We start from the raw sequence: 72,089 nt of genomic DNA, 5'->3' as shown, positions 1-72,089 counted from the left end.
TCTCTCTATACTGTTCCAAATGACCTAAAATTACATCAATGGAAAGCTTAGACATAGGGATACACTTTTCATGAAGACCACTTGACCTAGTTTTGCTTTTAACCAAATCAAATTGTTAGCACAATTTGAGTCACTAAAACTACCAACCCAGAAAATGACCAAATAAACAGTTCGTGTTCATTTCACCATAACTCTCTCTATAGTGGTCCAAATGACCTAAAATGTCATCAATGGAAAGCTTAGACATAGGGCTACACTTTTCATGAAGGCCACTTGACCCAGTTTTGCCTTTAACCAAATCAAATTGTTAGCACAATTTGAGTCACTAAAACTGCCAACCTAGAAATTGTCTAAAATACTGTTCCTTTGGTATTTTGACCATAACTTGAGTTTTATAACCCCAAATTCAGTGATTCAAAAACTGAAATTCAAGTTTAAACATAGAAGAGCAATTGTTATGAAGGAAGTGTGACTAAATAGACATCTGAACCTAGTCAAATTCCTAGATAAAAATAACACATCAACATGAACATAAAGAAAGGTTAATGGGAAAATGCTATATAGAATAATTAAAATACTCATAAGGAAAATTAAATATTAAAAATGATATGAATTGTAAATTAGGACTAATGTCCTATTAATATGAAATTAATGGTATCAATGAACAATACTAGAAAATAATAATAGTGAGTAGTGCTAAATTAATTAAAAATGTTTAATTGCCCATAGTATACCTAGACTTATTTATTTAGTTTGGATCAATTGGTATACCAATTAGAGACTACAGATAGCAGTACTGCCTACCGAGAAAATCATGAACTGATAATATATGTCTGGTATGATTATTCTACAAGCTATATGCCTACTTACTGACCATTGTGCCTACTTACTGACCATTGTGCCTACTTTATTTCTGGCTTTACAAGCCTGACAGCGGGTCTCATGCCCTACAGCTGGCCTCGTGCCTGACAGACGTATACTAGATAGACATATGGTTGTCAAACCAGTATACACCAGTGCATTCAGCTTTTATAATTTGTTATAGGTTTCTTGGGCACTGATAAAAAAAATTAATTAAGACTTAAAATACAATAAGTAATCATAAAAGATCCCGATAATGTTAATTGCTTCCAAAGAGCAATAAAAAAAATAATAATAAAAGACCCAGAAATTATGAGTTACAGATATTATTTCAAATTGTTAAATTATTATTATTATAAATTATGCACCACTAAGCGTTATGCTTAGCGCGTTGGTTTTCCATTGCGTAGGTACTGGAGATCAGTCCCAGCAGTTGCAGCAGCAGTAGTAGTAGTGCTCACACAAAGACCGATCAGATCTGCCAGTGTTTACTAGTCACCTCTACAGTTGTATTTTGGTAGGGCCCATGTATATACTAGTATTTTGGTTCATTATGTTTAGTCATGATGTAATTACTAGTTTATGATGTATTTCATTTTGGATTTGAAATTAAACTTGAGATTGAAATGAAAACTTTTAATTTATTATCTATGAATTTCCATATGAATGCAATAGATGATACTTCATTTTGAGATCTTATAAATAGTTATGAATGATATGATAAAAGAGAATATGATATGGAAATATGTGAGATGACTATGAAAATGTTAACAAGTAATAGTGGAACCTGCCAGATTCTAATAAAACAGAGGAGGATCTATCCGGGTCTCCATAGAAATAAGATATAAAAAAAAAAATTTCTACACATAAATTTCTTGATTTAAATGACATTAAAAATTACAATAGACATGACAAGATAAGATAGGGTGCTCCAGCACCGAATGTGGCACTCATCGCTCGGCTACACTGTAGACGGGTGAGGGGCGTCACAAGGGGCATCACATTTAGTAGTATCAGAGCAGAGGTTTAGGCGGTCCTAGACCTAGATAGATAGAAAGAAATAGTTGCATCACATGCATGGGCCTTTAGATAGAGTCGAGGTGACACTAATGCATATCTGTTCTTTATCTGTTCTATAGGATCGATGGCATCTGATCCTTCAGAGCACGGACCTCCAGGACCGATAGAGGAGGAAGTAGAGAGTCACGCACCTGCTCCTAGTCAGGGGAGAAGTGGTAGTAGAGCAGAGTCATCTCGAGGTACTGTGAGTAGGGCACAGTAGGCCTTTTATGAACAGATGACACAGTTGTTTCGTCAGATCACTGGAGCCATTCCACAGCCACAACCACAGCCACCTCTACCTCCACAGCCACAACCACAGCCACCACCACCACCTGTACAGCCACCTCCACCCCCACAGCCGTAACCTGTACACAGATCTCCACTAGAGAGACTGCAAAAGTATGGGGCAGTTGATTTTAGAGGTAAGAGGGATGATGATCCAGCCGTAGCAAAGTATTGCCTGGAGAGGACAGAGAGGGTATTACAGCAGTTGCACTGCACCCTAGAGCAACAGTTGGAATGTGCTCTATCACTGCTACAAGAGGATGCATATAGATGGTGGGTGATAGTATCGAGAATGGTACAACCTGCACAAATCACTTGGGAGTTCTTTCTGGCTGAATTCAGAAAGAAATACATCAGCCATGTGTACTTGGAGGCCAGAAGGACAGAATTCCTAGCACTGAGGTAGAGGCAACTTACAGTCTCCGAATATGAGCGGGAATTCGTGAGACTTAGTGAATATGCATTAGAGCTAATGCCTATAGAGGTTGATAAATGCAGAAAGTTTGAGGATGGACTGAATGACAACATCCGACTGATAGTTACATCTCACCACTTCACAGATTTATCCCTATTAGTAGCATCAGCTTTGGATGTGGAGAGAGTCATAAATGAGGAGCAATCCAGGAGGGACAAACAGCGTAAGAGAGGTCCTGGATAGGACCAGTTTAGTGCACCAGCTACTATTAGTAAGAAGCATAAGGGTTCACACAGCCAGACACAAGGTCAGAGGGGCCAGTCTAGAGTATCTATAGCTAGTTCCTCAGGTATAGCAATAAGAGAATCAATTTTAGTGCCAGAATGTACCCACTGTGGCAGGATACACAGAGGGGAGTATCGACTGTTGACTGGTGGATGTTTCAGATGTGGGTCTACGAATCATTTCATACGAAGTTGTCCACAGGGGAGTGCTCCCACTGCACTACCATAGACAGAAAGGACTACCCCGGCAGCACAGAGGGGTAGGAGACCTGTGAGGCCTGAGATAGCTGGTACATCATAGAGGGCTTCTGAGACTACATAATGGCCTGAGGCTGGAGTAGCATCTCGTGTGTACGCTATGGCTCGAGAGGAGCCAAATCCGGTAGACATTATCAGAGGTACATTTCCTAATTATAATACCTTTAAGTATGTATTGATAGACCTTAATTATATTCACCCTTATATATATATATATATATATATATATATATATATATATGTATTGTACCTTTTGTTAAAAGAGGATACCGAGAGATGGGTTAGAAGATGTCATGCTTGTCACCAACCCTTTGAACCATAAGGTTATGGTAGATTATCAACTGAAAAGGATCATTGATGTGGCTTATCCGCAAGTATACGGGTCGTCTCAAGTAATAAAGTGATGAATTAAGTATCGTTCCCACGAGGATTTGCTGTTTAATTACTAAACTATGAATGAAGCGATTATTTGGGCTAATGATTAATGAATAAATGTTAAATGTAAATGAGCAAGGTAAATTGATTAATCTAATTGAAATGGGTAAAGAGCAAACAAATAAATTCTAATTCTAATTCGCAATTAAACTAAAATTAACAATGGGTAATTTAAACGAAAGTCTAATTATGGTAAAAATTTATTCTAGAGTTGGGGGTTTATACATAAATTAATTGGGATTCGTCTTGGGCATTCCAATTTTTAGGGAAAAATAGAGTTTGAAAGAAATTGATTCTAAATCCCTTTGATATCTTTTTCAAGCAAATCAAAGTGTATTCTAAAATAACCAAACCTACTTTCGTATGTATTTGATTACTTTAAAACCCATTAAGTTTTGTAACCAATAATTAATTCCTCTTAAAGTCCTAGTTTATTTCTAAATCTAGGTGATTTTAAGTTCCAATCCATGATTACCCATCAATGACTTTCACCTTTCGGTCCTTCAATCAAAGATTAACACAACACCCAATGGGTACCAACATTAGGCAAGTAAATCAAGCACACAAGGAAGGAATCAAAACTCATATTCATATAAAATAAGGAAATACCCAATCCAAATCCACAAATTAATCTAAGACATATTTCCCAACTCTGAAATCTAAAGAAATTACTCACTCATGATGATATTTACAAGAAATATTGATGGAAAAGTAAAGGAAAACATGATAAGAGGACTGAAATAGAAAAACCCAGGTGGAAGAACCAAAGTCTCTGGTTTCTGGAGCTCCAAAACTGGTGCAATAGCTCCTCCCCAAAAGAAAATGGCGTCTTCTCTCTCTCTTTCTATTAAATTTTCTTTCCTTTTTGTTTTTCCTCCCTTTCTCTTGTTGCAAAAATAAGGAAATGATGAATTTATATGGTTCTAAAAAGCTGCCCTAAAAGTAAATAACAGATAAGGAGTGAATAGGAAATGAGGCGTAAAATTATCCAAATCAGCAGCATTTTTCACGTTAGGCGATGCTTAGGGTTCGGCTTAACCCTAAGCAGCTTCTTAGCAAATTTCAGCTTCTGGTCACACTGTCTGCTTAAGGTTAAGCAGACCTTCAGCAAATCTTGACAGACTTAGAGTAGAATGAACTCTTCTGCTGGTGCTTGACTTGTGCTGCTCCTTAAGTACTGCCGCTTTACCCTAAGCATGACCTTAAGTAAAGTCTCAAGCAAATTTCGGCTAGTTTGCTCTTTCAAGGCTTGATTTCTTCAACTTTCCTCCATGCTTAAAGAACTTCAAATCTCTTCAAATTATTTCCTATTGCACTCATTGATCTTCGATTTTGCCACAAAATCCTATCAAAACAACAAAAATTATGAAAATCAAATATAAAGTATCTAAAGATAATAAATGAACTAAAATAAAGCTAAAAACATAAAATATACTAAAATATAAGGGCAAAATGGATGCAAAACTACCCTAAAATGCCTATATGAAGTGAGTGTAACAAATTCCCCCAAACTCAAACCTTTGCTTGTCCTCAAGCAAATTAAAAACAATTAATACAATTTGGGGTACCTTACCTTAAATTCATGAAAATTACTTATCCAAACTCTCAAGCTTACCTTTAGCCACCAACAAACCATATACCCACTTTCAAGATGCAAAGAATTTAATCCTTACCAAAGTTATCACCGCTTAGCCTTGGGTCAATTATCCATATCATCAAGCCCAAACCAATCAATCACAAGAATAATCGTGCCTAAATAGACTATAGGGTAATCCATAAGCTAAAGTATCTCATATAATGATGGAAGTAAATGAATGGATTAATGATATCACAATCCCATAGGCAATTTTCCTATTCCAATCTCCACTAATGTAGCAAAACACTATCAAAAGATCAAAAGGACTTTTAAGGGTTGTAATGTGGCTAAGGGGGTGATAATGTGGTTAACAAGAAAGGATAAAGGTAACAAAATATGAGAATAATCAAATTATTAAAAGATCAAGATACACAAAATATTTTTTTATTTTATATATATATATATATTTTTTAAATCAATTGGGAGAAGGAACTTTACAACTTTTCACTAATGCTAGCATATAATTTTGAAGCTTTTAGAGGGACTACATAAATATCATTGACTTGAATTATAATTGTCCCTTTCAATTCACCCCCAAACTCATTTCTTTGTGTACTTGGGTGGTGAATTACTTTACATACCATAATTGAATTTGCTAGCTTTTTTTTTTTATTTTAATTACTTCTCCCAACTAATTGTTATATATTATTATTATTATTATTATTATTATTATTATTATTATTATTAATTTTTTTTTTTTGGAATCTATCTCTTTAAGAATTATTCTCATGGAGGGTAGGTAAGTGTTTGGGTTTATGGCTAGGTATTAATGTGGGTTCCAAAGAAATAAGAGGGATAAATGTAGGCTCAAATTGGTTTCAAAGGAAATTTTGAAGTGAGGTTGGCTAAGGCTAGAATATGGGTTTAAAATTCAAAGAATGCCTAGATCATTTCTTTTTCAAGTGTATGCTATGATTTCGCCTTGAAAGGTTTAGAAAGATTGTTCTAGGATTGGTGAGACATCAATTAGCTACTTCTCACCCTAGAGTTTTCTCTAAGCACTCAAAGTCAATGCAATTGATTGGGTGGCCCTTGGCTAAGAAGATATAAACTAAAGCAAGAATCTAATAACTTTGCACCTATCTAGAACTTTCAATCCATCAAACCCTTCTAAAAGTAAGCTCAATTGCTCTTCAAAGCAATTCTCAATCCTCTAAGGACAAGGTAAAAATTTATTTTTTTGATATGCATGATCCTAAAATGAATGCATAAATCAAATTAAAACTAAGTGTAATCTATATGAAAACTATATGCAAATGTATGTATATGGGTATAGACATGTGTGTGGTATATGTATAAGTGTATGGATTATCTATATATGGATGAATGAAATGCAATAAATGAATGAATGAAAAATTTTAAAAATTTTGCAAAAAATTTGCCCTCACCCCCAAACTCAAATGAAACATTGTCCTCAATGTTTAAAATGAATGCAAAGATGGGCAAAATTGTGTGAACTAATCAATTAATGAAGTATATACAATTGGGGATTAAATCAATATAAGCTCAAGTATTTCAAAATTAGCTCAAAATGATATTAACAATGAAGCTTTAGAGAGAAAAAATGTGAAAAAGTATCCCAAATGTATGGATTTACACTGCTTAAGATATTGCTTAACCTGCTGCATAGGGTAAAGCGAAAGCATAAGCATTGGCAACATACTATAGGCATAAATAGTAAAAGGGTAAGCTGTTACCTCCAAATGATGTGAAATAGATGTGGCTCAAAGAAAATTGTGCAACTCATCAATGTCAACAAAATTAGGATTGAAGAAAAGATAAAGTGCAAAAATAATGTGCAAGACAATGAAAAAGTGTAAAGAAATAAAATCTAATAGTTAAATAAAAAATTAAACCAAAAAAACATTCATAGAATAACTATATCCATATCAGAAGATAAAATAAAATAAAGTAAACTAAAGGAAAGAAGTGCAAGTATAATCATAAAAACTAATTACCAAAATATTACAACTAGTACCAAAGTTCGAAAACTAAAATAAACAGATTACAAAATAAACTTAAAGCAGGAATTAAAACTACTGCTACTGATCAAGCTCTGCTATCAAGGCTTTGTTGCTGCATCAGGGTTTGCTTCAGGTTTTGCAGTAGGTTCATTGTGATCAGAAGCTTCAGAAGCAGTTTCCAAATTTTCTGTGAGGTCTTTCATTTCTTGAAACATGGCTTGGCTCCAATGATATAAGTTGTTGTAGGATTGGGCCAGTTTGTTGTAAAGCTCCAACATTTGAAGTTGATGTTGCTTCTGTTTCTTTTTAAGAGATAAAAATCTCTTTTTAAGTTTCTTTTCTAGCTTCTTCTTTTGGTTAACCTGCTGCTGACCCATGGTTTCAATTTTGATTTCTAAGCTCTTCAAGGTAGCAAGAATTTCTGTGTTGTCAGGTGAGGGAACAGATGGTTGGACAGTGAAACTTGTTATTCTAGATTCCAAGGATCTTACGAGGGATAAAATGTCTGCTAAAAACTGTGGGGTAGTGGTTGGTTGTGGTTCTGCTGATGTAAAGGTAGTGGGGTCTGTAGTACCAGTGGTATCAGGATGCTGCTGTAACAGAGTATAGGTATGGCCTATTTTCTCACAAACATCCATATGCAGCAACATTGTGCTGTCTATATATGATTCCCCAGAAACTGGCAGCAATTTATATAGACTAGCATCAAAGCTAAATGAGTTTGCTATAGCAGTTATATACCCCCCAAAAACTATACTAGCTTTAGTATGCTTTGTGACAATTTGGTGCCAATGAGTAGCTATGAAATGGGCTGTGCTTACTTGTTTTCTCTCCTTCATGCACCATAAGAGAAACAAGTCACCAGCACCCACAATACTGTTACTGTGTCCCCTTCCTAAAACAGTGTAAGAAATGAACCTATGGAGGTATTTCAATACATGGTCAACTATCCTAGAGGCTTTTGCAGTCCTCTGTCTATAATAACCCCCAAAAGGTGCAATATCCTTCCAGAATTGAACAGGGTCATAAACAGTTTGCTGCCACTCAATGTTTTTATACCCCGAATCCTGAAAACCAAAAATTGCATTCATAGCAGCCATGTCTAACTCCCTATCAATTCCAGCACATCGAAAATATATCATATCTTTATGTTCAGGCACTGTTGGTTTGAAACTCAGCCTTAAGGAACTCAAAAATTCCAGGGTTAAATCCTTGTACACTGGTTCCCTAATTTTAGCAAAATCGATCAACTTGACATTCAAATAGGCAAATACAGAGTCATAAATGCCTAATTCTTTCAAAATTTGCTCATCCATATACTTGTTTGCCAAAATGGTTTTAGAAACTAATTTCTCATAGGCCTTTTTCATAGCCATATCCCTAAAAGCCCAAGGTAATGGAGAAATTACCTCCTCGATATGATCTGAGATGATGCAGTCTTTGGAGAGTGTAAGGAGACCGAGGTATCGTGTTTGGACCACTGGTGTTGGGGTTTGCGAGGAAGACTTGGTCCTTTTGCTGACTGGTTCAGAGGACGGCTGAGGTGGAGAATTTAGGTCGAAAGGAACAGAGGGTACTCGTTTTCGTTTTCCGACAGGGGTTTCCTTGGGTCTACTTGCAGCCCTTTTAGTTTTACCTTTGGTTTTCGTTTGAGTAGGCGCAGGCTCAGGCACTGGTTCTGGGGAATGGGTGTCGAGAATTGGTGTTTCATTTTGCGGTTCGGTTTGCGGCGAGAGGGGAGTCGGCGGAATGAGAGGTGGTATCTGGCTTGGGGGTGGTGGCGGTGACTGAGGTGGTGGCGATTGAGGTAATGGCGGCGTTCTGGGTGGCGGTGACTGAGGGAGCGACGGAGTGGGGCTGGGGTTAGGGTTTGTGGGCAATGAGGATGGAGTACCCATTTTAGGTCGAAATTTGCTGAGTTTGGATTTGTGGGAAGACCACATTTTAGTTCTTACCATTTTAATGAAAGGAAAGAAACCTTTCGGCTTCCTGTAAAGATTGCCGGAAAAAATGGCGTGGGAAAGGAGTCGACGAGGTTTATCGGGAGTGTGGGGGAGGCTTTTGGAAAATTGGCGGACATCTTGGGCTATTTTAAAATGTGGGGCAGACTTGTTGTAAGATGGGCCATGCTTGGGGTTAAGCATAAGGTTCAGCAGAATTTGCTTAAGACTCTGCTTGACAAGCAATGTCATCAGCAAGTTTCAGCAGGTTTTGGGAAAAATTGTGGTTTTGCTTGCCAAAAACAGTCCACAAGCTATGGAATTCTATCATGACCCTCAGCAATTACCAAATACACACAAACACCACAAAATTGAGGAATTTAAGCTCATCATCTCTTAGAACTCATCAAACACTATATATGTTCATTTAGCTTATGCAAGCATTTTTTTAATTGAGGCACCAATTTTGACTACCTTTTTGCACACTTAATGAAATGGTCTCCTTTCTAAACTTATACCAAAAGCATATTTTCAGCAGCATTTGAGACAAGTTCCAAACATTCAAAAATTGCAGAAAAGACATAGAAATTGACTTTTTAAGCAGCATGAACAGTAGCATGAATAGTAACAAAAATCTACAGATTGTAAAAAACTAGCAGCAATTTAAACAAAAACATGTAAATTCCTATCAGACTACAAAATTACATATACACTAAAAGGTGAAACTCAACAAACATTATTTTTGCACTTCAATAAAGCTCACATCAGTCCTAAATATCAAAATTGATCCTCATTCAAGTTGCATTCCACAGAATTTACACAAAACACAAAATCAAACATGTGCTATCAAGTATATTGCAACATCAGCAATTTAGCACAAGTTTAAAGGTGTTACTATTCACAAGCACTGGATAAAGTGCAGAATGTTGCTTATACTTGCTTCCCTTCAATTCTTTGTTTTTGCCACAAGTGTAAACTTGCCCAATCTTCATGAATGTCCTACAAAAGATAAACAAATGTCACTTTTGAGATTAATGAGGGTGAAAACTGAAAATGAAATGAAATGGAAAATTAATGAATTATAAAAGGATACGCTTGGGTTGCCTCCCAAGAAGCGCTTGTTTAAGGTCTTAAGCTTGACCTTCCACTCCAAATCACCTAAGTATCCTTGATTGGAGAACCAAGCCATGAAACCTCTACAACCTTTTGTGTGGGTTCTCCAATAATATAATGCTTTAATCTCTGCCCATTAACTTTGAAAGTCCCTGAGGTTTCATTAGCTATCTCAACAGCTCCATAAGGGTATACCTTTATAATAGTGTAGGGTCCTGACCATCTTGACTTTAATTTTCCTAGAAATAACCTTAACCTAGAGTTGTATAGAAGAACAACATCACCTTCCTGAAATTCTTTCCTCCTAATATGCTTATCATGCCATCTCTTAGTTCTTTCTTTGTAAAGCTTAGCATTTTCATAAGCATCCAGTCTAAGTTCCTCAAGTTCATTTAGTTGTAGCATTCTTTTTTCTCCTGCAGTTTTTAAGTCAAAGTTCAGTGTTCTTATGGCCCAATATGCTCTATGCTCCAACTCCAAAGGTAAATGACAAGCTTTCCCATAAACCAATCTAAATGGGGTAGTTCCAATAGGAGTTTTAAAAGCTGTTCTATAGGCCCAAAGAGCATCATCTAACTTTAGTGACCAATCTTTCCTTGAACTATTCACTGTTTTTTCAAGAATTCTTTTTAGCTCTCTATTGGAGATCTCCACTTGACCACTAGTTTGTGGATGGTAGGGTGTTGCAACCTTATGCTTCACTCCATATTTTTGTAATAATCTTTCAAATTGATGGTTGCAAAAATGAGAATCTCCATCACTTATAATGGCATGTGGAGTTCCAAATCTTGTGAAAATGAACTTTTTAAGGAATTTAATCACAATTCTAACATCATTAGTTGGAGATGGTATAGCTTCAACCCATTTGCTCACATAATCTACTCCAACTGAAATGTATTTGTGTCCCAAGGATGATGGAAAAGGTCCCATGAAATCAATGCCCCACACATCAAATAATTCCACTTCCAATATATTTTGGAGGGGCATTTCATCTCTCTTTGAGATATTACCCATCCTTTGACACCTATCACATGCATTTACAAACTTCCTCACATCCTTAAACATGTGTGGCCAGAAGAACCCTGCTTGAAGAACTTTTTCTGCAGTCTTTGTCACACTCATATGACCCCCATAAAGTGAAGAATGGCAATCTTTGATTACATCCCCTATCTCCTCATCAGCTAAACATCTTCTAATCAGCCCATCTCCACATCTCTTGAACAAAAATGGCTCTTCCCAATCATAATCCTTTACATCAAAAAGAAATTTCTTCTTTTGCTGCCATGTTAGATCAGGTGGAAGGATTCCACACACTAGATAGTTCACAAAATCTGCATACCAAGGGACTTGTGCATTCATGATTACTAACAGTTGCTCATCAGGAAAATAATCATCTATTGGGGGCTCTTTTCCCAAATTGTCTCCTTGTTCTTGCCTCAATCTAGATAGATGATCCGCTACCACATTTTCTACTCCTTTCTTATCTTTAATTTCCAAGTCAAACTCTTGAAGGATTAACACCCACCTTATCAATCTAGGTTTAGCCTCTTTTTTCTGAAGGAGATACTTGATAGCTGCATGATCCGTATACACTATTACCTTTGACCCCACAAGATAGGACCTGAATTTGTCTACTGCAAATACCACTGCCAAAAACTCTTTCTCTGTAGTAGAGTAATTCATTTGAGCATCATCTAAGGTCCTATTTGCATAGTATATTGCATACACCTTCTTATCTTTCCTTTGTCCCAAAACAGCCCCAATGGCATAATCACTAGCAGCGCACATTAACTCAAAAGGTAGTGACCAATCGGGTGGCTGCATAAAAGGAGCAGATATCAAAGCTTTCTTTATCCTGCAAAAAGCATTCATACAATTAGTATCAAAATTAAATTCCACTTCTTTACTCAATAAATTGGTAAGAGGTTTAGAAATCTTAGAGAAATCCTTGATGAATCTCCTATAAAATCCAGCATGCCCCAAGAAACTCCTCACTCCCTTCACAGATGTTGGGGGTGGCATTTTCTCAATAATTTCTACCTTTGATTTATCCACCTCAATAACCCTGTTTGACACAAGATGTCCCAAAACAATTCCTTCTTGTACCATAAAATGGCACTTTTCCCAATTCAAAACTAAATTGAACTCTTCACATCTCTGCAAAACCTTAGACAAGTTAGATAAGCATTCATCAAAAGATTTACCATACACAGAAAAATCATCCATGAACACTTCCATAATACCCTCAATCATGTCAGAAAATATGGACATCATACATCGTTGAAATGTAGCAGGGGCATTACATAGTCCAAATGGCATCCTTCGGTATGCAAAGGTACCATAAGGACATATGAAGGTAGTTTTATCCTGATCATTTGGGTGAATAGGGATCTGAAAGAACCCTGAATAGCCATCCAAATAGCAAAAATAAGAATGATGAGCTAGTCTCTCAAGCATTTGATCTATAAATGGTAATGGAAAATGGTCCTTTCTAGTTGCCTTATTCAATTTCCTATAGTCTATACACATTCTCCATCCAGTTACAGTTCTTGTAGGTATTAGTTCATCATTTTCATTTTTCACTACTGTGATGCCCCCTTTCTTAGGTACAACATGGACTGGACTTACCCAATTGCTGTCAGAAACAGGGTAAATAATACCTGCATCAAGCAATTTCAAGATCTCCTTTTTCACAACCTCTTTCATATTTGGATTCAATCTCCTTTGTAATTCTCGAGAGGCTTTATGGTCATTTTCCAACAAAATTCTATGCATGCACACAGAAGGATGTATTCCTTTAATATCATCAATGGTATAACCAATTATCCTTCTATGCTTCCTAAGAACTCTCAATAATTTTTCAACCTCACAATAAGTCAATTTAGCACTAACAATCACAGGATATGTAGAATTTTGACCTAGAAAAGCATACCTGAGATTTGTTGGAAGAGGTTTCAACTCTACCTTAGGTGCTTCACTTTTCTCAAGCTTTGATGATGAAGTTGTATCTTGCTTCAAGTTCCCAATCTTTTCAATATCAGCCATAGGCAAAGGTGGATTTCCTTCCAAAATTGTAGCATATTCTGCAGCTTCTTCAATCTCATCCCCTTTTTTGATGTTATGAACCAAACAAGCTTCTAAGGGATCTTTAGGATGTTGCTTTTTAAGCACTTCTCTAACCTCTTTATCTATCACGTCAACTCTCAAGCATGAGTTTGAATCATCTTTCTTTTTCATTGCTTGAAACAAATTAAATTCAACTTTCTCTTCCCCAACTTCCAATGTAAGTCTCCCATTTTTTACATCAATCACAGCTCCAGCAGTAGCAAGGAAAGGTCTACCAAGAATAATAGGAATGTGTACATCCTCCTCCATCTCCAATACCACAAAATCCACTGGTATGAAAAATTTCCCAACTTTTAGAGGAACATTCTCAATTATTCCAATTGGAAATTTAATAGACCTATCTGCTAACTGTAGTGATATGGTAGTAGGCTTCATTTCTCCAATCTTCACTTTCTCATAGATAGACAATGGCATCAGACTAACACTGGCTCCAAGATCACATAAAGCCTTATCTATACTGATGTCCCCAATGTGACATGGTATGGAGAAACTTCCAGGATCCTTCAGTTTGGGTGGAAGCTTATTTTGCAAAATAGCACTGCTTTCTTCCGTGAGAGCTACAGTCTCAAATTCCTCCAATTTCTTCTTGTTAGATAAAATCTCCTTCAAAAATTTGGCATATGAAGGCATTTGTGCTAAGGCATCAGTGAAAGGAATAGTCACATGCAAAGACTTCAATACCTCCAAAAACTTCCCAAATTGTTTATCCAATTTTGCTTTCTGAAACCTTTGTGGGAATGGTAAAGGTGGCATGTAGGCTTTAGGTGTAACGTATTTGGGCTCTTCTTCTTTGCTCTCCCCCTCCTTACTTCCTTTTTGTTCCACTGAATTTTCTTTCTCAGCTTCAATTCTAACTTCAACTTCAGTTTGTTCATCTCCTTCTCTGCTTTTCTTTTCTTCAACTTTCTCTTCAATCTTTTTATCTCCATCCTTCAATATTTTTCCACTCCTCAATGTAATAGCCTTGCAATGCTCCCTTGAATTTTCTGGTTGGCTAGGAAGCTTCCCAAATGCTTTGTTACTTGAAGAGCTAGCTTGTTGAGCTATCTGATTCTCTAACATCTTGTTGTGTGTTGCCATTTGATCTACTTTAGATGCTAATTGAGAAATCATTTCTTGTTGACTTTGATGGCTCACAAGTAGAGTTTCAATCATAGATTCCAATCTAGCTGTCTTGTCTAATTGTGCTTGTTGTGGTAGAGGTGGAGCAGGTGCATTTTGAGGTTTAGAAATTCCAGGAGGAGGACCTCTATTCTGCTGAAAATTCTGATGTTGTTGATATCCAGAAGGTTGCTGAAAATTCTGATTTTGCCCTTGTCTACCTCCCCAAGAGAAATTAGGGTGGTTTCTCCATGCTGGATCATAAGTTGCAGAAAATGAGTTACCACCTGGTCTTTGATTGTTGTTCCACACATAATCCACTTGCTCACTTGAAAAATCTTGATTAAGTGCAGAAAAATCTGCTGCACAATTGACATTTGCAGCTCCAACTTCTACTGTATTACTAGAACCTCTAGCTGAAGAATCTACTTTCATACTTAGCTTGTCCATCTTCCTTGTTAAAGCATCAAATTTAGCATTAATCATATTCATGGCATCAAGCTCAAACATACCAGCTGGTTTCTTGATCTCATTCCTCTCACAACTCTATTGGTAGTTGTTATAAGCAATTTTATCAAGAGCGGAAAAAGCTTCATCTTCAGATTTCTCCATAAGGTCACCTCTAGAAGATGCATCAATCGTACTTCTAATAGCTGGTGAAACTCCATTGTAAAAGTGTTGAACAAGCATCCACTTAGGAATCCCATGATGTGGACATCTCCTTTGCAAATCCTTGTACCTCTCCCATGCTTCATACAAGCTCTCATCATCTCTAGGTTTGAAAGAAGTCAGCTCATTTCTTAGCTTAGCTGTCTTGCTTGGTGGAAAATATTGAGCTAAAAATGCTTGAGAAAGTTCATCCCATGTTGTGATAGAACCCGGTGGCAAAGAATGTAACCACTCTCTAGCTCGGTCCTTCAGAGAAAAAGGAAATAATCTGAGTCGAATTGCATCATCAGAAACTCCATTTATCTTCAACATATCACTGATCTCAAGAAAGTGTGCTAGATGCACATGTGGACTTTCACTTGGATTTCCTCCAAATTGTGCTTGTTGTACCATTTGACAGAGTGCAGGCTTCAGTTCAAAATTATTAGCTTCTACTCTTGGCCTTGTGATACTTGGCATGAAATCTCCAATGTTAGGATAGGCATGATCTTTCACAGAGCGGTTGTTATTGTTGTTGTTGTTGGCCATTTCTTCTTGTAATTCCTCTTGCTCTTGTGCTCTTTCTTGTTGTTGTTGAGCCTTAATTTCAGCTTTTCTCCTCTTAGATTCTGCTCTTAAAGCTTTTGCTGTCTTTTCTATTTCTGGGTCAAAGAATAAATTGATTTCTTCACTTTTTGTCCTTCTCATAAAATAAAGCACCTGAAAAACAAAAATAAACAAATTCTCAAAGTAAAATGGTAAAAAGAAATAAAATAAAATGCCCAAATTAACCAAACAAACAATTGTTCAATATCAAACAAAAATCAAATCCCCGGCAACGGCGCCAAAAACTTGATGTGGCTTATCCGCAAGTATACGGGTCGTCTCAAGTAATAAAGTGATGAATCAAGTATCGTTCCCACGAGGATTTGCTGTTTGATTACTAAACTATGAATGAAGCGATTATTTGGGCTAATGATTAATGAATAAATGTTAAATGTAAATGAGCAAGGTAAATTGATTAATCTAATTGAAATGGATAAAGAGCAAACAAATAAATTCTAATTCTAGTTCGCAATTAAACTAAAATTAACAATGGGTAATTTAAACGAAAGTCTAATTATGGTAAAAATTGATTCCAGAGTTGGGGGTTTATGCATAAATTAATTGGGATTTGTCTTGGGCATTCCAATTTTTAGGGAAAAATAGAGTTTGAAGGAAATTGATTCTAAATCCCTTTGATATCTTTTTCAAGCAAATCAAAGTGTATTCTAAAATAACCAAACCTACTTTCGTATGTATTTGATTACTTTAAAACCCATTAAGTTTTGTAACCAATAATTAATTCCTCTTAAAGTCCTAGTTTATTTCTAAATCTAGGTGATTTTAAGTTCCAATCCATGATTACCCATCAATGACTTTCACCTTTCGGTCCTTCAATCAAAGATTAACACAATACCCAATGGGTACCAACATTAGGCAAGTAAATCAAGCACACAAGGAAGGAATCAAAACTCATATTCATATAAAATAAGGAAATACCCAATCCAAATCCACAAATTAATCTAAGACATATTTCCCAACTCTGAAATCTAAAGAAATTACTCACTTATTATGGTATTTACAAGAAATATTGATGGAAAAGTAAAGGAAAACATGATAAGAGGACTGAAATAGAAAAACCCAGGTGGAAGAACCAAAGTCTCTGGTTTCTGGAGCTCCAAAACTGGTGCAGTAGCTCCTCCCCAAAAGAAAATGGCGTCTTCTCTCTCTCTTTCTATTAAATTTTCTTTCCTTTTTGTTTTTCCTCCCTTCCTCTTGTTGCAAAAATAAGGAAATGATGAATTTATATGGTTCTAAAAAGCTGCCCTAAAAGTAAATAACAGATAAGGAGTGAATAGGAAATGAGGCGTAAAATTATCCAAGTCAGCAGCATTTTTCACGTTCTGGGCAGTCTGCTTAGGGTTCGGCTTAACCCTAAGCAGCTTCTTAGCAAATTTCAGCTTCTGGTCACACTGTCTGCTTAAGGTTAAGCAGACCTTCAGCAAATCTCGGCAGACTTAGAGTAGAATGAACTCTTCTGCTGGTGCTTGACTTGTGCTGCTCCTTAAGTACTGCCGCTTTACCCTAAGCATGACCTTAAGCAAAGTCTCAAGCAAATTTCGGCTAGTTTGCTCTTTCAAGTCTTGATTTCTTCAACTTTCCTCCATGCTTAAAGAACTTCAAATCTCTTCAAATTATTTCCTATTGCACTCATTGATCTTCGATTTTGCCACAAAATCCTATCAAAACAACAAAAATTACGAAAATCAAATATAAAGTATCTAAAGATAATAAATGAACTAAAATAAAGCTAAAAACATAAAATATACTAAAATATAAGGGCAAAATGGATGCAAAACTACCCTAAAATGCCTATATGAAGTGAGTGTAACAATCATATCAAAGATAATAGATGGAAATGAGAAGGAGGCTGTATATGAGATGAAAGAAGATGAGTACAGACTGGTTAAAAAAAAAAGAGAGTTAGTATATTGGGATATAACTATGCAACAATCTTGATGTTTGTGCTGTAAGCTGCAGATTACAGTACCAACTTGGGACTATTGTGTAGAGCTACGTATTTCCAATAGTAAATCGAGATAAGGATAAGATTGTAAAACTAGGATTAATAAGACAGACTAAAGAAAAAGTAAAGTATTATAACACAAAAAGGCAAAAACACAAGGAGATAGCGGTCCCTCGATTAATTACACTATGTAAATTTTGAGGACCAAATTTTATTTAGAGGGGAAGAATTATAACGCCCTCGCCGTAGGTAGTCCGTACATTCTACTATTCCGACTACTAATATCTGTCCGGACAGTTAAAATGTCTGGAACTATACCTAAACTATAGTGAGGAGGCATAAATTGAAGAAATAAATGTTAAGAAAATATAGGAAAAATGTAGAGAAAAAAAATAAATTAAAGTTTAGAGAATTTATAAATTGGTATAAAATTTATAATAGACATGACAAGACAAGATAGGGTACTTCGGCACCGAATGTGACACTCCTCGTGCTACGTGAGAGTTCTTTGGGTATAGTTAAGATAATGGATAATATAACTTGGAGCTTGTAATTGATGATTTTATTTTAATTATAATGGAAGATAGTATGCTCATGAATTTGGCCCAATGTAGAAAATATGAACTATAACTTCTTTATAGTTTACTATCTTTAAAAAAACTTTAAAAAGATTTAAAAAAAAAAACTTTCATTATAACAAATTTAGATTTTAACATGTATTATATACGGTTAAAAATTTAAAATATTTTATTAATAAGAATTATCAGTAATATATATATATATATATATATATAAATCTCATAACATAAAGTTTTTAATAATGTTTTCACACTAGTCTAAAAATGCTATTATGCTTAATATTATATATTATTTTGATATAAATATGATATTTTGATATTATTTACTACTTTTATAATAAGATATTATTCATTACTTTAACATCATGTTAAAAAAGTATTATTAAAATTAAAATTTATTTTAATTTTTATAACTATTTTATTAAATTTACATAATATAAATAGCATTACGTAAAAAAAAATAGTTAAAAACATAGCATGATTTTGTAATTCAAATTTAATTTCTTTCTCTATTATTATTTTTTTAAGATTTACTTTTTAAAAAATATTTATTTAAGTTTTTAAGTTAAAATAAAAATAAATTACTTTATAAAATTTCGTGCATATATGGACCTGGATTTGTGCATGACGCGTGAGAAATTTTTCTTAGATGATTTCGCTGTTTTAGGTCCTTAATGGAAAAAAAAAAAAAAAATTCTTGGTTTATATTTTCGTTAGAATTTGAACTCTTTTTATAAAATGGTTAGAAATATGTAAAACCCTTTGATCAAATTCTGTAAGGAAATAGAAGAAATAAATATTAAAAAAATATATGATGAAAAAAAATAATACAAAAGATAAATATGAAAAAGAAAACTTTTGCAAAACTTTTCAAATATATTTAAAAAATAAATAGTCATAATGTTTAAAAATATAAAATCTTAAATTTATTGAATTAATAGCTCTCAATATAAATTATTATTTTATTAAATATTCTTTTTTAAAATGTTAATTAAACCAATATTAAAATTAGTATTTATAATTCCCTAAACAAATTTTTTACAATCACAATATCAATTTATAAATTAGAAAATAATATTTTTAAATTTAAAAAATCCATATAAACTCTAGTTAATAAATATATTTTAAACATACATATAAATATTACTATAATTATTTTTATATTTAAATACATATTATAATTATTATGACAACACAAGTAACTTTTATATTTTAAGTTTTAGTAATTTCTAATGAGTATGATAGGTTTCCCACAATTTTTTTTTTCTTAATGAATTACTAATCTTAATATTTATTAAATTGAAGCAAATCAATATTGATAATATCTAGGGATATGGAGAAATAGACAGATAGAAGGGAAAGAGGCGAGGAGGATGAAGAGAAGAGAGGATAAGAGAAAAAAATAATAATAATAATAAAGAGGACCAGATATAAAGAGAGAAGAGATTAACATAATATTTAGGTCATTTTCATTTTTCTCATAGAAATATCAGGTTGATATTGTAATAAAATATTTAGCAAAAATAAGTTAAAAGAACTTTGAAGTTCATAAATCAATATACAAGTTGTTTTATGTTACAAATTAAAGTTCATAGGCAATATCATTATGACGGGTTAAAATTGAAGGACAGTGAGTGAAATTTGTACAAAAAATTATAAATTCATCGAATTTTCTAATACAAGTGAAATAACATAATTTATGTATTTAATTGATTAAAAAATATAATTTACGTATTTAATAATAATGCATGCATCATATTAATATATAGTGTATGTGAAACTCATGTTTGATTCTTTTATTTTAATTATCCATTTGTCATGGGATTAATGATAATGTTTTATTTATCTTTATTATATGTCATTACAATATTAACATATATTTCAATAAAATTACAACAAAAATATGTAATTAAATTATATGACACTAAAGATATTAAGATCTATTAAAATTTGAATTAATACTCACACAATATATAATTGTCAAAGAAAATAAAATTATCATATTTTATTTTCTAATTTACAATTTTACTATAAATGTCAAAGAATTTAATAATAACAATAAAATAATAGATGTGAAACATTTCAAATATTTATATATTATATTGAACTAATTAAATTATAATATTAATTATTGTAAAAATTTTAAAATTTTAATTTAATTAATATTTAATTATTATATATAAATAAAAATAATTCTGTGCTATAAACTATTTGATGTAACTGTACGTGCTTCAAATACTTAGTATAAATAAAACTATATAGTGTTCATTTAAAGTTTTAAATATGAAAAATATTACGAAATTATTGTTGGTGTCATAGAATACTGCTAGCTGGTATCGCAATCCACAAATAGGCAATAGCAATTAATGCAACAAGAACAAACGTTGTCACACACAAGTAATAAAATCCGTTTGCAACAAATTATGCACATATTAATCCATGCCAAAACCGCAATATAAGAAAATCACGATAAAATTAATATAAATATGCAATATAAAGACTTATCTATGTGTATATGTATAGATAAATCGATCAAGAAATTTACATAGCAATTCCATTTATTTAACACCAGCACATGATTATTACTCAAAAGGGGAAATTTTAGAACCTCTAAAATATGCTAATTAAGAAGTGTTGGCTTTGGAAATCTGATCAATGGTTATTTCGTTGGAAAGTACACCCACAACTTCAGACATTGTAGGCCTGAGAGTAGCAGACTGATTGACGCACATGATTGCTAAGTTAAGCACAATGAAGGCTTGCTTCCTATCATAATTGGATAACTTGTTATCAACCAAATTCAAAATCCTGTTCTTCTTATGCAAAACCCAAGCCTGTAATTAATCAACGTGATTATTATCTATGGTATTCTATCATAGAATTGAAAAAATATATATATATATATATATAATCATACAAAATTAATAAATTTTTATTAGTTCAATTAATTCTTTAATTATTATAGATTTATAGTAAGCTTCACTTACCTTGTCAAGAAGAAAATCAACTTCCCGATTCTGCGTATGGTCTGCACTGATTTTCCCACTCACAATTTCAAGTAGAACAACTCCAAAACTGTAAACATCTGCTTTAACGGTTATGACTTCTCCCCTTGCATACTCAGGTGCCATATATACTCTGTAATAGTAAATCACTTGTTAATGGAGCACTCTAATGCTTAATTACGTGCCATATATACTACGTTAATGGAGCACTCTAATGCTGTTACTGACCTTGCTGCTCTTGCTTTGACGATAGAAAGGAATAGATCTTCCTCGCCACAAAGCCTTGCTATGCCCAAGTCCGATAACTTAGCCGTATAAGATTGGTCCAGCATAATATTTGTGGCTTTTATATTTCCATGAACAATATCGAATCTTTTTTCCTCGTGCAGATACCTCAAACCTTTAGCAATCCCCAAGCATATATCATATCTCACTTTCCAATCAAGAATGGTTCTGAAATTTGGATCTACAAGTTCAACACAATTATCTTAAGGAAAAAGATATTTACATGGTGGAATATAAATTAATAAAAAGAAAATATAGTTGCTAATTATATCCATAATCTTAGTTTTAATAATTCATTTTTCAGCTCAAAATTTTAGTTAATCTGATGAACTTCAAGTCTAATCTAAAGAATTATTAAAAAAAAAGTAATAAAAAAAATTTATCTATTAATTATATTCACGATATTACCAAACAAGACTTGATGAAGGGAACCGTTTTGCATGTACTCGTATATTAGCACATAAAGGCCTTTCCTATTGCAATAGCCATCGAACAACTGAACCAGATTTTCATGCCGTAATGATTTCAGGCTGAAAATTTCACTTTTCAATTCATCTTTTACTTGCTTATTTATGTCAGGAGAAATCTTCTTGACTGCTAATTTAATCCCATCAGGAAGTTCAGCCTGCATCCACACGAAATATATTAAACATTTCTATTTCAGTAATTAGAAGCTTCAAAAAGAAAAATCCAGCTTAAAAACTCAGTTATTGACGGCCTCATTACCTTGTATACTATCCCATAACGCCCTCTGCCAATCTCCATTTTGGGGCTAAAATTTCGAGTACCATCTATTATTTGTTTGAGAGTGAAAGATTTGTCTTGGATGTCTATGTGAATTTCTATTTGAAAAAAAATAATAATAAATAATAAAGGAAATGGTTACTGCCTTCAAGGATATTCCACATGCAGTGCATAGAGTCTTACCTTGCAACTCCTTGCTTCCCAACCAGCCCATCTTCCACATGAAAGCCAAAACAAGCAATGGGGCCAATACAACATCTAATGTAATGAGTGAAATCCCTGCTATCTGTGGAGGAGAGAATCTCTCTCCGTCGACTGTGAAATCTGAAAACAGCAATTGAAGGAAATGAGTTAGCTATTTCACCTGCTAGAACAGAAGAGAAAGGAAATGTAGTTAAGCTTGAGCAAAATTAAGACATTTGCAGCTTTAATATATACATGTACACATACTTGGGATTATAGAGATGGCTGATATAAGGGGTCCATTGAGACCTGGCGTGTTGTGTAGAGATCCTTTGCCGGCCCAAAATAAATGGATCTCTAATAGATTGTCATCTATAAAAGTAGGCATCACCGCAGTGTATGGTTTATTTGGACCATTTGCCTTTTCTTTTATGTTGAAATCCTTTAGTCTTCTTTCCCCCTATAATGAAGAGTAATTCCATCAATACATGCTAGGCATAGAGTATGAAATGTGTTAGAGCTATAAGAATTTCTCTAAAAGGGTTAATTATAAAATAATAGTAACAAATTGCGAGTTTTACCTTAAAATACATTTTATTTATTTATTTATCTTGGATTAATCACATAGTATCTCACACTCGCATATATGAATATAACTAATCCAAGCTTAAACTAAGAGTGATATTTTAATAAAGTTAGCTCAATAAAGATGACCCTAGAATTTGAATCCTTAACTTTGCAGATAAAATCTATTTAGGATGAGCTCCACGAACTACTTATTGGTAATATACTTTAATTATTATTGTTTCAAAATTAACATTTTTATTCTTTTACTATCGTATGCGGAAAATATTAAATTTTGAAAAATTAAAGTATTTTATAATATAATAATTTAATGTAATTCAAACAGAGGTGGCAAAATTTTACTCGAGCAGATCCGCCCCGATCCAAAGTAATTTGCAATCCGTTTCAACTAGTATAAAATCAAAATGACCGGAACCTAAACATGACCTAAAAATTGAGCATTCAATTAAGAGATTGGTAATCTGTACGATTCATGACTTGTTTGGTTAACACAGTCAACTTGAATTTTGACCCAAAAATGAAATAAAATAAAATAAAATAAAATTTTGGACTGAAATTAACATCGACTTGAAACGACTAACAACTAGTAAATTAAGCCAAATGTAGCATGCAATCTTTTTTGTATAGCGACCCAATGGATAGCATGAATCAATAACCTAAATGACCTAAACCCAAAATCAACCAACTCAACCCATTTTCCACTTCAAATTTCTAGCATCAAGAATTAAACTATAGTGAAAATTCATAATTTTGTAGTCAAGTAAGGAGTAAAGTATAAATCAGTAAAAACATGTTAATTTCATTCATTGTTGTTGAAACCCATGCAATAATGTCATCTTGAAGTTCAATTTTTATCTTAAAGCTCTGCCAACTTCGATTTAGTTAACAATAAAAGCACACGTACTTGCTACTGAATGTTTCTAGGCTCCATTGCAGGAGTGGAATATGTTCCTTATGGGCACTTGAATTCAGAGTCAGAGCAAATGTTGATCAATTAGTTTTGGAGACACAAGAAAATTTTTCCGGAGCTCTATTTGTTCCTTTTTTTGATGTTGCAAAAGGCACTTGGAGGATTTATATAATGCAAGATGGCAAGTACAAGCAAGGTGTATCAGTTGTTCTCTCATGAATGACAAATGCTTCTTTTACAGAGTGTAGGTGTCTTAATAATAAAATTTCTTATTTGCTTATAAAAAAATAACGAAGCTGTCGTGGCACCTTCATCCTACATTGGATGAATAATCTCTCTCTCTCTCTCTCTCCTCCCCTCTTCCCTTACTCTTCTTGCTCTTGCACCTCCCCCTCCCTTGCTCCACTAGCACCTCCCCCTCCCTTTACCGTTGTTGATCACGTCATTCGAGGAGACATAAAGTTTATGAACGCTTTCCAACGTTATTTCTAGTGGTACAGGCGATGATCGGACCGAATCTCTCACTTTCACTATGACTAGTGATCCCCAACCTCCATTTTCCAAGTGATGGTGATGTCAATAGTAGTCGGAGGAAAGTGGAATCGAGGATAGATACTTGATGGAGAAAAAACATTCAATATGGACAAACCAGAAAGCAGTTGGGCGTGTGGCCACTGGCATTGGAATCTTTTTAACGTCACGCTTTAGCCAGACACTTACCCCAAAAAAACAACAACCGGAATCTTCTTCTTCTGTTCTCCAGCAATGATTTCTCTAGGGTCAGCATGGGTTTGTTGATTTATGAATTCTAGATTTGTCGATAGTTTGACCTTGAATTTGTTGATTTGTTCATGGATTTTTCCTTTTTAAAGTTTTTAGTGTTGTTGAATTTTCATTTGGTGTTTGTTGATTGACATGCAATTTGAGGAGAGAGTGTGCATGAGAGAGAGATGGGTGATTAGTTGAGAGAGAATAGGGAAGAGAGAAAATATATTGTAGATTTCAATTTTTTTTCCCCTCTAATGTTTGCTACTTCACCTTGTTAACTCAGAAACCGCTAATAGTATTAATTTTTATTTTTTTATAAGCAAGTAACTGTAGTTTTATTGTTTACCGATTATAGCTAGAGAAATTTTAAGATACAAATTAAAATTTAAATCAATTTTAAAATGATACTATTACATGGATCAATATTCATGGATGATAAATAAAATTAACCCTAATAAAAACAACAACTGAGTCTTGAATCATTGCCCTAATAACCAATTCCTGAAAATAGAAGAAATTAAAAAATGGCCGCTTGCTCTATTTCTCTCCCTCCTCTTCTTCTCTCTCCCAACTCCCTTCCTATCTGCATATACTTTGCAAATTTCCCCACTGATGTTGATGCCAAATACTTTCTGAACATTCTCTCTCGGAAATGGAACGTTCATGATGTTTTCTTACCTTCCAGTGTTTTTTTTTTTTAAGTAAAAAAAATTTATTAAATGGAAAGAAAGTGTAAGCAACACTAAGACTGCAGGAGTCAAGGCCTGACAGCGAAACAAGGACCAAGAAAACAGCAAAAAGGAGATCAAAGAACACAGCAAAATAGGGGCCAAATACAAAGGGCAAGGCCAAAATAATAAAGCGAAAATCTGATGCATCTAAGGAGCCAACCAGATAACCCATCCAGGAGAAACAGAATCTGCAGAGTAGCTACAATACAGAGCTAAAAACAACAGCTCCCACAGAAATTTGAGCTACGTTGTAGGTTTGGTTTCATTAGAATCATGGATTCAAGATCTGAACAAGCTATTCTAGACTATCTCAACAATTTCTGGATGGGTTCCTACAAGTTGAGGCCTCTCCTGCTATATTTTCTAATACCTATCGTCTTCACAAGCAAGTTCTTATGGTAATCATAGAAGCTACACACGAAGTAGAACAAGCCAAGCAGGTGCTTATGGTCATAGGGTAATGGATTCAAGAGGTACAAATTCCTGGAACTTCAGACGCAAAAATCAATATCCCCAAGATAAATATGTAGAAACTTCAGTGACCATTTTCGCTACTCTGGTCCCAGAAATTATAGGAAATCCAAAAACCACAGTCGTTTTCCTCAGGAAAAGAAAGCTGCAGATGATATACATGGAAATGTTAAATGTTAAAGCTCCAAGTGGCTCTACAGGCCGGTTTGATTTATGACCCGGAATACCTAGAGCTGTTTTCATTTCGGGAGGTTCTTTTTAACCTTCCATGGACAATATGGAGTGGCTTAACAGAAGCAGTCGGTATCCTAAAACTCCCTTCTGAAACTATTTCTATTTAATCCATCTTCAAAACAGAGGGCGTCTTCTCAATCTCAACAACACCTATGGGGGAAGAAGCTATTCTCTTAACTTTTCCTAATGTAGAACATATGGGAAAATTCATTGGAGACAAACATGGATGGCTTTTTGAGTGGTTTTCTTCCATTCAACCATGGAAGATTGATTTCATTCCTTATGTTATGGTGTGCCTCTATATCTTTGGAACCCAGATTTCTTCATCTAGCTCAATGCATTTTGTGGTGAGTTTATATCATTGGACACATTCACCTCTAAGTGGTCTAAATTGGATGCTGCAAGGATATTGATTTCTACATCTAGCTTAGATTTTATTCATAAAGTTATTTCTGTTGATATTGGCAAATCTAGTTTCAATATTATTGTCCTAGAAGATGCTTGCAAAGAAGCTTTTTCAAAAATAAAGAAATGTCGTCTTCCTCCTCCGTCCCCTGTTCCATCCTCTCCATATATCATTTAGGGGTAGACGACGCTTCAAATGATGGTCCTCAGTCCTTTGCTAGGGCAGTATCTCCAATGATTGGGCAAATTAATGGGAACGTGTCAGCTGTAAGCTTTGAGGGCGGCAAATTAGAGCATGTCAATCCCATGCAAAGGCTCTTATTAAATGATCGTTCCCCGCATGATGAGGATATTCATGAAGACCTCAGGCTCGATTTATCCTTTCTAGGTGCATGAATGAGGTTGACAGGCCATTATTCTCCATCGATTTCAAGATGTTGTGCATAAAAAAAAGTGTGAAAATTACAAAGAAACAAAACAAAATATTTATGTGATTTACACTTTTCATATTCAGCTACATTTATGGTATGTCATCATTCACTATTCATAAAATAATCATCAAATTATATTATCTGTCAACCTAATAATACCCAAGAGAATTTAATATATTTACTACTTTGATTATTACATCACAAAGGGTGTCTTCAACATGGGTAAGAGTTTTCTCACTAATGGACAGAGCCAAATTTTCGGCAATTGGCAAAGTCTCTCTCTACAATGGATAACAACCTCACTCAATGGGCTGAAAGCCAATCTCCATGGGCTAAGTTAAATTGATTGGGATTCATAATTAAATTAGAATCAGGGTGACTAACACTATAAATGAGAGAATAGTAGAGAGATCACTGACTCAAAATCCTCAATTATTGCATACCTTGAATTATTGGGTGCCTTCAATTATCAAATCTCTATACTTAAACTTGAACCCTTCAAATCATTAATCTCTTTAATATTCACCTTGGGTATAATTTGCTTCTTTCTGCAAAAATCATTGCGTAATCAATTTTCTTAATTTTGCATCAAGAGCTTCATCTCAATTTTAACTATCCATCACCTTGAACTTGCATCACCATTGTTGCATATGCAACTTTTCACATATCACAGCAGCTCCACCTTCAACCAAACTCACCAAGATAATACTAGTTGGTATGAAAATTACACTCCCACAAATTAAAGAAACACAAAACTTAATGTAATTCTGTCTAAGCCTACTTCACCAAACAAATTTACTATAAGATAAAAAAAAATAACTATACACCACTAATTAATTTTCTCACATTTACAAGTCACTCGAACAAAACTCATAGAATTTGATACACCTCTCCACTTTATGAGCTATTTACAATACAAAGATCAACAAGCTACTCATATATTTAGGACACTAAAAAATTAATTTCTTTTGGAACTCTAATTATTGAACTTCATAATTTAAATTCTACTAAACTTTTTATTTTATCTTAATTTGGACTCTAACACAAGATTATGGAATGAAGAACTACCAAGACAACCAATCTCCTTGAAAATCCGAGCGCACGCCTTCTGGACTCATCTCCAACAATCTGGCAGTTGTCCCATGTGAGCCCATTGAAGAATCTCTGTATCCGGTCCATTTTGGAGTTCCTCTCAATGTTCAAAAGTGTTTTAAAGTTAACCGGTTGCTTATGTTAAAAAAAAAAAAAAAAAAAAAAAAAAAAAAAAAAAAAAAGAAGAAGAAGAAGAAGAAGAAGGAAAACACCTTCTTTCTGAAATAATAGATATCTCTCCAAAACTCTCCCGTGTAAGCGAAAAAAAAAAAAAGAAAGCATCAAAGGGGAAAGCATAAATTCTTCGAGTATGACCGATACCCTTATTGATGAGCCTGCGGAAAGTGATATTTGCCCTATGAATTTGCATCGTTGAGGCCTAAATCATGGTATTTTTGAGTCAGCTCTACCAGACAAATCATTCCCTCTTCATGCTGAATCTGAAGCTCGTAAGATTCTGGAAATTGTTAAGGAACTGAATCTTTTCTCTTCTGTGCCTGACGAAGAGGTGGTCCACATTTTCCTCAAACAAATTCTTGACTTGTCTGATCTATTTTTGTTTTGCCCAATTCTCCTATTGGTTTCTCTTTGTTCTCTGCTGGTTTGGGTATCTCAATTTGGTTCCGATCCTCCCCCAGGTTTTGCCTACAGGTTGCTTGGGTAGTCGACTTTCTCTTCGTTGTGGTGCTACTGGTGTTCCACTCTCCAAAGAGTTCATGGTGGTAGTTCTATTGTTGGGTTCGTTTGATCTTATGTGCTGTCATGGGAAGTTTGCCACATGTTTATCTTGTTGTGTTGGGTTTTGACACGTTAGAAGCTTCAAAAAGCAACATTGTAGCAGATGTCTCTTTTTGTTGAGCGTAGTGGGATAGTGTGAATTGGGCAATGAGAATTTGATGTTGTGTTGATGGACCTGCTTCTCTCTGTTTCTTAAGGATCATTACCTCTTTGTTTTATTGAGGGTTATGTCCTTTAGATATTCTGTATCAGAAGGATGGCAAGGGTCGCTTCCCTTGCGCTTTTTTGGACCCTTGGAGGTCAGATCGATACTTGGATCAAGAAATCTCCTTTTCTGCAGGTTACTTCACAGCGTCTCTTGGTCCCTTTCCACCAGCTTGTTGTTTCTTCAGTTAAATAGGCATTTCAATGTTTCTTTTGCCTTCATTGGTTTTTTTTTTTCTCTTTTGTGTAAGGGTTTTGCCATTGTTAGGGGTTTATCCAGCTAGGTGTTTGTGGTTGTAGTTGTTATTTCTAGTTTTCCTGTTCTGGTGACATTTCTCCCCTTTTCTTCAATTTTAGTAAACTTTCCAGCTTATTAAAAAAAGAAACATTAAAATGTACATAGAAAACGTAGAGCTTTTTATATAATTAACTCTTTCTAAAACAGTCAATTAAAAATGTATTACATGCTTAACAGAATATAATAGAAATTAAACTGTCACCCTTCTAACATAGCATAATGAAATAAAATAAATAAATAGATAACAAAACATATCATTGACATTCATCTCAAAGAGTGTGTATGAGTTATATAAAAATAAAGATTAATAGTAATTTATTCTTATTGTTAATTTGTGTGTATATTTTATTTATTAAAAAAAATTATTTCAATGAGGTGGCAGATTTTGATTTTACTTGATAACTTAATTCGAGCCACTAATCATAATTCATTATCCAAAAAAATTAAAAATTCAATTAATTAATCTGATTTAAAATTAATTCATTTAGATTGATAATTAATCTGAATTTTTTTTACCGAAAATTATATAAATGAATAATTAAAAAAAAAATAAAATCTTGACTCAAAATAACCTATATATAAGTGTAAATTGATTCCAAATTTTTTCTACATAGTGACCAATAGGTAATCGTGACAACCTTCAATTTGAAACTAGGTATTTTACCCTGGTTTAGGTGGATTATTTATTTTTTATTTTAAAAAATATATAATATTTATAATCTTATATTTTTAAAATCACATTATAAAATTTTTTTAGCTATAAAACTTCAAATTATATATATGTTAATGTAATTTACATTTGTATTAAAATTTAACTTTTCACTGAAATACTATTGGCTCCATTATAAATACAGTGACACAATGGTGATGAAATATTTATGTTTTTTTTTAATAAAAAATCACATAAATGAATTTTTATTATAGAAACTTTTTGATCTTTTTATAAATCATTTTGCAATAAATCAACGTTGTTTATCTATAAATCTATTAAAAAAATTTAACAATGTATCATAATAGAAAAATGCTAGAATTTAATTTTTTTTAAAATAAAATTAATTGTCTATAAGTCCATTTTGCACACGTATGGCCTAATCTTAAGAACAGCATGAAGCCTTTCATCACGACAGTCTTGATAAGTCCTAGTCAAATAATAAATACATAGATATATGTTATGAATAATAGATAGCAAATAATATATTTTCTTGTTGAACATATTAAAGATAAATAAATCTGTTATGACTTTATATTTAGCTTTCAAAAAAAAAAAAAAAAAAAAAACTAATCATCTACTTAGATTTTAACTTTATTATTTTGAAAGAGTTTTATTACAGGAAGAGATGTATTTTAGGAGAAGTTTTTGTGTAAACCCAGTTCGACTCAAGGTCACTAAGATTACCAATCAAATATACGAGTACACATAAATTCACTTATAAAAAAAAAAAAATCGAAATGATCCACAACTCAAAATAACACAAGCTCGGACCTGCTCAACTCAACTTACCACCTCTACTTCATCATCATTTATTAGCAGTAAAAGCATAACATGATCTAATGACAAAGACAATATATAGTAGGAAGAAGCTGATTGAAAAGATAGAAACTTACCTGAATATACAAATCGAAAATACGTTCACCTGAGCTACTGTGGTCATCATCATTGGCATAAATATTTTCGACAAAGTGAAGTTTCACAGTGTAATTGCCTCTCGTCAGACAGAAGCCATAGTAAGAGAGAGAGAGAGGACAGTATCGAGCATTTTTGTACAATGGTGCCTCAGTATCAAATATCCCGAACGTAGTGTTTCTTATGTAATCACTTGAATTGGCACTTTCTGACAAGAAATCTCCGGAACAAAGATAAGCCCATTTTGCATTGCGATCTATATAAAAATTTGATGTTGCATTATCTCCATCATATTGAATTTTCTCAACAACAGTTTCCATGCCACCGCAATTTATGAACAAGCTAGAGTCTGCAAGAAACATTGTTACTCTTAGAAAAATGATTATTTTTACATTACAAAATAATTTTGTAGAGGTGTCTGGAAACTTACATAAGGATTTCCCCTTACAATACTTCTCTCTCAAATCATGCATAGTATTCCTAGGAGGAGGGGGGGTGAACAGAGAAGCCCATATTCATGACACGTGAAAAAGAATTTAGGATCATATTGATCTAGTAACATAAAGTATATGTCATTGATCATACCTGTTTGGTTCACTATTTGACCAGCAACATCAACAAGAGCAAAGGAAAAGGAACTATCACATATTTAAATTGGAAATTCAAAAAAGAAAAGAAAAGAAAAGTACTGCAATTCTTTATTACATGTTTGGCTGGACTGCATATAACTCTTCTTTAATGGAATTGTCGCTTGACGGATATGTAAAATTGTTATATGAAAAATCCCTGCATCATTACAATATTATTAATACTATATATTAATATTTTATTATATAAGTGACTAAACAAACATTTATCAATAAATTACACATGCTGTTTTATAATTTTATTTTGATAAAATATTATTACACTCTCATTTAATTTTAAATTTTTTCAAAAAAAATTCAATAATATATATATAAGGATATTATTAATTGACCCCTTTTTTCATAATATGGATCTGTTATTGACAACCATCCACTAACCCTATTAGTCATTCTAATTAAACACTTTACCATATTATGTTCAAATTAAATTTTCTTCACTAAATATAATAAATTTTTTATAAGTATATAAAATATAAGTAAAATAATTTAAATATAAATATTAATTTAAATGATTATTATACACTTAGCAAATGCACCTTATATTCTGAAATGCGATAATTGAAGTTCAACTAAGAAGAAATATCTGCTGGAGAAATCTAAGAGGATGAAAAAAAAGTGAGGAATAAAAAATCATTGATTACCAATAGTCTCGGCCCTATTTATTTTATTAGGTGTATAGACCCAAAATTATAAATATTTTTAATATCCTCTCAATTTTATAATTTTTTTTTTCAGAAGCCATAAAATTGTAAAAAGCCATTCAGGAAATTAAATGAATTAATAAGAATTTAAAAGAATAGAATAATTATACTGTAAATGAAAAAATAAAAAATAAAAATGACAAAATTGATAAACTTCTCTCACCAATCCAAACCAAATAGATTATAGAAGAATAGTTTCAAAGGTCAGTTTACAGAAACGTACAGTTCATAATTGTCTACGTCGGCACGAGAAACGCCTATGGAAAAGATCGACCCGTTAAGCATATTTCTGGTGAGAAACCTGAGCCAAAAACGGCAAACCAGAAGTTATCATAGTTGTTCAATGAATTGACGAAATCAACTTAATTATGATAAGATGTATAGATTGGTTAAATTAATTCAAGAAATTCTGCTTACATACATTTTCTCTGTGTATGTCGAAACATATGGGATCCCACCAGTTAATTTGTTGAAGCTCAAATCACTGCAAGGAGAGAAATATATATATATATATATATATATATATATATATATATATATATATATATATATATATATATATATATATTTCGTGAGCTTCTAGAATTTTCATTATCGTTGTTTCTGGGAAACAATATGATAACTTACTGATTTAAGAATACAAAAATTTAAGATGTTGAATATGAGCCTACTTCACAATAAATTCATTAAAAAATTAAAAAAAATATAATCACAAATTATTATTATTTTTTTTAATTCTCAAACACTCATAAATAACCCAATAATTTTAAATAATATTTTATTAAATCAGTAAAAAAAAGTTAAGAAGTTACAATCTACATCCAATCCAATAGTTCACAGACCAAAGAAATTAAACCATCCAAAAAAGAGTAAGACAATAATTTTAAGGTGAACGGTAATGGATGATGAAAAGTAGCTAATGATGAGCAAATTCAAGTTTAGTAATGATCCACATCCTTTTGGTTTACAAGGCTCAGATAATCCAAGCATGCCACTAGTTAGTGCTTCCTTGACTGGTGGAAACTATTTAGCCTGGAGTAGATCCATGACAATTGCTCTAAGGGTCAAGAACAAATTAGGTTTTATTAATGGCAGTTTGCAAGCAGCACCTAATGATTCTCCTAATTTTGAGAAGTGGTTAAAGGTAGATAGTATGGCAATTTCCTGGATATTGAATTCTATTTTAAAGGATATGGTAGAGTCTTTTTCGTATGCTGATACTAAAAAGGATTTATGGGATGAATTTAGAGCAGAGATTTGGGGAATGTAATGGTCCATTGCTATATCAAATTAAGAGGGAAATAAGCTCTTTTAGTCAAGGGAATGCACCTGTTGTTGTATCTTTCACTATGTTAAAGAAATTATGGGATGAACTAACCTGTCTCAAGCCTATTCTTATTTGTAATTGTGGTGCTTCAAGGGTTTTTGTAAACATTGATATTGATGATAAACTAATGCAATTCCTTATTAGCCTAAATGATTCATATGATCATGTTTGAAATCAAATTTTGATTTTGGATCCATTACCAACGGTTAATAAATCCTATTATATGGTGTTGAGGGTAGAGACAAAAAAGGGAAGTGCCTGATGTATTTGGTGATTTGGTGGACCATGGTAGTGCAATGCTTGCTAAAACTCAATATTTTAAGAAGGATGCAACTAAGGAGACTGATGTTAACAAAGGCAATTTTAAGAAGAAAAAGGAAGATAGATTTTGTGATCATTGCAAGGTTTCAATGGATACAAGAGAGACATGTTTCAAGTTGCATGGTTATCCAAATTAGTTCACGGAATTAAAGTAGAAGGTTGAATTCTTGAAGGAATCAATAAAAATGTTTCTTCTGTTCTTTGGCATGCTAGATTGGGTCATAGAAAATTAAGCATTTGTCCGTGGTTTCATTTAATGAATTTGATGATGTAATCTGTGATGTTTGTCCTCAATCAAAGCAGCATAGGCTCCTTTTTACTAAGAGTCAGATTTCTTCTTCTAGAATTTTGGAATTGTTACACATTGATATTTGGGGACCCTATAAAGAACTTTGGTCCTCATTATTTCATGACCATAGTAGATGACTATAGTAGAAGCAGTTGGACTTTTGTGCTTGCAAATGAATCTTTAGTTCCTTTCACTCTATTTGACATTACTCGCCTAAAATCTAAGTTAAATAGTTAAAATGCCACACAAATATCCAACGTGGCAACTAGAAAAGTCAAATACTATTAAAAGACCAAGCGAGCCAAACAAAGCACAATTGGACTTAAACAAGACTGAACAAAAGTACTTTGGCTCGACCAATAAGGCAAGCAAAAGATATACTGAACAATAGTCACGCTAGTAATGAAGTAAGACTGGATTTTATGGAGACAATCTCGGCATGTTAGTCGAGATTATCTTCATAAACAAAGCAATAACTATTTTTCTAAAAAGTCTGTAAATACCAACCAATTAACTAAAAACAAGGCACGCATTTTCTCATTCTCTAAATCTCATTAAAATTCTTCTTTATATTTGCACATCCAGTTCTCTGACTTAAATGTTAGAGTGGCTTGCTAGAGAGCCGCCCCCTCACCCTTTTCTTTATTGTAGGTCTACGTGGCATTAGGACCGAACCCCAGGAACTCACGGTAGCATTAGTGGTGACGTCTATGGGGAACTCAGATCACCGGTTGAGAAACTACATTTGAAATCATTTCTTTTCTTTTTAACACTTCCTGTGCTACTATTGAGTTTTGATTCCTAGTCCTAATTATTTTTCATTGTTTGTTGTTTTGTCATCCTAATGGCTTTCGCTCCTAGCATAAGCATCATCTCCATCAACCCCACATTCGGAGGGGATCCACCTGTGATAATAATGACTCAAAATCTAGCTGCACCCATGATCCCATCTGGTGGTCAGATTCCATCACACAACATTGTCATGCCAGATTAGTAGAACACATTCTAGGGAATGACACCATAGCAGATGTACTAACGCATCTAAGAGATGGAGGCCCAAATCACTTTCCTCAAAGGATTGATTTCAGGGACTAGCGCCCCACTAGGGACACCTATCCTGGAAGCAAGACAGGTCGTAAGAACACTTTCCATGGAGGTAGAACTAGCTAGAGCTAAAGAAATGAAAAAGGAGATTGCTTGGTTGATAAACAATTTAGGAAAAAGATTGAGCAAATCATGATGAGCGAATAAGAAGAATAGTTTGATGAATCACCACAACCAAAGGTGAATTAGGGACTGGTTAAAGTAGTACAAAGGTACCAGAAATAGGTGGAGGAGGAAAACTTTAGGATTAGAGATGAGTCTTCACTATCCGAGCCAATCTTAGCTGAATGGTTCCCATCAAAATTCAAATTGCCTATGCTAGATAAATACAATGGAACAACAGACCTAAAGAGCCATGTGGCAAACTTTCAAACAACAATGATGCTCCAGAATGTGAATGACTACTTCCTGTGCTGGGTATTTCCATCAACACTAACCTGGCTAGCACAAAAATTGTATCAACACCTCAAGCCTAGATTGATTTAGAATTTTCACTAGCTCACCACCAAATTCAAGAACAAGTTCATCTCCTACATCCCTTGAAAAAAGCTGTCTTCGAACCTTTAGAAAATAAAATAGCAGGAGAGTGAATCTTTGAAGGATTATATCACCCATTTCAACATTGATGCAATACAAATTGAAAACCTGAATCATAAAACAACATATGAAGTTTTGAAAAAAGGCATGACGAACGTAAAGTTTTCAGATTCTATGATAAAAAAACCTACTAATGGGTTACTATTAGTTGATGGAGAGGGCCTAAAAGTGCATCAGGTTAGACAACGAGTGGTAGGCTTTGAGGGAAGAGAGGAAATTAGGATAAAATAATGAGAAGAGACAAAATAAGAAAAACTATAGCTCGGATCGAAGGGTGTATCATTTGGATAGAAACAAAGAGAAGAGTAGAGGGAGGTTCCACAACTACACACCTTTGAACGAGACCAGATCCAAAGTCCTTATGTGGATACAAAAAAATGGTGAACAGATCAAATGGCCGAAGAGGCTCAACCCCAAAACTTCAGAAAAGAGAGATAAGAGTAAATTTTGTAGGTTTCACAAAAATCATGGTCACACCATCAACGAATGCAGACAGGTTAAGGATGAGATAGAGCGGTTGATCAGAGATAGTCAGCTTAGGAAATTTACAAGGGATAGTCGGGACGAAAGAAGAGCGACCACCTCTAGAAACAAGAAGGAAATTTACATAATCGCTGGTAATTAACATAATCGCTAGTGGGCCAAATACAAGTAAGATAGGCAATAAGAGACCAACTGAGCAGAGTAATACTGGAGGTCAAATAATCCTCTCCGTTGACAGAAATGAATTAAGCAAAAAGACAATCACCATCGATCCTAGTGATAATAAGGTAAAAAAATCACATTCTGATCCTTTGGTAGTGTTGACCGACATAGGCAGCTTGATGAACTTCCTGATGAAAGAAGTCTTAGAGAAACTCTGACACAAGTCAAAAAACCTAGCCAAAGTCATGTACCCCCTAATCAGCCTAGGCGACAAGATAGTCCTAGTACTCAAAACCATCAATTTGGCTATAGTCTTGGGTGAAAAAAGATACAAGAAGGAAATTTACACACAATTTGTGGTGGTCGATATTCCCTTATCATAGCAAATTATCCTCGACCGACCAATCTTAAATGACAATGGCATAGTAATTAGGATGCAATGGCTGTGTATGAATCTGCCTACTCCTAGAGTAAATGCAATAGTTTAAGAGAGCTAAAAATCGGCACGAGAATGTTACAAGAAATCAACAAAGAGGAAGAATTAGAAGAAGGGAAGAAAGTATGGCTTGGAACTGCGCTTAGCGGACCAAACAGAGAAGCAATCATACTAACATTAAAAGATAGAATTACCACATTCGCTTGGAAGGTGAAAGATATAAAGGGAATAGATTTAGCCATAATTACTCACAAGTTGAATGTCGACCTAGAAATAAAACTAGTCCAATAAAAGAAAAGACCCTTTACACCAGAATGTCAACAGGTAATTGAAAAGGAAGTTAAAAAATTATTTAATGTAGGTCTGATATGAGAAGTTAAATACCTAACATGGGTAGTCAACATTGTCTTAGTCAAAAAAGGCAAATGGAAAATGGCGAATGTGTGTTGACTACATAAACCTCAACAAAGAGTGTCCAAAGGATCACTACCTACTATCGAACATTGACAAGTTGGTGGATGCAATAGCCAGGCATGCGGTAGTGTTGTTAGTTGATGCTATATTAAGATGCCACTAAATAAGGATGGATTTAGAAGATAAAGAGAAGGCTGCTTTCATGACAGATTCAGTAGTATTTTGCTACAGAGTAATGCTGTTTAGACTGAATATGCTTGGGTAACATACCAAAGGATCGTGGACCAAATGTTTAAGGAACAAAAAAGCCGAATAGTGGTAGTATATATTGAAAATATGATTATAAAATAAAAAAGAATGGAGGATTATGCACGAGATATAGCCGAGGCATTTGATGTATTAGACAAAGTAGGAACAAAGCTGAACCCAGAAAATATACATTTAGAGTAAGAGTTGGCAAGTTCCTTAGTTTCATGATATCCTAACAAGTGATAGAGGTAAATCCTGAAAAAATCTGAGCAATCCTCGACTTGTAGACTCTGAGCAACATTAAGGAAGTACAACGACTGAACAGATGAATTACAGCTCTTGACAGATTCATGAGTTGCTTAATTAGAAAATGTTTGCCATTTTTCCAAGCTTTAAGAGCAAGAAATAACTTCAGATGGGTAGATGAATGCCAAGTAGCCTTTGATTAATTAAAACAATTTTTATCATCCCTTCCATTACTTTATTTGCCAAAACCGAGCAAGGTACTATTTCTTTATCTTGCAGAAATTAAGGAGACAATTAGCTTGGTTCTCATGAGAGAAGAAGAAGGCGGGCAGAAGCCAATATACTACACTAATCAAGTACCGAAAGGATCTAAACTGAATTACCAAATCTTGAAAAAGCTCGCCTATGCAGTCTTATCAGTGATAACTAAATTAAAGCCTTACTTTGAAGCCCACACCATCGAAGTCTGAACAAATTATCCACTATAGAAGATCTTACACAAACTAGAGACGTCCAGATGTTTAGCAACATGGTTAGTCATCCTCAGAGAGTATGACATCAGATCGTGCCAAGGACAACATTAAAGGCATAAGTACTCACAGATTTTGTGGCTGAGCTAACTCCAGTTCCCAAAAGAAAAGAAAAACTAAAGGAACAGTGGATTGTTTAGGCAGAGAAAGCATCAAGTTCTTCCAGTGTAGGAATAGGAGTAGTACTAGAAGCACCACATAAAGCAAAATTAAAATATGCAGCAAAATTATCATTCTGAACAACAGACAATGTAGCTACATACAAAGCCATCCGTATGCATTATGAATCATTAAAGAGGTAAAAGCCCAAAAGGTTAACATTTATTATGACTCACAACTGGTCGTTAATCAATTGCAGGGAAATTTCCAAGTAAAAGACCAAAACTTAGGAAGATACAAGCTATAGATCTAAAACATGTTAGCATAAATTCGAGCAGATAATAGAGATGTAAACAGCCTCCAAGTATCGAGGAAGGAAAATCAATAAGCTAATATTCTAGCAAAAGCAACAGCAGCAGGCGAACAACATTTTTCTGAGCCCATCCCTCTGGAAGATATAACAACACCAATTGTAGACAAAGAGGAAGAAGCATTCCCAATCAAAATTGGAAAAACATGGATGACACCTATTTTTTGCTACCTCGATTAAGGTACACTTCCAGAAGATCAACTTAAAGACTAAAAGATAATACAGAGATCAGCAAGGTACAACATACTCGATGGCTAGCTGTACAGAAGATCCTATCTCCAACCATGGCTAAAATGCATCAGTAAATAAGATGGTTAATTAGTCTTGCTCGAGATCCATAAAGGACTGTGCGGCGCCCATGAAGAAGCAAGAACAATCACCAAAAAAGCATTCAGGAAAGGATTCTTTTGGCCTACCACAGTACAGGATGCTAAAGAGTTGGTATAAAAATGCTAAAAATTCTAGGAACGCAGTAATATTCCTTGCTAGCCAACAGAAAAACTTTCAACAATCGGCAGCCCTTGGCCTTTCTACCAATGAGGCATAGACATTCTCATGCCTTTTCCAATGGCTTTAGGATCCCGCAAATATGCCATTGTTCACTTCACCAAATGGTCGAAAGCCAAAGCATCATAATATATAATAACAGGCCGAGCAATCACTTTCGTCGAAGAGAATATTTTCTATAAGTTTGAAGTTCTTAAAGTTATGATAACAGACAATGATACTCAGTTCGTTAGTGAAAAAATTTAGAAAGCTGTGTATTGATTGGGGAATCGACCTTCATTTTGCCTCAACATATCACTCACGGAGGAACAAAATGATCAAAGTCACGAACTAACAATTCTTCATGAACTTAAAAGATAACTAAGCCAACCAAAAGGGGCATGGCCCGACCATCTGTCGAACGTCTTACAGGCCTGTCGAACTACACCAAGATTAGCAACAAGAGAAATACTATTCTTACTTGCATATGGTTTAAAGGCAGTAATACTGGTAGAAGTCAATGTTTCATCAATATGAACAGAACACCACGAGGAAGCTTTACAAGAGGATGATTTGTGATTTAATTTCAATATAGCGGAAGAGCTAAGAGAAACAGCCTTTGTTCAAATGGCACAGTACAGGAAAAAATGATCAACATGTATAACAGAAAAGTCAAAAGTTGAGCATTTATGGTTAGAGACTTGGTTCTTAAAAGAGTTGATGTCACAGGAGGATTAGCTAAGATAGGAAAGCTAGGATGCAACTAGGTTAGACCTTTCATCATTTCAAAAGTTATCTGCCCGGGATCTTACAAACTAGTGGAGAGAGATGGGAGGATACTGCCCTGAGCTTGGAATCTCTGTAATCTTCGCAAATACTATCAATAAAGAAGAATTTTTTTGTTTACTCTCTGAAATAAATAAATTAAGAGTGTTTAGTCTATCCACAGTGATAGTTTACTAGACTAAATAAGTTAAGGGTGCTTAGCTTATCTATGGCGATAGTTCACCAAGCTAAATAAGTTAAGGGTGCCTAGCCCATCCACAACAATATTCTGTGAGGCTACATAAATTAAAGATGCCTAGCCCATCTATGACAATAGTCTGCCAAGTTAAATAAATTAAGGGTGCCTAACCTATCCACGGTGATAGTTTGCTAGGCTAAATAAGTTAACAGTGCCTAGTCTATTCATGACGATAGTCTGCCAGGCTAAATAAGTTAAGGTTGCTTAGCTCATTTACGGCGATAGTTTGCTAGGGTAAATAAGTTAAGGGTGCTTAGCCCATCCATAATGATAGTCTGCCAGGCTAAAGTTAAGGGTGCTTAGCCCATCTATGATGATAGTTCGCTATGCTAAATAAGTTAAAGGTGCTTAGCCCATTTACGGCAATAGTTTACCAAGCTAAATAAGTTAAGGGTGCTTAGCCCAATCCATGATTATAGTCCATCAGGCTAAATTAGTTAAGAGTACTTAACTCATCCTCGGTGATAGTCTGCTAGGCTAAATAAATTAAGAGTGCTTAGCCTAATCCACTGTGATAGTCTGTCAGGCTAAATTAGTTAAGAGTGCTTAACTCATCCTCGGTGATAGTATGCTAGGCTAAATAAATTAAGAGTGCTTAGCCTAATCCACAGTGATAGTCTGTCAGGCTAAATTAGTTAAGGGTGCTTAGCTCATCCATAACCCAACCCATCAAATAGCGATGGTTTTTCCATCTAACATGATAATAGTTGGCAATAGATAACCCATCTGCATAACCGAACAAAATGCTTGAACTTAAAAGGAGGGACTAAAAGAAGCATTCCCAAAACAAATTATCATACCTCTTTTCGATTAAGGTAACTCCTTACCCAGTAAAAACTTATCTAACCAAATATGATCATTTTTACATCCATGACATATTGCCTAGGCAAATTGCCATTAAAAAGGATTGGGTTCATGAAGGTAACTATTAATTATTCCAAAGCATATCAAAGTACTAAGTTATCCTTTACTTTAATATGGTAAACTTTGCTGTAATACCGATTGCTAATTTGCCATTGTGAAATCATTACTCAGACCAAAGGTCTGAACTTTTTTTACTTGAGAAATTCTGTGAGCACTTCATCGATTATTAATCACCCTACACCATTTAATTATTAGTAACTTTGCTCGGTCTGCGAGTCTGAACATTCATTACTATATTGATACTCACAAAATCACACGCTACATCAAGGATAAGAAAAAGGAAATAGGATATTCATTCATTTAAAGTTTTGTACAAAAAAGATCAGGCAGAGGGACCTACTTCATTCTCATCCCCCTGTGCAGTTATATTCTCCCCCATCCCTTCCTCTTCGACCTCACTACCATCGAGAGTATTTACCCAGGAGAAATCATCTCCTGGATAGCAACTCTGGAGTTCAACGACAATGTCATTCTGGGCTTTGATATAAATGTTAGCCAAACGTTCATCGGTGGTGGCGAGCTCAGTATCTTGGTCTTCAATCTTCTTTTTCAAATTGGCTTGCTCTGCCCAAGTAGTCTCCAGCTCAGCCTTAAAACCTTTTACCTCTTCTTTTAACTTTTGAAGCTTGCCTTCCTGCTATAGAATCTTCTTTTTAGAGCTAAAGACTGACTCAGTAAATAGAGCAATCTCTAATTCTTGTGTATCAGCATGCCCCTTCAATGCTCGATTTCATTCACAAAGCAGTTGAGTACAAGCTATTGCTCCATTTATAGAGTTATGGCTCAAAGGGCGAGCTCATCATCATCATCATCATCAAGGTCGAGGTAAGCTCGATCAATCGAAAGAGTGTATCACTTGGCAAACAAGTAGCGAGCTTGAAATTCTCGATCACTGACTGCCCGAATAAAAGCTACTCAATGGTCTGTTGAGTAGCAGGATGAGAAGTTAAAGGCAGAGCATCATCAGCTCTTGCTTTTGTGACCAGAGGAATCACTTGCTGATCACCACCAGCTGGAGAAACCAACAGCTCAGTCACCTTGGCTGTCTTTAGTGTGAGAAAAGTGGAAGAGTCCACAGCAGGATGAGCCCCAGTCTTTTATACTTTCGTATAAGTTATTCAACGTTCTTAGCTCGGCTCATCATTTCTGCATAGAGGAAAATATCTTAGTAAGTATCAAAAATCACAAAGCAAGAGTTAAAGTTTTAACCCTTGATTGGGATATTATTATAATGCTTGGCAGCCATTGGGTCCCTAGTCACATAAATAGAAGACCGAGTGAAGCCTTGATCGATATTTTATTTGACTGAATAATAGTCTTAATCTCCCAAACTATAGCTTTTTCCTCAGCATTCAATTGCACCTTTCTCACCTTCTTATCAGCTAAACAGTTTCAGCTTATTTGTATGCCTCACCACTGTTTGTCCATTGTGTTCTCCATAAAAAAGAATATGTCTTTCCATTTCTTCAAGGAAGATGAGAGACCAGTAAAAAGACCATCCCTTTTTGAGCACGAAACTGCCAAAATTCCTCATTGTCTCTAATATTAAGCTAAAAGAACACAGAGAAGATGCCAGCCGAGGCATAAAGCCTTTTTCTCTGACATAAAGCTCAGAAATGGGATAAGAGCTTCCACGAGTTGGGATGTAATTAGAGGATGGACAAGTGATAGTACTTAAGAATCTCAACGTCCAGAGGATCTAGTGGTAATCTTAGGCCTGATTTCAATTGCTCTTCGTACAGAGCCATGTGAACCAGATTAAAAAAAGAACTATCTGCTTAACTACTTTGACCAGTGAGTGACAAGAAAAACCTATCTTTGTCGATCCCATATAATTTTGATAGGTCTAAGAGATCCTAACCATTCAAACAAGATGGCAATTCAGAAACACTAGGAGGCACTTTTGCTCCAAAAGAACTCAGGCCAACATTGGTAGGAGGTTGAGATCTGATGGCAGCCGACAAAGCAGAGGGACTAATAACCTCTGAAACCTCGACACCATCGTGATGACAGTGGTCTGATTCCAAAAATAGCTCTTGAGTATTAGTATCATGGCTATAAATGATTTTGATAGGTCTAGGAGATCCTAATCATTCAAACAAGATGGCAATTCAGAAACACCAGGAGGCACTTTCGACCTAAAAGAACTCAAGCCAACATTGGTAGGAGGTTGAGATCTGATGGCAGCTAACAGAGCAGAGGGACCAATAACCTCCGAAACGTCCACACCATTATGATGACGGTGGTCTGATTCCAAAAATAGCTTTCGAGTATTAGTAACACTACTATAGACGATTTTCGACGAAAGGGGAGTGGCATTCAAGCCCCGATTCTCACTAACGTCACTCATGATTCGAAGAAAATTATATGGGACAAATAAAAGAAGAAGAAAAAGAAGAAGAAGAAGAAATGAACTTGATTACCTTCAAAATAGAGGAGTTGCTAAAAAAGAACTCATCGGAGACTTGGAGATAATAACTGTAACGGCCCAGCCCACTAGTGATATTGTCCGCTCTGGACCGAAGCCCTCACGGTTTTAAAACGCGTCACTAGGAGTTACGAACCATCAACTTATAAACCCAGCATCTCTCCCGTGTTTTGCCGATGTGGGATTTGCCTAAGGTGTTACAATCCACCCCCCTTATGGGACTCAGCGTCCTCGCTGAGGTTTGCCCCACCATCGCTCAAGGTTGCATGCGGAGCGGCTCTGATACCACAAATGTAATGGCCCGGCCCACTAGTGATATTGTCCGCTCTGGGCTGAAGCCCTCACGGTTTTAAAACGCGTCACTAGGGGTTACGAACCACTAACTTATAAACCCAGCATCTCTCCCGTGTTTTGTCGATGTGGGATTTGCCTAGGGTGTTACAATCCACCCCCCTTATGGGACTCAGCGTCCTCGCTGAGGTTTGCCCCACCATCATTCAAGGTTGCACGCGGAGTGGCTCTAATACCACAAATGTAACGGCCCGGCCCACTAGTGATATTGTCCGCTCTGGACCGAAGCCCTCACGGTTTTAAAACGCGTCACTAAGAGTTACGAACCATCAACTTATAAACCCAGCATCTCTCCCGCGTTTTGCCGATGTGGGATTTGCCTAAGGTGTTACAATCCACCCCCCTTATGGGACTCAGCGTCCTCGCTGAGGTTTGCCCCACCATCATTCAAGGTTGCACGCGGAGCGGCTCTGATACCACAAATGTAACGGCCCGGCCCACTAGTGATATTGTCCGCTCTGAACCGAAGCCCTCACGGTTTTAAAACGCGTCAATAGGGGTTAAGAACCATCAACTTATAAACCCAGCATCTCTCCCGTGTTTTGTCGACGTGGGATTTGCCTAGGGTGTTACAATAACCAGAGAATCAAACAAAACAGAGAAAATGAAATGGTAAGCGAAAAAGGTCAATTTTATAGGAAGAAGCATAAATGCTTTTCAAAATACAAAAACCATCATCATTATGCCATCAAAAAATGGTTTACCTTCCCGAGAGAAAATTTTAAACGATAGCTATTAAATTAAATATGGCACGCTAAACTATGATAGTTATCCGCAAGATAACACGATAACCAAAAAGAACCACATACAATAGAGATATCCTAGCTGGATGAGCAGTAACACGAGCCTAATGATTCATAAAGACCAGGGGGGGGGGAACTAATGATACTACTCACTTAAAATTCAAGACAAATAGTTAAAATGCTACACAAATATCCAATGTGACAATCAGAAAGGTCAAATATTGTTAAAAGACCAAGCAAGCCAAACAAAGCACAATTGGACTTAAACAATACCGAACAAACACTTTCCCTAGTCCTGCAAGGCAAACAAAAGATATACCAAGCAATAGTCACATCAGTAATGAAGCAAAAATCGAATTTTACAGAGATAATCTCAGCATGTTAGTTGAGATTATCTCTATAAATAAAGCAATGGCTATTTTCCTAAAAAGCCTAAAACTACCAACTAAGTAACTAGAAATAAGATACGTATATTCTCACTCTCTAAATCTCATTACATTCTTTTTCATATTTTCACATCCAGTTCTTTGACTTGAGCATTAGAGTGGCTTGTTAGAGAGCCACCCCCCTCACCTTTTTCTTTATTACAGGTCTATATGGAATTAGGACCGGACCCTAAGAACTCACGGCAACCTCACTATCCAAATTCTTATCTATTATTGAGAATCAATTTCAATTATCCATTCATAAGGTAAGAATTGACAATGGAATAAAATTTTTAAACCAAATTATTTTTCAGTTACTTTAATATAAGGGAAATTTACACTAAAAGTCTTATGTTTACTCTCCCCAACAAAATGGTGTGGTGGAGAGAAAACATAAATTTTTGTTATAAGTTGCCAGGGCCTTGATGTTTACTTAAGGGATTTTGGGGAAACTGTATTCTTATAGCTACTTACTTTATCAATAGACTTTCTACTGCTATTCTAAATTGGAAAACTCCATATAAGGTCCTTCATGCCAAATCATCTGATTATGCACATATGAGAGTATTTGAATGTCTTTGTTTTATGACAGATAACAGACCCTCTAAAACAAAATTTGAACCTCGAGCCTTAAAGTGTGTGTTCCTTGGTTATGCTTTAGGTTATAAGGCTTATAGAGTGTATGATCTCAAGACTCATATTATTCATATTTCTAGAGATGTAATTTTTCATGAATCAATATTTCTTTTTAAAACCATTTACTCTTCTAATGTAATTAGTGTTCTCGTTCCTCTTATTCAATCTCCTAAAATTCATTAGCATCCTAATCCTCTTGGTTCTTTTTCTGAAAATATAACCCTTAGTAACCCTATTCGTATAGATTTTATTATTCAATCTAATAACACTGTGTCTTCTCCTCCTATTGCTACTAGGAAAAGTACTAGAAATAGAAGTAAACCTCAATGGTTGCAAGATTTTGTTGCCACAGTTCAATATGTGAATTCTTCTGCATTTTCAACTGTTAATTTCTTTAGTTCAACACCTATAGGTATGACTTTTCCCTTTCCTAAATTTCCCTCATTTTCATCAATTTAATTTAATCAAGCATATATAGACTTTGTTGGCAATGTTTCTATTGCGTATAAACCTACTTCTTATCATTGTGCTAAGAATGATCCTAATTGGGTTTCTACTATACAAGTTGAACTATCAACTCATGAATACATTAATATAGGGTTCTCACATCCTTACCACCTAGCAAGAAATCTATTGCTTCCAAATGGGTTTACAAAGTCAATGTTATTATGTGGCTTGAATTTCGGATATATCTTTATGGACTTGAATTGTGACTCGACTCGAAAGTTTTTCATTGCGACCCAATTGGGATAAAAAGTGAGCCTTGTGGTAGTAGCAGAAGGCACAGGCTGATAATGGACTAGTATAAATACTGTAATATTCTGCCCTTTATAGTAGAGTTATGAGATATTTGGGAAATACACTAGGAGTTAGAGTTTGAGAGTTTTGAGTAATTGTATTTCACTTTTTTTTATCATAATAGAATTTTTTTTTTCTCTTATCTTGCCCGTGGATGTAAATCTTATAGTCAAACCATGTAAATCTTATATTATTCTTCTTATCTTTTCTTATACTATGTGATTGTGCGATTGTATATGTGCCTTAGATTTGCATGCCTACTATAACATATTGGTATTAGAGCTTTATGGGTGCAATTTAGGGTTTATAGATGGCGTCATCTTCAATGAAGTTTGAGGTTGAGAAATTTGATAGTGGATCGAGTTTCAGTCTATAAAAAATTAAAATCAAATCTTCCTTGATCCCACAAGGTCTATGAAAGGCAATCGAGGATAACTTTTCAGAGGATAAGAAGGAGGCAGAGAAAGCTAATCTGAAGGAGAGAGCCTTGAGTGTGATTTTCATGAGAGTAATGAATAATGTTCTATGTAAGATTACTGGTGAAAGCTCAATGTTTGCATCATGGAAGAAATTTGAGGAGTTGTACTCTGTAAAATTATTGACCAATTGTCTGTATCTGAAGAAAAGGCTATACAATTTGACAATGAGCAAAGTGCATCCATTAAAGAATATTGAATGAATTTAATTCAATTATCATTGACCTGAAGAATATTGATATTGATAATAATAATGAGGATTAGGCCCTTATTGTGTTATATTCTTTGCCACTATCCTATGAGACTTTTATTGATACTTTATTGTATGGGAAAGACAGTATTTTACTAGATAATGTTAGTAATTCTCTAAAATCGAAGGAGTTAAAAAAGAATTTTCTAGATAATAAAGAAAAATTTGAGGGGGAAGGTTTGGTGAGCAAGCAAAGAACACAATCAAGATAAGGTTCTTCCAGTAGGAAGAAATCGAAAGCCAGATTTAAGTCAAGAATGAAAAAGGCTAACTGTTTTGAGTGCGAGGAGTAAGGTCACTATAAGAGAGACTATCCTATGTTAAAAAATAAAAAGAAAAGCAAATAAAAAGTTCTGTGAATGTGATTGACAAGTTTTACAATTCAGATGGCGATGACAGTGCTGAGAAAATTTTATTCGTAAGTTCAAATCATGGATAGAATTTTTGGATTGTTGATATTGGTGCTACTTATAACATGTGTCCACACAAAAAACTGGTTTGTCACTTACAAATAGATGAGTGGTAAGGTGTTTCTGGGCAATGATCGTGCATTACCTATGGAAGGAATTGGTAACATCAAATTGAGGATGTTTGATGGCATTGTCAGAACTATAGAGTGTTAGCACGTTTTAGGACTGAAGAGGAACCTGATTTCTCTTGGGACACTTAACTTTCATAGATCCAAATACCATCTAGAGAATAGAGTTCTCAAAGTGTGTAAGGGCTTTATGGTACTCATGAAGAGCAATTTGGTTGTAGGATTGTATTTTGTATAAGGCAGTATAGTTTTAGGGGAAGTTGCAGTAGCATCCGGAAGCAATAATCAGAATTAGACTCAATTATGGCATCTGTATAATGGTTATATAAGTGAAATACGGTTATTTGTGTTGAGCAAGTGGGATTTGTTAGATAGGCAGAAAACAAAATCTATGGACTTTTGTGAATACTATGTGCTTGGCAAATAGACTAGGGTAAAGTTTGACAAAAAGGAAGTGCACAAGACTAGAGGAACATTGGATTACGTCCACTCAGATCTATGGGGTCCTAATAGAATCCCTTCTAAGAGCAATTCTAGGTACTTCATAACTTTAATTGATGATTACTCTTAGATGGTTTGGGTGTATTTCTTAAAACCAAAAGATAGAGCATTTTCAACTTTTATAAAGTGGAAGATAATGATTGTGAAGTAGATAGAAAAGAAGGTCAAGCATCTTAGAACTGATAACGAATTAGAATTTTGCAATCGTGAGTTTGATGCATTCTACAGTAATAAAGGTATTGTAAGATATCACACTTTTACAAGGACACCACAATAAAATGGTATTATAGAATGCATAAATAAAACGCTTTATGACAAAGCACAAAGCATACTCTCACTTCAAGATTGGGAAAGGATTTCTAGGTTGAAGTAATTACTATAGCCTGTTTCTTAGTTAATAGATCTCCATCTATAGTTATTGAGTGTAAAACTCTTTTTGAGATGTGGTCTAATGCACTTGTTGATTACTCTCAACTGAGAGTGTTTAATTACCCTGCTCATGCTCATGTGAGAGATGCTAAGCTTGAGTTGGGGGTAAGAAAATGCATATTTTTAGGGTATGCATCTGGAGTAAAAGGCTGTAGGTTGTGGTGCAATGATCCAAAGTCCCCCAGGATTAATTATCTGTAGGGATATAACATTTATTGAGTATGCTTCATTAGATAGTCAGATGGAGAAATCAATAGCAGAATCAAATCATGATGTTAGAGAATAGGTGGAGCTTGAGATTGGTACTCTAGCATTTTAGTCCAGTGATTCAGAGGATAAGGTGCAAGATCCTGATCAATAAGAGGATGCACTTGAGCAACAATAAAAGGAACCATATAGCGTTATAAGTAGTAGAGAAAGAAGACAGATCAGACCCCGCAGAGATATTCATATGCAAATCTAATTACGTTTGCTTTATCAGTTGCTGAGACAATTAATGTGCACGAACCCAACAATTGTAGAGAAGCTATTTCTTATTTAGATGCAAATCAGTAGGTCGATGCTATGGGTGAAGAAATGAAATATTTTCACAAGAATCATACTTGGAAGCCTATAATATTGCCTAAGGGACAGAAAGTGATAGGCTACAAATGGGTGTTTAAGAAAAAGGAAGGCACTCCAGAGGTTGAAGCACCTTAATATAAGGCACAATTGATAGCAAAAAGCTTTACTCAGAGGGAGGGGATTGACTCTAATGAAGTGTTTTCTCTAGTTGTGAAGTATAGTTTTATCAAGGTCTTACTTACTATAGTTGCTCTTCATGATCTAGAGCTCAAGTCATTAGATGTGAGGACAACATTTTTTTACATGGTGAGCTGGAGGAGAAAATTTATATGAGTCAGCTTGAGGGCTTTATCATTCTAGGTATCAAAAACCATGTTTGCTTGCTTAAGAAATCTTTCTATGGTTTGAAACAATCGCCTAGGCAGTGGTATAAAAGCATGTATTAATAATGGTTGGTAATGGCTTTATTCGTAATTCATATGATAGTTGTATGTATCATAGGAAGCTTTTAGATGATTCCTTTCTCTATTTGCTATTGTATATGGATGGCATGCTTGTTGCTACTAAAAGCATGTCACATATTAACATTCTAAAAAAGTAGTTGAGTGATGAGCTTGAGATGAAGGATTTAGGTATTACAAAGAAGATACTGGAAATGGAAATTATTAGGGATAGAAGTGGGAAGCTTTTCTTATCTCAGTAGGCCTATGTTGAGAAAGTGCTTAAGCATTTTAATATGAATAATGCTAAGCTTGTGCGTATTTTGTTTGCTACCCATTTCAAGTTATCTATAGACATATCACTAAAAATAGATGAGGAGATGGAGTACATGTCCAGTGTTTCTTATTCGAGTACTATTGGTAGTATCATGTATGCTATGGTTTGCACCCAACCTAACATTTCACATATAGTTAGTGTTATAAGTAGATATATGGTATGTCCTAGGAAGAAGTAATGGCAGGCAGTGAAATGGGTTCTGAGGTATTTGAAGGGTACTACAGATATTGGTTTAACATTTGATAGGGCTAATATGAGTGATTCAATTGTTGGCTATATGGATTTAAATTTTGCAGGGGACTTAGAAAAGAGGAGATCTTTGATATGTTATTTGTTTACTCTTTCTGGAAGTGCAATCAGTTGGAAGGCAACATTGCAAGTTACAGTTGCTTTGTCCACCACAGAGGTTGAATATATGGCTTTAGCAGAGGTAGTAAAGGAATCTTTATGGTTATAGAGTTTGGTGGCTGATCTTGGGTTGATATAGAATAAGCTAACAAGATTTTATAATAGTCAGAGTGCAAGACTTCTCACAAAGAATCAGATGTACAAAGAATGAACTAAACACATTGATGTCAGATATCACTTCATTTGAGACATTGTATCTTAGGGGATTAAAGTTGTGCAAAAAGTCTCTATATATGATAATCTAGTAGATATGATGACTAAGGGAGTCCTAGTTAGCAAGTTTAGGCATTGCCTAGACTTGGTGTTTATAGTGCTTAATAGTGCCCTTGTGAGGACATATGGCAAGACAAGTGTTGAGATGATTTTGTTGATGATGTAGGAAATTCAAGCAAAGGGAAAGAATTATTATTATGCGGTTTGAATTTTGGATATGTCATCATGGACGCGAATTATTCTCTGACTCGAAAGCTCTGCGCTGCAACCCAATTGGGATAAAAAGTGAGGTCTGTGGTGGTAACAGAAAGCCCAGGCCGATAATGGACCAGTATAAATATTGTAATATTCTTCCCTTCGTAGTTGAGTTATGAGATTATTTGACAAACACACTGGGGTTAGGGTTTGAGAGTTCTGCGTGATTGTATCTTACTCTTTTCATCGTAGTGAAATTTTTTTTTCTTTTGTCTTGCCTGTGGACATAGAACTTACGGTCAAACCATATAAATCCTATATTATTCTTCTTTTCTTTTCTTATACTATATGTTTGTGCGATTGTGTGTGTCTTAAATTTGCATGCCTGTTATAATAGTCAAATATAAGGCTAATGGGTCAATAGACAGGTATAAAGCTAGGCTTGTGGCTAAGGGATATAATCAAATTGTTAGTCTTGATTATACTGATAGTTTTTCTCCTATTGCAAAGCTAGTTATTGTCAGATTAGGTTTTGCTATTGCTATAAATCACTACTAGCCTATTCATCAAGCTGATATCAATAATGCATTTTTGCATGGTTTCATTGATGATCATCTTTACATGGTGCCTCTAGAAGGGTATACTAAAGCTTCTCCTAGACAAGTTTGCAAACTTGTTAAATCTCTTTATGGACTTAAACAAGCTGGTAGACAGTGGAATAAGGAATTTACTTCTAAACTAAAAGAATTTCTGTTTGTTCAATCTACTGCTAATTATTGTATGTTTATAAAAGCATTTGGTTTTAATTTTATAGTACTTCTAGTCTATGTTGATGATGTGTTAATCATAGGACCTTTAGAATAGCATATAGCTGATTGCAAGTTGTTTCTTGGTTAGATGTTTATGATTAAAGATCTTGGTTATGCCAAGTATTTCCTTGGCATTGAAATTGCCAGATCATATTCTAGTATACATCGTAGCCAAAGGAAATATATTTTGTATTTGATTATTGATGCTAGTTTGAATGATGCTAAGTTCATAACTTCTCTGATGGTTCAAAATTTAAACCTTTATGATGACATTGGAGTTGTTTTGCCTGATCCAGAACCACACAGGAGGCTCATTGATGGATTGCTTTACTTGAGTTTAACCAAGCCTAATATTACATTTCCTATGCAGCAGCTTAGTCAATTTATGCAATGTTGAAGGCAGCCACATTGGGATACGGCAATTCACATTTTGAAATAGTTAAAAGGTTGTTCTTCTAGAGGCATTTTGTTCCCTATCACTAATTCTTTAAAGCTTCAGGCATATTGTGATGCTGACTGGGCTTCATGTCCAAATTCTAGAAAGTGAGTCATAGGATATTGCATATTTTTGGGCTTTTCTATGATTTCCTAGAAGTCTAAGAAACAAGCAATAGTAAGTAGGAGTTCTGCTGAGGCAGAGTATCATAGTATGGCATCTACACTTTGTGAACTCTAATGGATAACTTATTTACTTCAAGATTTCAGGTGCCGATTCAGCTTCCAATTAAGCTTCATTGTGATAATCAAGCTACCATACATAATGGTACAAATCTTGCCTTTCATGAGCGTACTAAGCATATTGACATTGACTGTCATGAGGTTCGAGAGCAGCTACTTAAAGTTTTCATCGACCTAATTCATGTTAACTCTCAACTTCAACGTGCAGAGTTGTTTACTAAGTCCCTTGCAGTACCTTCTTTTTTTGTTTTTGTTGTCCGAGATGGGATTGATGATTGTATTTATTTATTGAAACAGTGCGTATTGGATTAGTTTTTTTATGGTAGTTTCTTTTCTTTCTTAGTTTCTTTGTATAAATAGAACATCTGTCCTATTTTCTCATTTGGTCATAATAAGACAAAAGTTTCTTCCTTATCATTTTCTTTGTTTGACAATTACAAAATTCTTAATTTTGTTCATGCCTCAAGCTGCACCCAAGAGCTAAAAACTACAAACAATGTGGACAAGCCACAAGCAAATCCTGGTTACGATATCCAAGAAATTGCAAATCTAAAGATAGATTCCATGAAGATTTCACATGCTTTAGACCTCATGCCACATAGCAACATCCTAAACGCAGGCCACTAAAAAATATAATACCTGCTTAATTCAGGCATAACCGTGAAGTCCAGCAGAGCAAAATTAACAAAATTAGCTTCAATCGCACCAAAGAGAGAACCTGCTAAACCCGAACCAATGCCACCACTAATCTCATAAATTGATTCTTCTCTTTTTCTTTGTATAATTATTTTCTTTTCTTGCTTGAATCAAGACCTTTTCATTGCAGGAATTATCAACTAGCACTTATCTAAAATCATCATCTCTTTCTTAGTATAATAACCCAACAATTCCAATGACTTCAGTGGCTCTCACTGCACACACCTCCACTTTGTTTTTATCTTTCTCCTGGGTCTCACCACTGCATGCTACTGCACACAAACTTTTGTGCACTAATGGCCTTCCACTAACTACTCAAACATGGCCACGTTCTCCATTTTATAACAATTGGACAGAGTCCAATTTAGACTCGCAAATTCCAGTACCTTTTATGGTTGTTGATTTCATACAAAATAAAATTACTTTATTGAAAAAATAAAATGATTTTACATAAACTTATAACTCATGAATTTATAAAATGATTTTTTTCCATAAAATAGTTAATTACAAAAAATTTATTAACTTAATGAAAAAAATAAAGTTTCCTTACATAAAAAACACTTATAATATATTTTTTTAAAAAACTAATAGATAACATTTAATAAACCTGTTCCTATAATTTTTTAATAAAGATTGTCATATAATTGATCTATTAGAATTTTTAAAAATAGTATATTTTTTAACATGAAGAAACTTCAATTTTTTTTTGTTAACTTAATAATTTTTTTCATAATTAATTATTTTATGAAAAAAATATCAATTTGCAAAAATCTTATAAAATGAATTGTAAAATTTTGTTAAATTATCTTATTTTTCATAACAAAGTAAATTTACATTGTAATAAAACCAACTAACCATAGAATAAGATTTAGAGAACCATTTGGTTTTATGCCTGGTAGATCTACAATAGAGCTTATCTTTCTATTAAGAAAATTAATGAAAATTTCTAAGGAGAGGAAGAATGATCTCTACGTGGTATTGACTAATCTAGATAAGGCATTTGATAGAGTACCAAGAGAAGTTCTTTGGTGGATGCTAGAGAAGAAATGAGTCAATTTTAAATATATTAATATCATTAAGGACATATATAAAGGGGTGGTTGCAAGTGTAAGAGCAGTGGTAAGGGATACAGACAAGATACCCATATTAGTGAGTTCACACCAGGGATCTATTTTGAGCCTATGCTTGTTTACCTTAGTTAAGGATAAGCTAACCAATCATATTCAAGATAATGTTTCATAGTGCATGTTATTTGCAAATGATATTATCTTATTGGAGACAGACTCTTAAGTGTAAGGTTTTTTTTTTTTTTTTTTTTTTTTTTTATCGAGAGATAGACACACACACACGACTCAGTGATGGAATGGACACTTGTTAAAATCATAACAATTTTAACAAGGTCTTTATTTCAATATAAGTCACACACGCACACTGTCCACAACTGATGTAGGATCCTAAAGGACCATTAAGTGTAAGGGTTTAAGGTATAAGTGGAAGAAGGACGAAATATATGCATTGTGAGCTTAGTTCTCATAAAAGAAATTGAGGGGAAGTCTGATAGGATAGAGTTTAGGATCCCTGACAAAATGAAAGGTAAATTCTATAGAAATGTAGTCAGGGCAGCTATGTTATATCGGAGTAAATATTGGATATTTAAGGTATAACATACTCATAAGATGACCATAAAAATGTAGATACTAAGAAAGATATCTAGTATTACAATAATGAATAAAATTAGGAATAACTGCATCCACCAATGTGTATCTAACACATTGAGGGTAAAATGAGAAAAGGTCAATATAATTAAGATGGTTTGATCATATCTAATAAAAAGGATCAAATTCCTCAATGCAAAAATTATGATAATTTAATGGTAAGAGAGCAAAAAAAGGAAAAGACATAAAATGACATGGAGGAAAACAAAATTAAAAAACTTATAATTTTTTGATATTTGTAGAAATGATTTCATATAGAGTTAAATTGCAAAATAAATAATCTATATAATCGACCCCAACTAACTAGTTTATAATTAAAGTTTGTTATTATTGCATTCATCATCATCATGTATATTTCATATAAACTTAATTTTAACAATAATCAATATAGAATTCTCAAGTTTTTGCATGGTACCAAAGCGCCACGAGTAGTAATCAATATCATAATTTTGAATTTAATTAAAAAAAAAAAGAAATTATAAAATTTCAGACAAAATCGATAAAATCTCGTCAAACCCAATTGACACAGTTATGAGTCGCATGGGTCAATAGGGTGTTATTTTATTTTATTTTATTTTATTTTTTTGTACAAATCGATGTTGTTTTGTACTCGTGACATCCTTTGGTTAATGATACATTGCAACTCTTTACATGACAAAAATATAATATATCATAATTTATAGTTTTTGACATCCCCAACGCAATATTGTTATCCGTTTCTCTAAAAAGAAACTCTAAACTCTCGTTATGGATAATGCAAGTTTATTACTGGAATTGGAAAATCAATTTTGGAAACGACTGTCTATTAAAAATTACATAACATAAATTTAATATTTATTAAATAGTATGATATAATATAATATAATATTATTTTAGTACATTAATATTAAAATAAATTAATATATTAATATCAATATAGAAAAGATTATTGATTATATATTATAAATATAATATTTGTTGAACAATATTTAAAATAAATAATACATCAATTTCACTCTAATTTAACTCGAATAAATTTTAAATTTTAAATTTTAAATTCTTTGTCTTCTTCGTTCATTTTCAGACTACATCGGATTTGAAAACGCTGATCAACATAGAATTCTCAATCAATGAAAGGATTGTTATAAGAATAGTACATGAAGGGGGCAAATGATTGTTAGAATATATCTCTACTTTGTTATGTTCGTATATATAAATAAAAAAATTAAAAAAAAAGAAGCACATGGCAATATTACTTGTGCTCCGTAGATTGGAAAAGGGAAAGAACTTACAGGTATTTTAATGCAGTCGAATAAGCAATCTATTCGGGAATTTGACCAGTTATTGAGCAATTCCTCAATACCCTGTAGGAACCATTGAAGAAATCTTAAATTTTATAAATTTTAATTTCATTATATTGTGAAGCCAATAAAACAATGCAAAAATCATATACTCCATGAGTTTCATTTAGCTTTCAGCTATTATATATTGCTATGTTTTACTTTCAAAATAGCAGCGAGAAAAAATAAGGGAAATTGGTGAAATATGCCGAATGTATTTTTTGGCAGAATTAATTGATGCGATGAAATTCATATCAAATATTAATAGAATTTTATAAAATATTTTATTAATACTATGAGTAATTTTATAATGACTGGAAAAAGAAATTCAAAACTTTTAAAGTGTTTATGATTATAATCAAAACTTTTAAATATGTGCATTATAGCTGAATTTTAGAGTTTTATTTGATTAACAAAATAGTACATTGATTTAAACATTAAATTTAAATATTTTTACTTATTATATAAAATATATTTATAATATAAAATATATTTTATATTTATTTTTATTTGAAATTTTATAGTAAAAATTATTTTTATTGATTAAAATATATTTTAAAATACTAAGCAATTTGAAAATTATATAATAATAAAGTAATCACAAAATAATCACACTGAAAAAATTTTCAATTATTAATTATGTAAAATAATCACATTATAATAAAGTAACCATTAAAGTTATAGAACAAACATAGGTAATTAAAATTATCAATCAAAATTACAAACGATTTTGATATTAACTGTATGGACTATGGAATTGATGGAATATGCAGAATGCATATTTGGGCGAATTAATCAAAATGAACAAGTTCGACATGAGATAGGCTACTCACAATTCAGAAAGATTTGGAGTTGCTTTTTCTGGGAAAGAGACATTGGAGTTCCTTATATCACTAACCCACCTGGAAAATATATATAACAACAGCATTTAGAGCCATTCATAGCGAAATTCTCTCAAATTGAAAATCATACAAGTTGGATTTGTGCTTACAACTTAATAAGAGTGCTTGAATTAAAAATTTCGAGAGGTAGCCCTCCCTCAAATTCATTTCCAATTAGATTCCTGTGGTCAATGCAGTGCAGGGACAGCAGAAAGCATTTCCAATAAAATTAAAGCCTCATTTGAATATCTTGGAACTAATGAACTAATTTATGCAAGAAAAATAAAATCAATGCTCACAGTTCAGTGAGATTGGCCAAGTTGTAATGAACTTTGGTATCTGGCCAGTGAAATTGTTTCCAGCTAGAACACTGCATTCCACTAGTTATGTTTAATTTAATGCAACATCAAATTATCTAGACTGTAAGCTAAAAGAACATGAGGTTGCCAGTACAAGGTTCTCAAAGAGGTAAGCTTGGCATAACTTTTGGGCAGCTCTCCAGCTAACCTGTTTGAACCCAAGTCACTGCAACAATGAAAATTGGGAAGGCTCACCTAATTGATCATGTAATTTCCACACTTATCTTTTGATTTATTAATTAAACATGTAATAATATTTTAATCATAGAAATTATTAATGAATGATGTAATCTTCTCAGCACAATACTAAAGTTGGTTCTTTATTATTAGAAGGTAATTTTTTGAGTCATAAAAATAGTTAGTATAAAAATAAATAAATAAATAATATTAAAACGAGAGTCCTATTCTATATATTAAAAAAAATTCATATAATTGAAAAATATTTTTCACACTTCGAACCAAGAAAATGTTTTCTCCAAATCTAACAAAGATTTTAAGAAAATATTGTAAACCTAAACTTCACTCCATTACTGAAATTTTGCCTTGCTTATAAAAATAAATAAATAAATAAATAAAATTGAACTAAATTATATGGAAGTACTAAAATTGCGATATTTTCTACCATTTTGCCTTTATATTTTTCCATAACTCTTTTATCTTTAATAAGTTTCTTTTGATATTTTATTTAATAGCCAGAATTTTTTTTTTGTATTTTTTATATATTTCATGATATTTCAATTTATAAATATTTTAGAAATTTATTTGGAATTTAATTTCTAAATTTTTAATTTTTAATACATTTTATTTCAATTTTTTTTTAAATTATTAAAAGGCCACGTGACATGTTTGAAATAGTTTTTCATGGTTAAAAACTTATTTTACGCCTATAGGAATTTTTCTACAATTTTCAGGATTTATTTTAAGTTCAGGATAGAATAAAAAGAATAGAAAATAGTATTTGAGTTAAATTGAATTCAAATGAATTTGTATCGAACCAGCTGAATCAGACTGGTCCCTTCATTTTTCTTCCTCTCGCGCAATTGAAAGCCCCAACTTCTCCCCCTTCTCCCGCTTCTTCCTTCTACTACTGGGCATACCCAACCTTGCCAATATCACTGCAACCTCCATCACTAGCAACGAGGCTTTCGATAGCTCCTACATGGCCAGAAGATGATGGCGAGGCACTAAACAATGGTGAACAGCAGTAATGCCGCGCAAGAAAAAAAGAAAAAGAGAAGAGCATAGCATGCGAAATTCCAAGCCATTTTTTGGCTGATTTCGGTGGTCAACATTGGCAATCTAGGTGGTGTTCAACTCCCCTATGAACCTGGCTACCTTTCCTAACCAACTTGGCCTGAAATGGTGGCCGTAAGAGGAAGAACTAAGGAGAAAGAAAATGGGTCTCCACAAGGCTTTCCAGCGATATTCTAGATGATTCGATAGTCAAATTAGCAATCCAAGAACATTGATGAACTCAGCATGCCAAAACTTTTATAGGACTAATCTTGCTCTGATTGGACATCATTTGAAAAAGGCGATCATCGGATGCCTAAATCGATCGGTGAGATTTTTTAGTCTTTTTGATTCTTATAAATTAAATATAATTATATGATAATTATTAACATTGTATTGGCTTTGTTTAGGTGTGATCAAATAGGTTATAACTCATGACACCAGGGAGTAAGTTTTCTGCTCAATTTGGACACTCGACAGCCCATCCCGGAAGATGGGCATGTTTACAGTCGAATCCAACATTTTTAAACATTCCAGATGCGTTCCAGATAGAAGAATTTGCAAAGGTAAACTCAAACTCTAGTTGTATAGTTTTTACCTAGTTTTAGGCAAGCTGATTATTTGAAAAATATTTTTAGCTTAGTAAAATTAAGTAAAATGAATTTAATTAATACAAAAATGATGTAGACAGCCTCCAAGATTATTTTCATAATTTTTAGAGTATTAAAAATAATTATTTAAATTGTAAAGGTGTTAGAGACCCAAGTTAGACACTATAGATTTGAACCCAGGTTATTTTTCTTGTAAATGCCAGATGGACATGTGATGATTGTTGTTGTGGGCTTCAGGCTATTTGGGGTGCTATTGTTGTGTTTTGTTGAGTTTGCTTTCAGGGAGTTAGGTCTAGTTAGAGGAAAAACTCTGCCAAAATTTCATCATGATTCTAGGACTGTTATTTTGCTTCTCTAACTATTTAATTATTTTTAGTTAGTGGTTTGAAGACATGGCTATGTCTATGTAGGTAATTGGAACTAATCGCCTTCTTCTTCTAGTTGGACCAACTATGGTTGGGTCGTCAGCTATGTGAGTTAGATATTTATTATTTTTGTAATTTCAATATTATTTATATTTTTGGCATGCTCATATATTTTATAAATATATTTACATAGGGGCATTCTTATTACTGCACATTTAATTATTGTTAATATTTATGATTGTCGCCCTGAGGATAATTTGGAGCATATATATATATATATATAGAATTAGATGGGTAGATAAGGCTTGAACTTGTCTCATTGGGATCCGGTCCTTATGGATATCAAGGGTGAAGCATGACTATGAGTTGATGTCGTTAGCCCTCACACTTAGATTTAAGTAAAAGTCCAGCTTAAGTTGAGCTCATTGGTGGGATTTGAATTAATAAAGTTGTTATAGGAGATTAGCTCTCATATTTATGTATGAATATGCTATTCTAGGTGCATGCGTATATTAAAATTATATTTTCATTTGAATATTGGGTGAATTATTTGTTATATGTACTAAATGTGCATTTCATTTTAGGGTTGCACAAGTTTTAGTTGCACAAGTTTTAGGTAGTTATAGAAATTGTATCTATAATCAATATCTAAATTTTTTGAGTCAAACACTCAGTCTTGTTAAATATTTTTTCCTAAATTGCAGGAGGAGCACTTTTCTTTTAGAGTCTAACCTGTAATTTTCCTTGCAGACTATTAAATTATATAATTAGTAAATCTTTATTTAATTAATTTATTTACTTATTTATTTATACTATTATTAGAATTCCGTTGTGACACTAGCATATAAACATATTATATTAATTAATGAAAAATTATGTGTTAAATAATTTATGTATGATGAGTATCAGGTTGAGTTGGGCTCCTCTAGATATGGACTTCTTATGATTATTAAGTTGAGTTGGCTCAAATTAATTTATAATATTTTATTTTATTTTATTTTATTTTATATGCCAAATTTTGAAATTTGGCCTGATTATGGATTTAAGAACGGTGATACTTACTACAGACTTTGAGAATATTATGCTAACCCAAATTATAATGCCAATATGACCTATCTCATGGAGTTGAGTAGTAAGATAATGCCAGAATGAACCCTAATTTTAATGTTGGATTACTGGTAATTATACAATTAAAATGAAATCAGATTTAAATTTGCATTTCAAGTTAAAAGCAAATTTTAACATATAGTCAAATTCAACTGCCCTTTTATTCCAAACCTTTTGTCTAATCGAAACTTACAGGTGTTGGAGCTTGCTCAAGCTTCCAAGTTCTGATGGAAGATGACCTCTGAGATTATTCTCTTGCAATTCCCTAATCAAAACATCTTAATAATAATAATAATAATATAAAGTTGCGGTATGCAGATAAAATGAAAAACCTTGAAAATGATTCTTTTTCGTATGACTTTTTATTTATTTTATACCTTTTCTCTTCTTCAAAATCAGTTTATTTAACTTTCTCAATTAATTTTTCTTCTAAAAAGATGAAATTAATTATTATAAAAATTATATGAATAACCTCATAAATTTGTATTATTGAAATTATTTTCCATTTTTTAATTTATAGTTAGAGAGTCTTAAATGTCAATATTTTATTACTATAGATGCTTCATATTTTAAATTCTTTTTTTTTATTACATTTGCTATATCTTTTACAATTTAAATCATAAAGCTTTTTTTTTTTTTTGGAATTTCACATAAAAAAAATAAAAGGACAATAGTGGTTGGGTTATAATATTAAATTGACTAGTCATTTCGATGTGTAAAATAATCTAATTACTTATATAAGCTCGAATTAAAATGAATTAAATTGCTATTTGACCAATACTCTCTCTAAATTTAACATTTTAAAATCAATCATATTGAACAATTTAAGTAAACAAATCAGACAAAGCAAAACTGAACTATTATAATTTAGTCAGCTTTTAAACCTGATTGAATGAGAAATTTAAAAATATAATTATTTAATTGCATTAAACAATACCATTCAAAACTCTCATTATTTGTTGACTTTAGCACTCATAATTTGTAGGATCTTAAGATGATATCTGTGGTATTTATCTCTTAGCCTAGAATGTCTGTTATTTCTTTTTTTTTTTTTTTTTTTGGATTTGTTTTCCCTTATTAAAAAAATGATGGAGGTTATGGTAATTTTTGTTTAATAAAAATTAATAATGTTGTAGCATCAATGGTGATAATAATTCATAATAACTTGTTCAATAAAAAATATTGCATATTTTTAAAAATATCTTTTAAATAAATAGAAATTATTAAACATATGAATAGAAAAGTACAAAATTAAATAAAGTAAAAAAAGGCAGCGCTCATAAAATGAACACAAAAAGAAATTAATTTTTAGAATATTAATTTTTCGTTGTAGTAAAATTTTTGTATTTTTTTTCTATATTTATCTAACTTAAATTTACTGCAAAAAAGTATTTACTAAAAAAATGATAAATATTATTACATTTTATTAAAATTATTAAATTCTATGATAACTTAAAATATTTCACATTAAAAGCTAAAAAAATTAAAATAATATTATTAATTTTTTTATTTATTTAAAAAAAAACCTTTTTTTTAAGAACAATTCATTAAGTTGTAGATACCTATTTCCTTCATATTTAATTTTCTGAAGGAAACAGGGATTAGAAAATTGAAATTAGTGGAAATCTAATGATGCTAGCAGCATGAGAGTAACGAATATATACATTATCTCAAGATTAGAGAGATTGCCCAATTCATGAGGAATTTGACCAGATAATAGATTGTAACACAGAGACCTGATAAAAAAAAAATAATAATGATTAAAGAGCTATAAAATTTTCCGCGTTAATGAGAACTTACACATACTATGATTCTAATGACACTTACAAATTTTTCAGGGATCGCAAATTTCCCAAAGATGTAGGGATGGAGCCCTTCAGAAAGTTTCTGCTTAGATTGCTGAGGTAAGAAAATAGAATTACATTCAGAAATGAAGAATTTTTTATGAAAAGGTCATAAACAAACCAACTATGCAAGACTTACAGTTCTTTTAAAGCTGACAATTTCCCCAGGCTATATGGTATAGACCCAGATAGCGAGCAACCTTCAAGAGATCTGATCATTATAGTCATTATGTGCAATTATCACTCTCTATTTTTTGAAATTTAGAAAATAAGAAAAAAAAAGTAGAGAGAAAATAGAAAGTTAAAACTTTTATTCTACGTCAATCCAAATTGAAGAGTGTAACATCTCAAGCCTTGTGACAAGTCCCACATTGATGGGAAATAAAAGAGTAAATGAGTTAATATAACTCCTAGCTTAACTACCATAATAACTTGGGTTAATCATGTTGGATCCAATGACAAAGGATCAAAAAGTTATTTGAATCAGTTAGAGCAGTTGTCTTATAGAATGAAAACATCAATTTGTTTTTATAGTTTTCCTAGAGTTGATAAGCAGGTATTTTATTTCAAGTTCACTTTATTATTAATTAGAGAATTGCTCGTACTAATGCTTCTGGCTGCTAATAATTTTAATTTGCATATTTTTCTTTTAATTTTAATTTATAAAAATAAAATAATGTCTTACATTTTTATTATTCATTTTATATTTTATTTTTATTACTTTTTATTTTCAAATATTATCTTTATTTACTAGTATAAATATCATTCTTAAAAATAATATTAGTGATCTGAAAAGCATAAATATATTACAGAAGGGAAAGAAAAAGAAAATAAAATTATATATATGTATTGTATAAAATTATAGGTATATATAATAAATATATGTTAATATGTTGTAACCTACTTCATAATAATTGCTACTTATTATTAGTATTAAAAGGGTAACTATTAAATAATTTGTAAGTTATATATATATATCACTTGGCATAATTTCATAATTCTATGTGGCAGCATTGAGAAATACCACATTAATAATAAAAACCTTGAGTTTTAACAATTAGGTATTGAAGAAAATAATAATAATAATTAAAAGAAAAATGAAGAGAATTAATTTTTTTTTTATATAAATATAATAATTACTAAGCAAGATATGGAGAATACCATGTGGTAATATCACGGAGGATGCTATAATACCATAAAAAACAATGTCACGCAGTAATTCCTTGTAAATAACTGTTTGCTATATATATATAGATAAATTTTCTTTAAAACCTATGCACTAAGATACACATTAAATAGTTATGAAGTAAAAAAATTAAAAAAGCAGCAAAGGTAAAAAAACCCTTCTTCCTTTGGCCTTCCTCCTATTCTTCTATTAGATTTATGACTCAAAATTTTAATGAGATTTGGAGAAAGAACTTTTCCTTTTAGAGTATAACTTTTTTTTAGTGTTATTGCTAAATTGAGTGGGACTCCTAATTAGAATGGGATTGAGAGAATTAACACTATAAATAGAAAAATTGTAGAAAGGTTATTTAGCTTTATCCACTGAAGAGAGTGGCTTCACCTATTGAAGATAGTGGCTTTTAGCTCATGGAGTGGAGCTATTGTCCATTGTAGAGAGGGGCTTCGTCAATTACTGAGGATTTGGCACTGTCTATTAATAAGATGCTCTTGCACATTGTAGTCCCATTGAGGAAGAGAAGTTTCAATTTAAGGTGGAGAAATGACATAGGATTTAAGAGAAAATAATTATTGTCCATTGATGAGAGGGCTATTGCCCATGTAGATGAAGACATCTTTGTGGTGTAGTAGTTAAAGTAATAAATATATTGGATTTTGTCTAAAGAAAAAAGAGATAACTAACTAATATATTTACTATGAATAGTTATTTAGTATGAATTATCTTGGTGTAATTGGATTGATGACAGTATAGTTTAAGCTTGTAATTGATAATTATATTTATTGATAGTGGAAGATAGCATGCCTATGAATCTAATCCTATGTTGAGAGAGTGAACCATATAAATATTAGTGTTTTATATATTTATTTTATTTCTTTGCAGTTCATATACTTTCGCAATTTACAACATCTTCCCTTGCCAATATTTTCTAGCAAAAAACCTACCACCGTCTATTTCAAAAATTTCTCACATGAATGAAACTCACAAGCCTTTTGGAATCTGCTCTCAAAATCTTGGCCTATTCTTGATGTGTTCACACCTAATAAGAAACTCACTAGATGTTAGAAACGGTTTGACTTTATCATTCACTAGCCATAGATGCTTTCAAGCTTTGTTGGATTACCTAAATAATTTCTGGATTGAGATGTACAAAATGTGTGTGCTTCTAGGTACGCCCCAAGACAGAGAATGCCACAGCAAACAAGATACTCTCACACCTAAACGTTTACCAATCAATCTACTTTTCAAATAGAAATGGCCTACCATCCACCCTAATGGTGGCTCTACAATACTGTTAATGTTTCAATCTATAGAGGATATGGAGAATTTCACGATCATAAAGAATAAACAGCTCCTTTAGTGGTTCTCCTTGGTTCTGCCTCGAAAGAAATGGTACGGTTAACTTGTGGTGCCCAAATTGTTTTTTCTCTGGATGATCTCATTTTGTGGCACCTTCTTAACCTTTGATGACTGCATTAGCAAGAAAGTGAAACTTGACTCTGCTAGAATTCTTATTTTGACATACAATCTAGAATTCATCCATAAAGTGCTTGCAATAGACATTGGCAACACAAAATACCTCATCTCTATGGTTGAAGATGCATTCATTAATTAAGGCCTTCCTGGTGGCGAGAGCTTGCAACCCACCATAACCCATGACAATGTGCTTCTCACCCTCTTCATTCAAAGCCTCGCCACGTGTCTCTAATGTGCACTTGTAAGCTACAACTGTGTCCAAGCTTACAAATGGGAGCCCAAACAACTCTCTTCATACACAGTCCTCAATCTAGAACATCTCCTAATTGCGATCCCACTTTTCTAGAACACATGGAATCCATGCAAATGCCCACCTCTAATTGTAACTCCTAAATTATTGGTTGCACAATTGATGACCCTTTGGCAAAAGTGGTTTGCAAGAGATTTCTAAGAGACGTTGGTTCCCCTATCCCTTTAAACATTAAAGTGTTTGAATTAAGGATTGGGCAAAAAACCACATGCCCTAATCCTGAGTTCCATGGCCCACAAATTAGCCCAATCTCACCACTCAATAGCCCACCCTATCCTTCGGCTCTACTACATCCAAAGCAATTATAACTTATGAGGCCATAAGCCCTGTCCATTTACTGTCAACTTTTAACCATAATAGAAATATTAAAATCTAGCGGCTGCTTAAGCATAGGAGAAAAAACAACCTGATCTCTGATATGCTTGAAACCTCACCTAAGTTTACTCAAGAGGGAAACCAAAAAAAAAAAGAGAAACCAAACAAGAAAGGGAATCAAGTGTCACAACTTTGAGTAGAAAGTGAGAAAAGTGACTCTCATTCAATCAATCTACATTAGCAATGTTAGTCTTACGTACATTTGAGAAAAGCAAAAGACATAGAGGCAAGAAAACAATAACTGAGCAGCCAGCTAGAGCCAACCAAAGTTGACTTAGACAACCACCTCAGCACTTAAAAATAGTTAGCTAAAACTGAAATCAACTATTACAAAAGTAGCTTACTAAATAACTTCATCGGTGCTAAACAGTAACTCCCCAATCCTTGCAGAACTTGATGCTCCCCCTCAAGTTAAATATATATATATATATATATTACTAATTTTCAACTCTCTCAAGAGATAATGAAATTGTGTAGGATGAAGAGCTTTTGTAAAGATATCAACCACTTACTCCTTTTTATTCACATACTCTGGCTTAATCAAACCAAGTTGAATATTTATTCTAATGAAATGGCAATCTATCTCAAAGTACTTGGTCCTTTCATGCAGTACTGGATTCTTAGAATCGTGAATTGCATAAGAACTAATAGAAAACAAATGTCCTGGCTTTGGAACTTCTATATTAAAGTCTTTTAACAAAGATAAGAGCCAGAGTATTTTAGCTGTAATAGATCCCATAGCCCTATACTCTGTTTTAGAAGAGCTCCTTGATACTATAGATTGTTTCTTTGACTTCCAGCCGATCAAGGATTGTCTAAGAAAAACACAAAATCTAGTCAAAGACCTCCTGGTTTCACAACATCTGGCCTAATCACTGTTAGAAAATGCTTCTAATTCAAGTTCAGAATGGGACGACAGAAATAATCCTCAACTGGTGCATTCTTGAGATATTTCAAAACTTTATGCTATAAGTAAATACACTTTAGATGGCTTATACATGAACTAAGTTAACACATGCACTCCAAACCTATATCAGGCCAAGTTAAGGTAATATAGATTAATTTCCCAACCAATTGCATGTGCACAATAGCATCTTCAAGTAACCTTTCCTCTGTATGAGCAAATTTGACATTAACCTCAATTGGAATATAACTTGGTTTAGAACCAAGCTGTTACATACAAAAGAACTAGGTTTAGAAAGAATAAGTCTAGTGTAGTTAATTGAGCTGGCATGAGTTGTTAGGGATGCAGCTGGCATGAGTTGTTTAGGATGAGTTTTGGCGGGAACAGTTGCCTGTAGCAGTTATTGCTGTATAAAAGCAGTCATAACAGCCTAGTGTAATCAGAGAAGAATCATTACATAATAATAAATTCCTTCTTCTTTTCTTCTTATCTTTTTCTATCTGTTATACTCTCTTTTTTTATAATTTCCTCCCTTTCTTCTTATGTTCTATTCAATTTTAGGAAGAAACATTTGTTAGGGTTCAATAACGCTAACAGTTGGTATCAGAGCTCCTCTATTGATCAGTGGCATCACTTGGAAATTATTGTTGGGACTCTCAACATGACTAGATCTCAGGTGGTAAGTGCTGAAGCTGTGAGGATGGCAGAGTTGGAGAAGCAATTCAGAATTTTGAGAGAGACCTCTCAAAGAGATTTTGAGGAGGTGAGAGCTAAGGTGAAGGGAATAAAGATAGATATGAGGATGAATATCAAAGAAAAGATGGAAGCAAGATCTGTGAACATCAAGAATGCAATTCTTGATGAACTGAAACCCTTGTTGTTGAATTTGATGAATAATAAGGGTAGAGGAACCAATATTGGAGATGGGGTGGTGGCAGGAAATGAGGATAGGGGGATTTTACCCATGCCAAGGAATCAACAGAGGGATCAGGACAACAGCTCTCATTCTGCAATTACTCTAGATTATGAAGGTAACTCTAACATTCTCCCTAAAATTGAATTAGTTACTTTTGATGGCAAGGATCATAGGGCATGGATTAGAAAGTGTATGAAATATTTTGAAGTTTATAAGGTTCCTAAAGAACAAATGATGAGTAATGCTAGTCTCTTTTTGGTAGAAAGGGCAAATGCATGGTTCCATAATTGGGTTAAAGGAGAAAGGACTAATGTGTGGGAAGAGTTTGAGAAGGGATTGTATGCTAAATTTGGGGAGCAGGGTTTGGAACATGTTGTGGAGGAATTTATAAAGGTTAGGCAAGAGGGTAGTGTGGAAGAATACCAAGATAGATTTGAGGATTTGAGAATCAAAATGGAGAATTTTATTCCAGGGCTTGGAGAAGCTTATTTTTTGTCTGGATTCATTGGGGGGGTTAAGGGATGATATAAGACCTATGATTAGAATGTTGAAACCTACTACCCTATACCAAGCCTTTGAAAGTGCTAGACTGCAAGAACAGTTAGTAGAAAATACTAGAAAATTTAGACCCTTTACTAAATCCAATACCTTTAATCCTGTGACCTATAGATCCATTTCAACCCACCAAAATTACAATAATTCCTACAAACCCACCATAGCCAGTTAAAGCTTCATTTATCCACCAAAACCACCAAATATTGAAACTCCAAAATCCTGGAAACCTCAAATCAATAATACCACTAATTCCATAATACCTATCATCTCTCAACCTACCACTAATACCTCTTCAGTCAACCAAAATTCAATTAAATCCAACCCTCCAGACCAACAACAACCTGAAAAAAGAACCTTTAAACCTTACTATAGATGTGGTGAGAAGTATTTACCTGGTCACATTTGTAAACCAAAGGCAACTATGGCAATTCAAGTAGAGGAGCAGGAAGAGGAACAAGTTGAGGAGGAATGTTTTGATATGGGAAATGAGTTGAATTTGGGGAACAAAATGGAAGAAATGACAATTTCAGTACATGCAATGAAGGGAAGTCAGGGAGCTGATACTATTAAGGTGTTGGGAACTTTCAAGAATAGGTGATTGGTTATTCTTGTTGATAGCGATAGTACTAATAGTTTTCTTAATAAGGGAGTTACTGAAGAGTTAAAATTGCCTTTAGTGGAGGCACCCACTACTTCTATTATGGTAGCTGATGGTAGAAGGATTTCTAGTTTCTTAATTTATCATGGATTCACATGGAAAATTCAGAATAACAAATTTTCCTTTGACATGAGGATATTGGACCTTGGAGGCTTTGACATTATCTTAGGAGTGGATTGAATGAAAAGCTTCAACCCCATTCTCTTTGATTTTGAAGCTGCAAAGATTTCTTTTAAGAAGGATGGACAGTTAATTACCCTTTATGGAAAAGAAACATTTGCTGAAGAAATTCCATTATTGTCTTGCAGCTCCTATTCTCAATTAATGTATAAACAAGGTGCAGATTTTACTACACCAGTATTCTGCATTTAGTTTCAAACTTATGATTCAGTTGAGAATCATTATATGCCTACAACATCAGGTATATCTCCTTCCTTATCTTCTTTACAATTATTGTTGCAAAAGTTCAACAGTATATTTGAAGAACCTAAGGAGTTACCACCATTTCAGACTCACAATCATGCAATTCCTTTAGTACCTGGTTCTCAACCAGTAAATGTGAGACCATATCGGTATCCACACTATCAGATGGCTGAGATAGAAAGGCTAGTGACTAAGATGCTTGATTCCTCTATAATTCAGCCTAGTAAGAGTCCCTTTGCATCACTGGTGTTATTAGTGAAAAAGAACAATGGCTCATGGAGATTTTGTATAGATTATAGAAAGCTCAACGACCTAACAGTCAAGAACAAGTTTATTATTCCCATCATTGATGATTTTTTGGATGAGTTGCATGGTGCAAAGTATTTTTCGAAGATTGACCTTAGAGCAGGGTACCATCAAATCAGAATGGAACCCGTTGACATTCATAAGACTGTATTTAGAACTCACCATGGCCATTTTGAGTTTAAGGTCATGCCTTTTGGCTAAAAAAATGCCCTAGCCACTTTCCAAGTACTAATGAATCATATCTTCTAGCCTTTTTTAAGAAGATTTGTGCTTGTATTATTTGATGACATTTTGATCTACAGTAGCACTATGGAGGAACATCTTGCTCATTTGGAAGAAGTTTTTAAAGTTCTTTAAGAGTAGCACCTACATGTTAAGCTTTCTAAATGCTCTTTTAGGCAGGCTTCTATTGATTATTTGGGCCACATAATTTCTGCTAAGGGAGTTTTCACTGATCTAGCAAAAAATTTAGTCCATGGTTTCATGGCCTACTCCTAAAAATGTGAAGGAATTAAGGAGCTTTCTTGGTCTTATAAGATATTACAGGAAATTTGTAAGGCATTATGGGCTAATTAGCAATTCTCTTACTAATTTGCTGAATAAGGATGGGTTTGTTTGGACTAATGCAAGTCAGCAGGCCTTTGAGCAACTTAAGGAAGCTATGGCTTCTGCCCCTGTTTTGGGTTTGCCAGATTTCTCCCAACCCTTTGTGGTTGAAACAGATGCAAGTGACAAGGGCACGGGAGCTGTCTTACAGCAAGGGGGTTATCGTATAGCTTATATTTCTAAACCTATTGGGCCAAGAACTCAAGCACTTTCAGTTTATGAGAAAGATTAAAAACTTTATTTCATTCGAGAGGCCTCTGAAGAAGCCAACAGCTATAGAAAGGCGGTGTGGGGGTCATCTAGTGTCGAAAAAGTCAACTACTGGCTATTACCTTTGCTGTCTCTAAATGGAGACATTATCTAGAGGAAGGTACCTTTTTTTATCAAAACTGATCATGAGAGCATCAAATTTTTATTGGAACAAAGGTTGCTCACTAACCTTCAGCAAAGAGGGATTTTGAAGTTACTTAGCCTTGACTATAAAATTTTGTATAGAAAGGGAGTTGAGAATAAGGTTGCAGATGCATTGTCTAGAAGATCTTTTTCATAAGATGAGCAATTATATGCTGTGAATTCTAGTCCATTTCCTATTTTGATCACTTCTATAGTGGCTAGTTATAAGCAAGATGATAGAGCTAAGGAGTTAATTACTCAATTAGTAGTAGTTGGGACAACAGTACCCTCTTTTCACTATAAGCAGGGTCTTTTATATTACAAGAACATGATATATGTCAGAAATTCTATAGCACTAAGGCAGAAATTGATCTCCATTTATCATGACTCTCCTTTAGGAGGCCATTCAGGGATAAATAACACCTGCCAGAAGTTGAAGAAGCATTTTTATTGGCCTGGCATGCAATCTGATATTCTGCAGTAGGTGAAACAATGTGATTAGTGTGATAGATGTAAAACAGAAACTTGTTCTATGCCAGGGTTGCTCCAACCTTTACCATTGCCATCCCAAGCTTGGCAACATCTCTCCATGGATTTTATTGAGCAATTACCTAAGTCAAATGGTAAAGACACCATCTTGGTGGTGGTTTGTAGATTTACCAAGTATGGCCATTTCCTTCCTCTAGCACATCCATTTTTCGCTTCCTCAATTGCCAAACTCTTTTTGGACAACATTTATAAGCTCCATGGGGCACTTGTTTCCATTGTGTCTGACAAAGATAAGCTTTTTACAAGCTTATTTTTGAAAAGAATTCTTCAAATTCTTGGGAACCAGCCTCTCCTTTAGTACGACATACCACCCCCAAATGTATTGGGGCAGACAGAGAGGTTAAATCAGTGTTTGGAAGCTTATTTGCGATGCATGACACATCTCAAGCCCAATTCTTGGAGTTGGTGGCTCTCCCTTACTGAGTGGTGGTACAATACCAGCTATCATTCAGCCATAAAAATGACTTCATTTGAGGCTCTCTATGGCTATTATCCACCTATTCTACCTGCTGTGCCACTTGAGCAAGTTTTAGTTGGACAGTTGTAAGAATTTTTCTAGGAATGGCAGCAGATGACAATCTTATAGAAGGCTAATTTGGAGATTACAAGGAATAGAATGAAGCAACAGGTGGATAAGAAGAGGACTGAAAGAGAATTCCAGGTCGGAGATATGGTTTACTTGAAATTGCAACCC

At 33.7% G+C, this 72,089-nt stretch overlaps 3 protein-coding genes and 1 non-coding gene across 5 annotated transcripts in view; 2 read left to right on the top strand and 2 right to left on the bottom strand.

The window, feature by feature from the left end:
* Positions 1-9,098, bottom strand: part of LOC131172818 (anther-specific proline-rich protein APG-like) — a 19,551-nt gene extending 10,453 nt beyond the window's left edge. Inside the window, exon 1 of the mRNA XM_058134355.1 lies at positions 8,610-9,098. Within this exon, the coding sequence (XP_057990338.1) occupies positions 8,610-9,098 (489 nt within the window). The remainder of the gene's footprint in view (positions 1-8,609) is intronic.
* Positions 9,099-15,180: 6,082 nt separating this feature from the next.
* Positions 15,181-15,287, top strand: LOC131173744 (small nucleolar RNA R71). The gene has a single exon (XR_009144058.1). It is a non-coding gene; the product is annotated as a small nucleolar RNA R71 (small nucleolar RNA).
* A 5,424-nt stretch (positions 15,288-20,711) lies between these two features.
* On the bottom strand, positions 20,712-62,952 carry LOC110638681 (probable LRR receptor-like serine/threonine-protein kinase At1g53440). 2 transcript variants are annotated; one of them, XM_058135642.1, is made up of 21 exons: positions 62,881-62,952; positions 62,725-62,796; positions 62,562-62,633; positions 61,091-61,162; positions 57,676-57,747; positions 57,522-57,592; positions 57,333-57,404; positions 57,175-57,243; positions 56,294-56,365; positions 32,753-32,815; positions 32,555-32,632; positions 31,689-31,769; positions 31,414-31,580; positions 30,965-31,332; positions 22,760-22,952; positions 22,493-22,633; positions 22,292-22,407; positions 21,974-22,190; positions 21,509-21,746; positions 21,263-21,413; positions 20,712-21,109 (listed from the first exon to the last, which is right to left on the bottom strand). In XM_058135642.1, the coding sequence occupies exons 13-21, from the start codon at positions 31,454-31,456 to the stop codon at positions 20,900-20,902; spliced, it is 1,677 nt and encodes a 558-aa protein (XP_057991625.1). In that variant the 5' UTR covers positions 31,457-31,580; positions 31,689-31,769; positions 32,555-32,632; positions 32,753-32,815; positions 56,294-56,365; positions 57,175-57,243; positions 57,333-57,404; positions 57,522-57,592; positions 57,676-57,747; positions 61,091-61,162; positions 62,562-62,633; positions 62,725-62,796; positions 62,881-62,952; the 3' UTR covers positions 20,712-20,899. The 2 variants fall into 2 exon arrangements, with proteins under 2 accessions (XP_057991625.1, XP_057991626.1); XM_058135643.1 differs by lacking the exons at positions 31,689-31,769; positions 32,555-32,632; positions 32,753-32,815; ... (7 more) ...; positions 62,725-62,796; positions 62,881-62,952 and having other exon boundaries at positions 31,414-31,634.
* LOC110638680 (uncharacterized) lies at positions 33,254-34,116 on the top strand. The gene is made up of 3 exons (XM_021789297.2): positions 33,254-33,597; positions 33,752-33,824; positions 33,898-34,116. The coding sequence occupies exons 1-3, from the start codon at positions 33,254-33,256 to the stop codon at positions 34,114-34,116; spliced, it is 636 nt and encodes a 211-aa protein (XP_021644989.2).
* Positions 62,953-72,089: the final 9,137 nt, after the last annotated feature.

Source organism: Hevea brasiliensis, chromosome 14, assembly GCF_030052815.1.
Source record: "Hevea brasiliensis isolate MT/VB/25A 57/8 chromosome 14, ASM3005281v1, whole genome shotgun sequence".
NCBI classification, from domain to species: domain Eukaryota; kingdom Viridiplantae; phylum Streptophyta; class Magnoliopsida; order Malpighiales; family Euphorbiaceae; genus Hevea; species Hevea brasiliensis.
Note: the sequence above shows the minus strand (reverse complement) of the source record. Positions and strands in the feature narration are given on the sequence as shown.

Coding starts and splice junctions, on each gene's coding strand:
- LOC110638681 (XM_058135642.1), bottom strand. CDS start 31,456: ATGCATGATTTGAGAGAGAAGTATTGTAAGGGGAAATCCTTAT. Junction 22,634..22,759: donor AGCCATCTCTATAATCCCAA/GTATGTGTACAT, acceptor TGCTGTTTTCAG/ATTTCACAGTCGACGGAGAG. Junction 21,747..21,973: donor CCTTCATCAAGTCTTGTTTG/GTAATATCGTGA, acceptor TTGAACTTGTAG/ATCCAAATTTCAGAACCATT.
- LOC110638680 (XM_021789297.2), top strand. CDS start 33,254: ATGAGCAAATTCAAGTTTAGTAATGATCCACATCCTTTTGGTTTACAA. Junction 33,598..33,751: donor AGAGCAGAGATTTGGGGAAT/GTAATGGTCCAT, acceptor TGGTGCTTCAAG/GGTTTTTGTAAACATTGATA. Junction 33,825..33,897: donor TAAATGATTCATATGATCAT/GTTTGAAATCAA, acceptor TGTTGAGGGTAG/AGACAAAAAAGGGAAGTGCC.